At 41.1% G+C, this 58189-nt stretch overlaps 1 protein-coding gene across 2 annotated transcripts; it reads right to left on the reverse strand.

Annotated features, from left to right (window-relative positions):
* Window positions 1-43554: 43554 nt before the first annotated feature.
* hbp1 (HMG-box transcription factor 1) lies at window positions 43555-55289 on the reverse strand. Of its 2 annotated transcripts, none has more exons than XM_061720974.1 (11): window positions 55232-55289; window positions 53499-53683; window positions 53215-53392; window positions 50027-50147; window positions 49794-49908; window positions 49207-49325; window positions 48741-48897; window positions 48372-48516; window positions 47660-47947; window positions 45516-45657; window positions 43555-44445 (listed from the first exon to the last, which is right to left on the reverse strand). In XM_061720974.1, exons 2-11 carry the CDS (start codon window positions 53569-53571, stop codon window positions 44428-44430), a joined length of 1356 nt encoding a protein of 451 aa, XP_061576958.1. In that variant the 5' UTR covers window positions 53572-53683; window positions 55232-55289; the 3' UTR covers window positions 43555-44427. The 2 variants fall into 2 exon arrangements, with proteins under 2 accessions (XP_061576958.1, XP_061576957.1); XM_061720973.1 differs by having other exon boundaries at window positions 53499-53686; window positions 55232-55249.
* Between the last annotated feature and the right edge of the window lie 2900 nt (window positions 55290-58189).

A 58189-nucleotide genomic window follows, 5' to 3' on the forward strand; every position in this document is an offset into this window, starting at 1 on the left:
GTGTTTCTAGACCCCCTGGGGGCCCCAGACAGGAGAGACGATGGGGCCCCCCAGAATCATGATGAATGAGGTCCAGTGAGATCAGTAATTAAATATTTTATTAAACAATTAACATATAAAATAATACATAACATAACTATCTTTATGCAAACTTTACATACACACTAACTTATTATGCAGCTATGTTTAGAAGAAAATGGGTGAATTCATTTTACACAGACTTTAATGTGCAGTAAACTTGCTTTGTGGGTGACTGGGAGTTTGGGATAAAGTGGTTAGCAGCACTACCTTTTTATAATGTGACACGCACAGCTTACACATTCCCACTTACCACTGTCACCTTTTTTATTTTCATCCTATTCTTGTTTTTTTTCTTTTTCGGGTACCCAGAGGGATATGTTCGCTTCATTTTTTCAAATTGTGAATCATTATTGCCGCAAGTCGATGCTGGCTAGTAAGGAGCCACATTAGGGAGATTCTTGACTGTCATTGCAGTGTCTATGGGGGTTTCAAGTTTTGTCGCTGATATGGAGAGATGTCACCCATCTGTCGGGGCCCCCTACTATCAACTAGCCAGTGACAGCTTGGAAAGAATTCTGATGCGTTGTCGTTGCAGCATCTAAAGCAGTTCCATTATTGACGTCAGCCGTCCCTCGGGTCCCCCTTCAGCTTGGGCCCCTAGGCAATTGCCTGGGTTGCCTGCCCCGTTGCGGCGTATCTGCTGTAATGAAACCTTAAGAAATGCCCTTAAAAATCTCAATAAATTGTACCAGTGTTGAAGAGAAGATGGACTGAATTTCCGTCACAAGAATGAAAAGAAGCACTTCAGTCACTGACAGATGAGGTGAGTGCAGAATAGACATTAACTAACAACTATAGAAAGATCAGTTATACTCTACTCCCACAGAGTAAAACTCATTTTAAGTCTTCTTTTCAGTCGATAATGTGTTTCCATGGACCATGAGTTGCCTGGTTTTTGATAAGATCCATTGTGCTGATTTCCAGTCTCCAGTTTATTTGTGGCAATCTAATGATTTGTTTCTGTAGATGGAGGAAAGTAAAATGAAGCAATCCAACAGTTGAGACATAATACTCTCCCTGATTTACATAATATGCAAAATCCATTAGAGAAGAGAGAGTAATGGAGCGCACTGATACATTTGATACGATTAATGGTGTAAAATTCTTCCGCTATTGCTTCCTTATCTGATTAACAAAAAGTAGCATGACCAGAACTTAATTAAATTTTTTTCACGTACAGCAGCATGACATTACTTATAGAGTGAAATGATGTAAAATGATGCACATAAAAGAGGTTCCTTTATTGTCTTGGAACAGTGGGGGGCTGTAAAGTCTACAGCTTAATTTAAATAGATCTGATAGGGAAATAAACATGTAAAACCCAGAATCATGTCTCAAGTTCCTTGTGCTCCGTTTCTGACCTCAGAACCTGAAGTGAGTTAGTCCACTTTAAAAAATAATTTGACAGTTTGACACTGTCTTTTCTCAGTTCCTGTGTTTGCATTTCTGAGTCCTCACATATTTTTTTTCATTAGCTCAGCTGCACTCAGGATGTTTATAACCACTCACTACAAGCTTTTCTACAAAACCCTCAGGATTAATAAAATTAATTAACTCAAACTTGTCAGATTTTCTCTTAAGTTTTTTTACTTTAAGGCACAAAATTGCGTAATGTGCATGTTTGATTTTCCAAGCCGGTCGGTTTGTTTTCTATTAGCCTCTGCTTCCTTTATGTAATGCAACAACTTGATCCTTCCTGATCCTGCAAGCTATAATAATGCCTGCATTTACTCTAAACTTTGATTTTCTGTTTTCTAGACCTGCTTCTTTCTCTTCAGGGTCATGGGGGGGCTAATGTGTACCCCAGGTGTCATCAGGTAAAAAAGCAGCTGGACCGCGAGACAGGTAGCCGAAAAATGTTATAACACAGTAGGCAATTTAAGTCAGTGTTTTTTCAACTTGTTTCAGGCACAGCATATTTTTTTAATCAAAAACATGTGGCACACCACAACTCAAACATGTTTTTTTTTTCACCACCAAGTCTTCCACGTATCACTGTTGTCATGGGCCCCTTTTACATTGTTGGATACCCCACATTTAATGCGGCGATCTAGCATGCCGCCTGTCCTTTTTACCCTGACTGACGTGGGGTGGCATGTGGAGCTGGACCCGTGGATAACTTACCTCCCAGGATACACTTAATCCCAGGTCAGGTCTAATGTAAAGAGAACTTACGCGGGGTGGCAGGTCGTGGGAGGGATTTGATGATAACCTGAGTACAACCCACCAGGGGACGTTTTTATGTATTTTTTTTTATAAAATAAGGAAACAGTTGATGAGAATAACAACAGCAGCAGGACGTCACAGGTCAGGCCTACATTTGCAATATGAGTAACTGGTGAGACGAGGAGATCCGCGAGTTATTCAGCCTCGGGGGCTTTGTGGGTAAACGCAACCTAAACGGAAGCCTGCGTAGCACGATTTCCAAGTGAAATGTTTAGCGGTCAGATGTGCACTTGTGAATCGTTAGCTCCATACTCATAGATATATGATCAGACGAAAATATATCACAATTGCTGGTAAACACTCACGAGAACAATAAAGTTTGCAAACTAACGAGAAACAGGGGGTCTGCTAAATGTAATGTAACATGTACATAGCAGGGAAGTAGCGCTGCTTCCAACCCCTCATATATTAATAAATAAGAATGAAAAATAGATTAAGCTGTACTCCTGTCTCAGTACCTACTCACAGGTAGTGATAAGCAGTGCCGCAAATAATGAATATTATAGACATCTTTCCTACTGAACAATAAGTCCCAGAAGATGAAAATGCAACCAGCAGCTTCTGAATATTCTGTCAAGTGCAGCAGACCAAAAGCCAAGCTGTATACTCGACTGAGCATCAGATCATCTGGTATTCCCCTCACACATTTTACAATTTCCTCATGTGCTGAAATTGAAATTTACAAAAAAAAAGAAAAGATGAGGCTATTCTCTCAACACACTGCTCCAAAAATACCTGTGGGTGATAACTAGCGGAGGTTTTGTAGCAGGTGTTCTGTCACTTTCACCATTATGTAGCCTACAGTTTGTATCAAACCTGTGGGTGGAGGTGGTAATTAACTGCTATTTTGCCATTTTTAGAATGTTTCCATGACAGCTCCTCCTGTTTCTCTCTTTTTTTTCTCACCATCTCTTTTTCAAAACTCGAACCTGCCTGCGCCTGCTTTTACCCTTCAGCCAAGTGTTGTTTTGTTTCTCTTTTTCCTCGTATTTATTACTTCTGTGAAGGAAGCTATTTTTCATGCCTGTGTTTCTGCCTTGCCCTTTGACTGATTATTCAAAACTGGCTTTCCTGAAAGTTGTCATGAAACCCATAATGCTATTGTTCCCGGCAGCTTGTGAACGGTGGAAACAATCGAGAGATTCATAAATTCACTTTGACTTATTGTTTTCTGAGCAATGTGAAGCAAACCCATTTTTTATTCTCTTTGGCTTCATTTGATGATTTTAATACACATGCATTCAATACCTACCACATATTCCAAAAAACCTTCATGCAGTAAAGCTTCTTTCCACTGTAATGTTCTCAATTCTTCTCCTTACACTTAATAGGATTCTCATCTTTGACCTGGAGCACAGGTTGTCAGTGGTACCTTGCCTATATGGTTATATCAAATAAACAACTTTTTTTGATGCAGGGCTGTCAGAGAGATTGGAGCCAATGGATATCAAGTTTAAGCTTATGCACTGAATTTTCTCCAGGTTCCTTAAATGACTTACGTAATAATGGTACTGTAAGCTGTAGAAGGAGATGTATCCAAACCCCAACCAATCCTTCTTTGGGGAATTTTTTTTTTTTTTACATTTCACCAAATTCTTCCTCCCATTTTTGCTCCTCAAAGACTGTGAAAGCCTTTCATTAATGCTGCTATTTTCTTATTATACATAAAAATTATATTTATGTATTATTATTGTCTTATATTGTCTTTCTTTCATTGAATTAATGGCATTAAATTGCCCCCCTGCAGACTGTATTTGGAATATGCTGCAGGCCTTAAATGCAAAATTAATTTGGTTAATAAATAAATTCCAGTCTGATTTTTTTAATGTACCTTTTTATTTTTTCATCTTAGCCTAATTTGCGTTGGGGTTGAATAAGGTATGCCATGTTTTCATAACATACTATAGAATTACAGCTCTCATCTTAAAATCAGATGAGTGGCAAAAAACCAACCAAGAGTCTCTGTGACGGCGTAGGTCCCTGTGTGCCACCAGAACAGTTTCAGCAAAATTTGTAATCCACTGAAAACCAGCTGCAGGGCTGGAGCACTATTCATCCAAAAAGGGAGAGAAAACACCTCCCCGATTAGGTCATGTTTTCAGGGAGGTGTTTTTTCCTTTTATTTGTCATCTTCCTGTATGTGGTGCTCAGGAGGTTGTTGCCCTGGATGGGCTGACGTCTGTCATGGATTAGGTCACAGGCTGTGCTCATTGAGCTGGGGTCTGCAGGTATCTGCTGCAGAGCCTCAGCTGTCATTCATCCATAAAATGTTGGAAGCTTGATAAGCCTTTTATATGACAGTCTGCTCTGCTGCAGTACATATGGGTCCAGACTGGAACACCAAAGATAGTTTCTAACGTGTGTATATATATATATATATGTATATATATATATATATATATATATATATATATATATATATATATATATATATATATATATACTGTACACATAATTACTTACTATAGTAATTTCAATATTTCTATATAACAGTAGTGTAAGTAATGACTTCTGTGCCATCAGGAGGACGATACTACAATGAGAGTGAGAATGAGGCATTAAAGGGGACTATTATGGCTATTTTAAACAAGCCTTGAATGTCTTAAAAACAAGCTTTTGATTGTTTTTGCTAAATAAATGAGAAATTCAGCCTCTGAGCCTTGTCTTTATCATCCCATTCTCTAACATGAGACATGGCTCAGAGGCTGAATTTCTAATTTATTTAGCAAAATCAATCAAAAGCTTGTTTTTAAGACATTCAACGCCCGTTTAAAATAGCTATTAGATGCCATAATAGGTCCCCTTTAAAGCAAGAGAAAACATGTTTTTTTTTTTTTTTTACCTTGTCTGCACACATATTAATGATTGATACCATGACGGTAGAATCAAAAGTATATATATGTGCATTATTACTATATTTAATATATATATACATATATATACGCATACAAACCGTACACATACATAAATATACACATACAAACCCAGTGTTTTTTTTTTGGGGGGGGGGGGGGGGGGGGTGACGACATTCACTGCCAATCCAGGAAGCAGGAACACACAGAGACACACGTCAAGCACTGGAAATCTGCAACAAAAAACCACAAACAAAGCACGAAACCGGCACGGAGCCAACCAAAACAATAACAGCAATCGACCTAAATCTTGAGATCTAATCGCAATCTGAGCTAAGCTATCGCTACCGCTACCTAAACCCAAAAACTAGAGAGCCAGCATGCAGGTGAACAAGCCAGTGTGTATGTCTATGTGTGTGTGTGTGTGTATGTATATGATCATGCGTGTGTGTGTGTGTGTGTGTGTGTGTGTGTGTGTGTGTGTGTGTGTGTGTGTGTGTGTGACTAAGTGACTATATGTGTGTGTGTGTGTGTGTGTGTGTGTGTGTGTGTGTGTGTGTGTGTGTGTGTGTGTGTGTGTGTGCAATAAACCAAACAAAGCTCCACCTGAAGTGCATCTATAGTGGGGGAGGGGGGGGAGCAACCCCGCCACCCGCGAGACCAGAGGCCGACACGGAAGAGCCCGGAACCCAGGCCACCGGCAACCCCACAGAGGGGAGAAGTAGGAGGGAGGCAACCCACTGCCTGCGAGGCCCCCCCCCCCCCCGGCGGCGGCCGAGGGGGCCCGCGGGCGGGGCCCCCACGGCGCGGGTAGAAGCAGCCAGGGACCCCGCGGCGGCGGACCGCGACCCAGGCAATCCCCGGCCACCCGGTCCGGGCCGGACACGCGGCCAGGAGGCCCTCACCCTTCAGGCCAACGACCCCCACCCGGCAGGGGGCCAGCCTGCCCGGAGAGACAGAGCCGCCCCGGCCGCCGACGCGGGCAGGCGCACCCGTCCCCCACGAAAGTGGCCCTCCAAGACCAGAGGGGCGCCCCGCCGCAGAGGCAGCGGGGGGGACCGGAGACGGGCCCGGAGAGAGGGAACCCCCCAACAAGGCGACACCCGTGCAGGCCCGACAACGGAGGGCCCCAGACCCAGGCATCCCATTCATTCATCCATTCAACTATCCGATATCTATACTAATAATAATATGATATACTATTCATAATAATAATACTACTAATAATAATAATAATACTAATAATAATAATAATAATAATAATAATAATAATAACCATCTTTGTATAATATAATATTGATAAATTATTAAGTTTTGATGTCCTGCCAATGGAGGCTCAAATCCTCCATGGCAGGACCCTTCCATACCGCATTCTCACCGACACAGACATACGATCACGCACCGTTTCCCCCTCCCCGGGGGGGTCCAGCACCGGCAGAAGGCACCCCAGGCTGCACGGCGGGCCCCGCCAGGCCCGGGTAACCCGACCCACCTGTCCCAGGCCGGGGAGGGAACGCGGGTGATGTGGGACCCCCTCCCGCCCCTGGTGTTGAGTGCATGTGATTAATGCCATAAAAACAGGGAGGGGGGAGGGCCAAGTATCGATTGACACCGACCCCCCCCCCTCCCGAACTACGTGTCCTTGTCAAATGTATTTATTAAGTGTTGAATGTGCAGTGTCTATTTTGCTGTTAAAACCGTGAGGCGGAGAGTGCCGGGCCACACGGGACAGACAGTGCCCCCCACGACCCGGACCCCCCGCCCTTCGCCTATGTGCGTATGAATCGTGTAGGGGGGGAAAGAGGGGGAGCGGAGGCCGAAGCCAGGAAGCAGGACCAGCAAAGCCGGCCCTAAGACACCCGCGTCCCCCCACATGTTTTTCATAATAGGTCCCCTTTTACATTGAAGGATATTACAGATGTCCTTTCAAATGAGCATAATGATCTTTTTTCTGCCACCTTGTCACAGATGTGCTTTACATTCTGCTGGTATCTTTTACAGATTTGTGATGACATACTACTGAACAGCAGTATGGATTTGGGTCCCTTAACTTTTTATTAGTGTGCTGTAGTTTCAGCACAGTTTCATACTTTATTGAAAGTGTGTCTTAACCTCCTGGCGTACATAAAGCAACAAAAAAGAATGGGTCTTATGAGGTCAAATCAATATAAACCGTCATGGGAGATTTGGACATTGTCTTGTAAGTGGATAGTAGATGGTTTGTCCAAACCATTTTGATCAAATGAATTAGAGCTACAACAACTTTACCATCTGTAAAGGAGCTCACACTCATCTTACAGCACCATTGAGTGAGATCCACTCTGAGGAAGATTGATACCACCAAAACACCAGCACCAAACAGGGTGCAACACCAAACACTGAAGTTATGTGCTGCCCAGCTAGCAGGAGTATTTACCGACATCATCAACCTCTTCCTGCAGTACGCTTTAGTCCCCTCATGTCTCAAATCGACCATTATTGTTCCTGTGAACAAAATAAAGTTTTCAGATGTCTCAACGTCAGTGAGCCTGACACCAATTATAGGGAAATGATTTAAAGGTAGCATCCCCATTGATCTGGACATCTACCACTTTGCTCAAAGCAGAAATGGATCAAAAGGGGAAACTTGATTAGATTTCAAACAACCGTGTCCTAACTGGACAACCCTAAATCCCACCAGTTCAGTTTCATTTATGTGTGATTTGGGAGACACCACGACACTCTACACATTGCCATACCACACCCTGAACACAGGAGCACCACATGGCTGTGTCCTCATCCCAGCCCTCTTCACCATATCCACATGGCTGCACATCATCATCAGCTTGTAATGTAATTATTAGGGGTGGGCAAAAATATTGATATGGCAATATATCGCGATACTTTTCCAGCGGATTCAATATCGATATTCAAAATTTGAATATCGATTTTTTTTTTTTTTTTTTTATATTTTTTATCCCCGATTTTTTTCCCATTATATCACCCAGTGCTCCTACCTAAGTGACAGTCCTGGGCATTGCCACTCTCTACCAACCCTGGGAGGGCCCTGCACTGAGCTCAGGTTTTATTTCACGTTTTATTTCATTTTATAATTTATTTTTATATAACACAATTGCCTGTCCTTAAAAAATGAAAAATAATGGACAGAGGTTTATTTATTTATGGATTTATATCTATACTGACTGATCACTGTGCCTGTCCTTGTTTTTAGTACCCATCTTTCTTGTGTTTATTATCATTTGCCACATAATTAAAGCAACCTCATACTAAATTTAATGTTAATTTTATATGATGTAAATAATATGAAAAACATATACAAATATGTTGTAACTTTAGCTCGTATAGTTATAATAAAACATTGTTTTGACTCAGTTTGTCCCATGAATTGTCACTATAATCTGATGAACGTGCAACTCGGATTTTAAGATCCATCACTATCATCTGATGTACATATATACAACTTGGATTTTAAGATGTGTAATGCATTTTTAAATTTTTCAGTGAACTATGTAGAATATAATAATCGCATGTAACCCCTGCCTCTCACCTGAAATGAGCTGGGATAGGCTCCAGCAGACCCCCGTGACCCCGCAAGGGATAAAGCGGGTATAGATAATGGATGGATGGATGGATTGCATAATCGGGATATCGCAATGTGTATCGTATCGTGGCTCAAGTATCGTGATGCGTAACGTATCGTGAGGTCCTTCCCAATACCCACCCCTAATAATTATAGTGACAAATTAGCCTTGGGAAGAAAATGAGATAAACATCTTTAGTTTTGCAGTCAGGGGATCCAAAATCCAAAAGAAGTTGGAAAAAGCTATGACATAAGATGTGTTGACAACTGGATTATGAGAAATGGCCAGAAGAGACAGACTAGACCAATGTGAAACAAAAACAGAGCATGTGGTAAGATAGATGGAAAAGGGTGAGAAAAGAAGAGTGGACACGACTACCTTTCATCATACAGGTGTTATTTAAAATGCCCACAACCAGTATCTAACAAGCACGCTATGACAAATCAAAATGATGATATTCCTCTCTATTCCCTGACATCCTTGACAAATGAAGTAATAACATTGAAGCACGGTCCCTGTGAAATATTTCATTTTTAATGACCAGAACCGCAGCTATTACCTTTTGAAAATAAAAGTGTCATATCACCGAAAGGTGATCGTAAGTTTAAGAGGGAGATGGCATTTGATTGATTTTATCTGGGGTTTGCAAGAGCTCTTCATTGTTTTGTGTTATTACAGTGAAGCTGGAGAACAGAGAGGATTTCACAGACGATATTACAGAGGGGGTGTAGACCAGACACGCGAACATATCTGTATGAATCCATCATATATCCATCTCTTTTGGGCCCATTTTAATGATTACTTATGAAGTTCAATCTCCTCTTGTCTGTTGAAATTTTTCTCAACTTGAAAACACAATTACATCATCTATATTTCATCCACAAATTCAGCTCAGCTTAATTCGTATCAGGTTGTGCGTGTGTGGATGTGTAGGATTCACTTGGCCCTTCTCAATTCTATTTAGTGTTACACACAAACACTCTGGGGCATTGCTATAAACCGCTGCCTTCACATCACGCAGTCTCTTAAATTTGCATTTTGGTCATTTCTAGTGGAGCTACAACATGGGGGGAGGGCAGATCACAGAGTGGATACAGTGAACTGGACAAACCCTCTTGTGATGTCACCCATAAATTTCTGGAGACTGATTTTGAAGCCTGTTTTACGGAACTATGGGGGACGACGTCATCTGTGCCAGAACTGACTCCACCCAACTCCTTCTAATCAAAACTGGGTCAATGGTATGAACAAACCAACCTCAGAACAAGTTATATAATTTTTCTTAGCTTAGCTTACGCTAACCTGTGTTTCTAACTAGTGTTATCTGACACGGATCCAGCTCAAATCTGTACATCCATCCTTGTTTCAGAATTTGCTACCAAAAAGACATCGGAGCAAAGTACTACAAGAGGTGGAACGAGGACAAGCATCGTCATCAGCCAGATGGTAAGTTGTGATCCAGTTTCTAACTCAACCAGAGCAACCGATGGCAGTGGTCACACTCCAAACACAGTCCTGATTAGCCTTGAGGGGTCTGGGTGAAATTGGTCCCCAGCACATGTCTGCACCGGCTCGCCTGCATATTCATCCTGGGGCAAAAGTGGCTGCTGCCAGCTTTGAGCCACCTTCATCCCCAAGACCCTTCAAACCAAAACTGGTCTTTAAAATAGCAGTGAGTATGCTCTTAATTCACAGATCAGATGTCAAGCTCATCGAACACACCAAATGCTAAGCAGCTAAAAGGATGACGTGACGTTAAACAGTTGGCTTTTAACAGCATAGACTGTCTTGCAGCCACTAAGGGGAAAAAAAAAAACATGACTCCCTTTTCCAAAATTGGGGGGGGTATTTGATGGACTTCCATGACATGGTGGTGTCAGTACTTTTCAGCTGGCATATAGAAATATTGTTTGCTAATAAACATGACAATGAAAGCAACGATTCAGTGGAGGTTTACTAAATAACACAGACACGTACTGAGCACTGCAGCGGAGAATATAAAAGCTGTTTTTTCTGTGTCTCGCATTCAGAATGATGGTTAGAAAATGAACTGCAGACAGTAAAACAAGCTATCAGCTCTGTAACCTAATAGGACCCTGCAGTGGTAAAAATAAGCGAATGACTTGATTACAAATCCGAACCTGGAAAGCACTGTTGTGGAAATTTTATAATTTGCACAAAGTAAAGTACAGGGGCCTCATTTAAAATGGACTGCGTAGGATTCATACTAAAAGTGCACGTACGCTCAAAAGCCGAAAATGCCGGGCGCAAAAAAAAATCCGGATCAATAAAACCATGTGCACGCAGATTTGCACGCAACGTTCCTTTATGAATCACAGACCTGCGCAGCTGAATTCGCCTCTAATCCCGCCCTCTACACGCCCATAAATGCATATGGGATGAGCCTACTGAGCATGCGCAGTGGCTTCCTCCAGCCTGTTTGGCGTCAGAATGAATTAGAAGTAGCAGCCACCGTCACACTGACTTTCACGGAGACAGAGATGTTGTAGATGATGTGGAGGACAGGAAAACCACATTATTTGGTGGTCACAGTAAAAGTTAGAATAAGTATATAAATAGTATACAATAAAATAAAGCGAGTGAGTGGCAGCACGCCGTTGCTGCGCTAAACGCCGTGAGTTCCCCGGCGCAACAGGGGGACACACGTCCCCCCTCTTTTCAAAATCATGTTTTTTTTTTCCCTTACTTTTTACAGTTTACAAACTAACGGTAGGCTCAGCCTTAAATTGCAAATTATCAAGACACTGTATGAAAGCGATACGAGAACGGCCCCGCAGCCCAGCTTCACCCCCCGCTCCCCCTCCTCCTCCCCCGTCTCCCCTCAGAGCTGCTCAGGACGGGTTTATGGTTCTGCGTCACCAACGCAGAGCCTACAGCGTAGGTGCGCGTCGCCGCGTACCCTACGCCGTAGCACTGCGTCGTTTTAACACGGGACCCTAGGCACCATACACCTGCACGTAAAGGTTTCACGCGCGCGTAAAACTCATATGAAAAAAAATCTGAGTCCCTTTAGGGGCTCCGTGGGGCTCCCTAAACGCAGCCCCTCATTTGTTCTGTCCTAAAACGGGTGAAGAAGAGGCTGCAGCTCCAGCAGCAGCAGCACCTGACTGACTGAGCTTCACACACAGAGGAACACGATCAGCGCTATTTTATTTTATTTTATTATTTTATTATTTTAAGTCTGATAGGCCTATATGTTGTGAAGTGTGATGACATTATTAAGAGTATGACATGAATCTGGCTTCATTTCACCACCTCAATCCCTGCGTCGCCAGTTCCCCGTGTCTTAAATAAATTCTTACGGGAGGGTCAGGGTTGCCGTAAAGATAAGCAGATTTGTCGGTTAGTTTTTTCTTTTTAGATCCGAGGATTTGCGTAGAAGGTGGCTTCCGCAACTTTCAGGCGCTTTTTCTGCGCAAGCAAGCTTTATAGATGAGGCCCCAGATCCTTAACAAAACTACAACACGGGTGAGCTCGAGATTACCAAAGTTTATTTTAACTGACTGCATTAGGAGAGTAGACGTGCAGCACGCAGGCTGGACAGTCGAGTCTGACGTTGTTTGACTTCTTTATATGAGAATGGATAGGGCCTGACGGACCATTGAAACAATGGTCATTCAATGGAAATTGTGCCCCCCCCCCCTGCAACGACAGACACATAGGTGCCAGTTGTCCTAGGCTACGTCCACACTGCAGTTCCCAAGTGACCCAAATCCAATTTTTTTTCTCATATGTGACTCAGATCTGATTTGTTTATGACAGTGTGAACAGCAAAAGTCACATGGAATCTGATCTTTTCAAATCAGATTCAGGTCGCTTCCATATGTGGTTCTAAATCGGATACAGGTCTGATGTTTTGCAATGCGACCTCAGTGTGAACAGCCGGTCGGAATTAATGTGACTTTGACGTCACTTGAGAGCGACCGTTGTCATAATACTGCGCTGGCGGGGGCGGGAGTCATTCGGAAGCGATCAGAAAAGGTCAAGACAAACATGACAAACATGGAGGATAGCGGCGACGGAGCTAATCAGTGGAGGGACGCGACGTGCGGGACCCGGCCAGGGACCTCCGCACCCTCGCAGAAACCGCCACCCCCAAACGGCAGCTCTCACCCGCAAGGGTGAGAGGCCGAATGGAAAGGGAGTGCCGTCTCCGTCGAGCCCCCGCTTGCGCGGTGGGCGCGGCTGCCGGTGGACTCAGGTCATCGCGCTGACCGCGTACCACTCGCGCCTGCGAGGCCGGCGGAGGCGGACGCACGCTCCCATGGGGGGTCGGCGGCGGGCGCGTGGGGTGAAGGAGCTCCGGCCCATCCCCTCGCCTCGCCGGCGCTCCCGGCAATCACACACACGCAGAGCCCCAAGCCGCGGGGGAGAGACACGAGAGTCTTGTGGAGAGGCGCTGACAGATGTATTGGAAGGTAGCCCTCGACATCCTGAAATTCTGGATGAAATCTGTCTCTGTAAAGATGTTCATCACATCATGATCCCACCACTCCTGACTCCGAGTCCGCATCCACACACACCTCTCTACAGACGAGGCAGCCATCGCTCCACAAAAAGCCATTATTAAAAATGCGGCTTTCTTTCTCCTCCTTCTCCTCTTCATTAACACTTGCTCACAGTTTTGTCGGCTTCCACCACACAACAACTTCAAAATATACCCATGTACTCTGTTGCCTCCATGTTTACCGCCGTATGACGGCGTGCTGCGTGTGACGTCTTTGTTATTGTTCCTCTGCGCATGCGGGTCAGTTCAGGGCCGCAATGCGTTCACACTCGAGTCTGATATAGGGCACATTTTAAAAGATAATGTGAACAGCCACACAAAAAAATCGGATATGGCAAAAAATTGGAATTGAGCATTAAGGCCTGCAGTGTGAACGTAGTCCAAGAGAAAGCACACATTACAAAAGAGGCGTAGTCCTTTCTGCATCTACATATACATTTACACAACTCTTAAAGTTTCTTTCTCGCAGCTGGCCGTTGTTAGTATTTTGCATTTAAACAGCTGTTGATCCCCCCCCACCATCCTGCTCCCCACAGCTGCCGACCCCCTGTTAGAAAGCATACAATGTTTGAATTTTTCCACGATATCACAGAGACGAAATAATCAGGGGCACAAGAATGTGATCCTCAACTGAGCTCATACTGGAGATGATTGAGAGGGAGACACAGATGGAGCTTCTTTTTGTTCTTTTTAACTGACCTTGGAAGGGACTAGTACTGTAGCTCAGGAGCCAACTCTCGTCTGGTGCCAAAGAATCCAAATGTTCTCCAAAGCCTCCTTCTCCACTTATAGCTGGATTATGTGAGCCCTTCCAGCACCGCCATCCAAGCACAAGATTGTTACACACGTCTGCAACTATTTATGGCACCCACAATTATTCATTCTTTCTTTCTTTTCTGAAAATTTCTTCATCCTGATAAGATGTGTTATGGAGGCTGGAGCTTTCGTTGTGTATGAGGCAGGGGCTCACACACCCTACTAGATATTATACTAGAGTATAAAATATATATTCCAAAAAATAGTGAGAAAGACAAAATTCATTTTGATTGAGTATCAAATCTCATGTTTGCAGAATGAAAGGTTGTGCCTCCAGTTTCTGAGGATACAATTGTTGTAGGATTGTTCGATTCACCATCTTTTACAGAAACTTTCTTGATATTTAAATTGGGTCTCAGTGGACCCAATTATTTCACTGCCAACTTTTCTTCATATCACGCCGACTGAAAGGCACTTCAGTCCGCTGCTGTGAACGGTGGCCATAGTGGCTCTGAAAGTGACGCTGACATCAGTGTCGATGTCACTGCTGTGCTAGTTCACTGATGTGTATCAGAGCGCCACCATAGCCTGTAAGAACGATAGACGAAACAGTAAGTCACATGACCCGTCTGTTTTCTGAAAAGCAATTCTGTTGCCCCTTTTTCTTCGTACTTGGTGCAGCCATGTTGCCCAGGAAGCCGATGGGAACACGCATCAATTAAAGTTAGCAGTGGCTACCGGCTCCTGCAGCCAGTCCCTGCCAAAAAGCTGCAGAGCTGCCAGCAAAAGTTTATAGCAGAAAATCCATTTTATGAGTTCAGTCGATGGCAAAAGCAGAAATTACTATTGCGTTTAGCCGTTGCTGGGCTAGTACACACTGCTGATTGCTTTGCTAAATACGCTAACATTACAATTACAGAGGAGGAAGTGATAATGGCTAGCCACTGGCTGAACCAGTGTTCTGCCCATTTCTGCTCCCTAATGGTTTTCTACCTTTGTAGAGCTACAATTTCACTGTGTTTTATTTCCTAAGCCCACTTCCTTTTCCCCCAAGTGGTCCTTGTCACTTGCCAGGCCGTCATTGTAAATAAGAATGTTCTTAATGACCTGCCTGGCTAAATAAAGCCCAATGACTGAATGAATATCAAATAAAGCTATAAAAATTTTTTCTTCTCCTCTTTATCGTATAATGTTCACAAAGTGTGATGCAATTCATGTCATGGGTCATGTATTTTGAAGGATCAAATACTCAACATCCCATATTATCCATTTTACATCGTGCAAGAAATCATGGACGTGCCAATCAAACTTTGAAAATCCCCTCTGCGCATGCGCAGAACCACTAAGTAGCATTTCTCGGCAGGGAGCAAGGATTGGCAGAACACCGGCTGTCAATCAGTTAAAATACAAATCAATACATTGCATGATATAAACTCTCCTGGTTTGAAAAAACAAAAAACAGTTTTTGAATCAGGCTGTAAATATATATAAGTGGGTGATCGAGCCCTCAGTTCTGCTGCTCCTCACCTATGGAATGCCCTCCCAGACCACCTGAGGGCATTGCAGACTGTGGACGCTTTTAAACGTGGCCCAAAAACCCACCTTTTAAAAAAAAGCCTTTTCCTGTTGATTTTATTCATGGTTGATTTGAACTTGTAGCACTTTGAGATTTGTTTTTCAATGAAAAGTGCACAAGAAATAAATGTATTATTATGGGCATGCCAAGTAGTGGCATGACCATATTGCAATCGTCCAGAATGGCCCAAAGGGCAATGCTGCTAGCATGCTAAAGTCGCAAAAGTCCCACTGCGCACCAGCGGGTGTACAGCATGACCCCGCACTGATGTGGGAAAAAAAAATCCCCAAAAAGTAAAACACGGCCGAAAAAATGAGGAAAAACATGAAAATGAAGGCGTAAATTAGTACCCAGAAAAGGTTTCCCTTTTCTTATTATGGGCATGCCAAGTAATGGCATGACCATATTGCAATCGTCCAGAATGGCCCAAAGGGCAATGTTGCTAGCATTTTGCTAACAAGCTAAAGTCGCAAAAGTCCCACGTCACACCAGCGGGTGTACAGCATGACCCCGCACTGATGTGGAAAAAAAAAATCCCCAAAAACTAAAACACGTCCGAAAAAATGAGGAAAAACATGAAAATGAAGGCGATATATTGGTATACAGAAAAGTTTCCCTTTTCTTATTAGTGCCACGGCTGCGCCACGTGGCACTCCTCCTCCATTGAGATGCGCAAGCTCAATGGAGGAGGAGTGCCTCGTGCGCAGCACGAGGCACTCATACTATTGCTCAGGCTTATTATTTATTCCATATTCTTCCGTAAAAACTTTGTCCGCTAACTAGTCCCGCAGCTTTGAGAAAACGCGAAAAGTAAAAACGTAGAAACGTGCGCCTTAATCGGGAATCGATGGGTATGACTTTTATAAGCAATTGGCGTGCACGTTTTTGCGCAACGTGCACAAACGTGTGCTTTTTGCCCCATCCGGAACGCATTGCGTGAACTTTGGGGCCTCACCACTCGCACACCGTTACTCGAAAAATTCCGAACCGATTTAGAAAGTTGTAGGCCCTGAATTTAACTACAGTCCTGTGGATTTTCAGAACGATGGCACGAATAGTTTTTGCACGAAGTGCAAAAACATTTCCAAATTTCCAAACTAATGGGGAAGATTTTCCCATGCATTTCAATGGCGCCATTATAAGCGGATGGGAAAATGTTGAGAAAAAAAAGACAAAATTCACCTTTTTTCCGAGTCACGTATCTTTCTCATACTTGGACGTAGAAACGTCATTCAAACTTCAAAACGGAGGAAAACTTCTCTTCTCTCTCCAAACCCCGGACTGTTTTTTCCTAAAATGTACACTTTTCAAGATATGAGCGCTCAAGCGAGGACTGGAAATCACTTTTTTTCAAATCTAGAGCACGGGAGTCAGTTTGCTAGAGTGTAGTTACACTGAAAAAAAAACATGATTTCTTATTTGTAACTCGAGGTCACGGCCAAACCGTAAAAGGTAGACAGATCATTTTTGGTCAGAATATAGACATAGGTGTTGTGATTTATAAAATGTGACTTTCACAGGCGTGGTGTGCACAAAATTTTAACGGTGGAGCCAACAGACACGCCAATTCCTGTCTGTCTCTTCATTGACTCCCATGTTAAATGAAGTTTTCTTAAAAAAAATCTCATTTTTGTTTTCGAATTGCCGTTACTAACACATTTTAAGGAATATCTGAATAAAATTAAGATTGTCAGAATCTTCCGGGTTCTGTCTCTCTCACGATGTCTTTGTTTTTCTGATAGGAGCTACAGTTTGATTACAAGGTGAAGTTATTTGAGGCTTGTCAAATCCAAAAAACTAGCTGAGTCATTCCAATACAATATACACTACCATACTTCCGGGTCATGTGACCCAGAACTGGTCACATGACACATCAATGCAGACTTCATAATACTTTACCTTGGATAATGGAGGAATCTGAACCCTGACCTTACATGATCCCCATTTTATTTTTATAGGATGTTAGTGTTATTATGGGATGGCAGGTGTTTTTATAGGATGTTAGTGTTATTATGGGATGGCAGGTGTTTTTTTAAGGTTTTTAGCGTTATTATGGGATGGCAGGTGTTTTTATAGGATGTTAGTGTTATTATGGGATGGTAGGTGTTTATTATGGGATGGTAGTGTTATTGGTGTTAGCGGTCCCGTTAGCGGTTCTGTTAGCGGTCCTGTTAGCGATCCCGTTAGCGGTCCAGTTAGCGATCCCGTTAGCGGTCCAGTTAGCGACCCCGTTAGCAATCCCGTTAGCGGTTGTTAGCGATCCCGTTAGCAATCCCGTTAGCGGCTCGGTTAGCGGTCCCGTTAGCGATCCCGTTAGCGATCCCGTTAGCGGTCCCGTTAGCGGTCCCGTTAGCGGTTCCGTTAGCGATCCCGTTAGCGGTCCCGTTAGCGGTCCCGTTAGCGGTTCCGTTAGCAGTTCCGTTAGCGGCTCGGTTAGCGATTCCGTTAGCGGCTCGGTTAGCGGTCCCGTTAGCGATCCCGTTAGCGATCCCGTTAGCGGTTCAGTTAGCGGTTCTGTTAGCGGTCCTGTTAGCGGTTCCGTTAGCGGTTGTTAGCGGCCCCGTTAGCGACCCCATTAGCGGCTCTGTTAGCGATCCCGTTAGCGATCCCGTTAGCGGTCCCGTTAGCGGTCCCGTTAGCGGTTCCGTTAGCGATCCCATTAGCGGTCCCGTTAGCGGTCCCGTTAGCGGTCCCGTTAGCGGTTGTTAGCGGCTCGGTTAGCGATTCCGTTAACGGCTCGGTTAGCGGTCCCGTTAGCGATCCCGTTAGCGATCCCGTTAGCGGTTCAGTTAGCGGTTCTGTTAGCGGTTTCGTTAGCGGTTGTTAGCGGTCCCGTTAGCGACCCCATTAGCGGCTCCGTTAGCGATCCCGTTAGCGGTCCCGTTAGCGGTCCCGTTAGTGGTCCCGTTAGCGGTCCCGTTAGCGGTTCCGTTAGCGATCCCATTAGCGTCCCGTTAGCGGTCCCGTTAGCGGTCCCGTTAGCGGTTCCGTTAGCGGTTGTTAGCGGCTCGGTTAGCGATTCCGTTAGCGGCTCGGTTAGCGGTCCCGTTAGCGGTCCCGTTAGCGATCCCTTTAGCGATCCCGTTAGCGGTTCAGTTAGCGATCCCGTTAGAGGTTCCGTTAGCGGTTCTGTTAGCTATCCCGTTAGCGGTCCCGTTAGCGGTCTTGTTAGCGGTTCTATTAGCCTATTACATATTTTCTGTAATAACTTTTGAATGGTTTGACATAGAGAGTCATGGGTGGTGTCAAATGACTAAGTATCGAGTCCTTGACCTTCATGGGTGCAAATAAGCCCCGCGATCATCCGGCAGTAGTCCGTGGCACTTCAAAATTTCCCGGGAATTTTGTCTAGTTATTCTTATATTCCGCACTTTTTTTCGTCCGTTAATACGGCCCGAACCGCAACGTGCACCCATGCATGGCATACATCGTTGGATGCGTCTCCATCGTGATTCGATGGGCATTACTTTTCTCCGTAATAGGGGTTACCGTGGCAACGCTAGTTGCCAAAAAGCAAAAAAAAAGGCGAAAATTCCCACGCTTATTGCTCGGCCGAACTTTATCGTAGAGACATCGTTCAAACTTTCAAACACTCGGCCCGATAGTCACTAAAGGACCATAAAACTTCATCATGCTACTTATCACGGTTTTTGCGATATTTAACTTTCAATTTAAAAAAAAAATCAATTTTATTTTGGACGCTTGTTGCTAGGCAACGGTTTATCGTACAGACATCATTACAACATTGACAAACCCGGGACGCTTTGTACTGCAACATATTTTAGTCTCGTCATGCTTGCTATTACGGTTTTTGAGATATTCCACATTGTTCATTTTGATGCTAACGGAACTTCGGATGCTTGTTGCGCGGCAACGCGGTATCGCAGAGACTTTGATTCAACGTTAAAATACTCAGTTTGATGTGGACTACAACATACTGAGGGCTCATTACGCTGTCGTTTACATCTTTTGAGATATTGAAGCCAAATTGTCCCATTCTATCCTATGGGGCTTGTTACCATGGCAACAAAAACCAATGCATTTGTATGGGGGAGCATGTGAATAAACAATCTGTTAATGCTGCCTGAACCAGAACGTGCACCCATGCATGGCATACATCGTTGGATGCGTCTCCATCGTGCCTCGATGGGCATTACTTTTCTCAGTCAAAAGTGTTACCGTGGCAACGCTAGATGCCATAAAGCAAAAAAAAAGGCGAAAATTCAGACGCTTATTGCTCGATCGAACTTTGTCGTAGAGACATCGTTCAAACTTTTAAACACTCGGCCCGATTGTCCCTAACGGTACGTACAAGCTCATTATGCCAAGTATTACAGTTTTTGCGATATTTACCTTTCAGGTTTTTTTTAAATTTCCGTTTGAATTTGGACGCTTGTTGCTAGGCAACAGGTTATCGTAGAGACATCGTACAAATGTCCCCTGACTCGGCACGCTGTGGACTTCAACATACTTAAATTTCATGAAGCTGGGATTTAAGGAAATTTTATGTCAAAATCCAGGCCAAATGGCCCCATTCATTCGGATGGGGTTTTGTACCATGGTGAAAAAAAAAACCTATTCGTTAACGTAGCCTGAACCGGAACATGCACCCATGCACGGCATACATCGTTAGATGCGTCTACATATTGCCTTGATGGGCATTACTATTCTCAGTCAAAAGCATTACCGTGGCAACGCTAGATGCCAAAAAGCGCGCCCCATTAATAACTATTGGGAGCACAGGAATGAATGAAATACAAGCGTAAAAACACCTCAAACTGACATAGAACCACCCTAAACACAACCACTACAGCCCCAAACCAAAGCAGCGAGAGGGGGCGAATGGGCGGTAGGGCATGCCCATATCAAAATTTCCAGAAATTTTCTAGTTATTATTATTATGGGCATGCCAAGTAGTGGCATGACCATATTGCAATCGTCCAGAATGGCCCAAAAGGCAATGTTGCTAGCGTTTCGCTAACATGCTAAAGTCACAAAGGTCCCACTGCGCACCAGCGGGTGTAAAGCATGACCCCGCTCTGTTGTGGGAAAAAAAAATCCCCAAAAAATGAAACACGGCCGAGAAAACCTGAAAAATGAAGGCGTTAAATTAGTATCTAGAAAGGTTTCCCTTTTCTTATTATGGGCATGCCAAGTAATGGCATGACCATATTGCAATCGTCCAGAATGGCCCAAAGGGCAATGTTGCTAGCATTTTGCTAACAAGCTAAAGTCGCAAAAGTCCCACTGCGCACCAGCGGGTGTACAGCATGACCCCGCTCTGATGTGGAAAAAAAAAATCCCCAAAAACTAAAACACGGCCGGAAAAACGAGGAAAAACATGAAAATGAAGGCGATATATTAGTATCTAGAAAAGGTTTCCCTTTTCTTTTTATTATTATTCTTATTCCGCACTTTTTTTCGTCCGTTAATGCGGCCCGAACCGGAATGTGCACCCATGCATGGCATACATCGTTGGATGCGTCTCCATCATGCCTCGATGGGCATTACTTTTCTCCGTAATAGGGGTTACCGGGGCAACGCTAGTTGCCAAAAAGCAAAAAAAAAGGCGAAAATTCCCACGCTTATTGCTCGGCCGAACTTTGTCGTAGAGACATCGTTCAAACTTTCAAACACTCGGCCTGATTGTCCCTAAAGGTACGTACAAGCTCATTATGCCAAGTATTACAGTTTTTGTGATATTGACCTTTCTTTTTTTTTTTTTTTTCCATTTGACTTTGGACGCTTGTTGCTAGGCAACAGGTTATCGTAGAGACATGGTACAAATGTTTCCCGACTCGGCACGCTGTGGACTTCAACATACTCAAATTTCATGAAGCTGGGATTTAAGGAAATTTTATGTCAAAATCCAGGCCACATGGCCCCATTCATTCGGATGGAGTTTTTTACCATGGTGAAAAATAAACCTATCCGTTAACATAGCCTGAACCGGAACATGCACCCATACATGGCATACATCGTTGGATGCGTCTCCATGGTTCCTCGATGGGCATTACTTTTCTCAGTAAAAAGTGTTACCGTGGCAACGCTAGATGCCAAAAAGCAAAAAAAAAGGCGAAAATTCGGACGCTTATTGCTCGGCCGAACTTTATCGTAGAGACATGGTTGAAACTTTCAAACACTCGGCCCGATTGGCAGTAACGGCCCCTACAACCTCATTATGCTAATTACTACAGTTTTCGCGATATTGACCTTTCATTTTTTTTTTTTATTTCTGTTTGAATTTGGACGCTTGTTGCTAGGCAACAGGTTATCGTAGAGACATCGTACAAATGTCCCCTGACTCGGCACGCTGTGGAATTCAACATACTCAAATTTCATGAAGCTGGGAATTAAGGAAATTTTATGTCAAAATCCAGGCCAAATGGCCCCATTCATTCGGATGGGGTTTTGTACCATGGTGAAAAAAAAAACCTATCCGTTAACGTAGCCTGAACCGGAACGTGCACCCATGCACGGCATACATCGTTAGATGCGTCTCCATCTTGCCTCGATGGGCATTACTTTTCTCAGTCAAAAGCGTTACCGTGGCAACGCTAGATGCCAAAAAGCGCGCCCCATTAATAACTATTGGGAGCACAGGAATGAATGAAATACAAGCGTAAAAACACCTCAAACTGACATAGAACCACCCCGAACACAACCACTACAGCCCCAAACCAAAGCAGCAAGAGGGGACGAATGGGCAGTAGGGCATGCCCATATCAAAATTTCCAGAAATTTTCTAGTTATTTTTATTATTCTTATTATTCCGCACTTTTTTTCGTCCGTTAATACGGCCCGAACCGCAACGTGCACCCATGCATGGCATACATCATTGGATGCGTCTCCATCGTGATTCGATGGGTATTACTTTTCTCAGTAATAGGGGTTACCGTGGCAACGCTAGTTGCCAAAAAGCAAAAAAAAAGGCGAAAATTCCCGCGCTTATTGCTCGGCCGAACTTTATCGTAGAGACATCGTTCAAACTTTGAAACACTCGGCCCGATAGTCTTTAAAGGACCATACAACTACATCATTCTAGTTATTACGGTTTTTGCGATATTTAACTTTCAATTTAAAAAAAAAATCTCTTTTATTTTGGACGTTTGTTGCTAGGCAACGGTTTATCGTACAGACATCATTACAACATTGACAAACCCGGGACGCTTTGTACTGCAACATATTTTAGTCTCGTCAAGCTAGCTATTACGGTTTTTGAGATATTCCATGTTGCTCATTTTGACGCTAACGGAATTTTGGACGCTTGTTGCGCGGCAACGCGATATCGTAGAGACTTTGATTCAACGTTAAAATACTCAGCTTGATGTGGACTACAACATACTGAGGTCTCATTACGCTGTCGTTTACAGCTTTTGAGATATTGAAGCCAGATTGTCCCATTCTATCCTATGGGGCTTGTTACTATGGCAACAAAAACCAATGCATTTGTATGGGCGACCATGTGAATAAACAATCTGTTAATGCTGCCCGAACCAGAACGTGCACCCATGCATGGCATATATCGTTGGATGCGTCTCCATCGTGCCTTAATGTGCATTACTTTTTTCAGTCAAAAGTGTTACCGTGGCAACGCTAGATGCAAAAAAGCAAAAAAAAAAGGCGAAAATTCAGACGCTTATTGCTCGGCCGGACTTTATCGTAGAGACATCGTTCAAACTTTCAAACACTCGGCCTGATTGGCACATACGGACCCTAGAACCTCATTATGCCAATTTTTAAAGTTTTTGCGATATTGACCTTTCTTTTTTTTTTTTAATTTCCGTTTGACTTTGCACGCTTGTTGCTAGGTAACAGGTTATCGTAGAGACATCGTACAAATGTTTCTCGACTCGGCACGCTGTGGACTTCAACATACTCAAATTTCATGAAGCTGGGATTTAAGGAAATTTTATGTCAAAATCCAGGCCAAAAGGCCCCATTCATTCAGGTTGGGATTTTGTACCATGGTGAAAAAAAAAACCTATCCGTTAACGTAGCCTGAACCGGAACATGCACCCATGCACGGCGTACATCGTTAGATGCGTCTCCATCTTGCCTCGATGGGCATTACTATTCTCAGTCAAAAGCGTTACCGTGGCAACGCTAGATGCCAAAAAGCGCGCCCCATTAATAACTATTGGGAGCACAGGAATGAATGAAATACAAGCGTAAAAACACCTCAAACTGACATAGAACCACCCCGAACACAACCACTACAGCCCCAAACCAAAGCAGCGAGAGGGGACGAATGGGCGGTAGGGCATGCCCATATCAAAATTTCCAGAAATTTTCTAGTTATTATTATTCTTATTCCGCACTTTTTTTCGTCCGTTAATACGGCCCGAACCGCAACGTGCACCCATGCATGGCATACATGGTTGGATGCGTCTCCATCGTGATTCGATGGGCATTACTTTTCTCCGTAATAGGGGTTACCGTGGCAACGCTAGTTGCCAAAAAGCAAAAAAAAAGGCGAAAATTCCCACGCTTATTGCTCGGCCGAACTTTATCGTAGAGACATCGTTCAAACTTTCAAACACTCGGCCCGATAGTCACTAAGGGACCATAAAACTTCATCATGCTACTTATTACGGTTTTTGCGATATTTAACTTTCAATTTAAAAAAAAAATCTATTTTATTTTGGACGCTTGTTGCTAGGCAACGGTTTATCGTACAGACATCATTACAACATTGACAAACCCGGGACGCTTTGTACTGCAACATATTTTAGTCTCGTCATGCTTGCTATTACGTTTTTTGAGATATTCCACATTGTTCATTTTGATGCTAACGGAACTTCGGATGCTTGTTGCGTGGCAACGCGGTATCGCAGAGACTTTGTTCCAACGTTAAAAGACTCAGGTTGATGTGGACTACAACATACTAAGGTCTCATTACGCTGGCGTTCACAGCTTTTGAGATATTAAAGCCAAATTGTCCCATTCTATCCTATGGGGCTTGTTACCATGGCAACAAAAACCTATGCATTTGTATGGGAGAGCATGTGAATAAACAATCTGTTAATACTGCTCGGACCGCAATATGCACCCATGCATGGCATATATCGTTGGATGCGTCTCCATCGTGCCTCGATGGGCATTACTTTTTTCAGTCAAAAGTGCTACCGTGGCAACGCTAGATGCCAAAAAGCCAAAAAAAAGGCGAAAATTCAGACGCTTATTGCTCGGCCGGACTTTATCGTAGAGACATAGTTCAAACTTTCAAACACTCGGCCCGATTGGCACTAACGGGGCCTAGAACCTCATTATGCCATTTTTTTAAGTTTTTGTGATTTTGACCTTTCATTTTTTTTTTAATTTCCGTTTGACCTTGGACGCTTGTTGCTAGGCAACAGATTATCGTAGAGACATCATACAAATGTTCCCTGACTCGGCACGCTGTGACCTTCAACGTATTAAAATTTCATGAAGCTGTGATTTAAGGAAAGTTTAATGTAAAATCCATGCCAAATGGCCCCATTCATTCGGATGGGTTTTTTAAAACCATGGTGGAAAAAAAACCTATCCGTTAACGTAGCCTGAACCGGAACGTGCACGCATGCATGGCATACATCGTTGGATGCGTCTCCATCGTGCCTCGATGGGCATTGCTTTTCTCAGTCAAAGGCGTTACCGTGGGGACGCTAGACGGCAAAAAGCGCGCCCCATTAATAGCTATTGGGAGCACAGGAATGAATGAAATACAACCGTAAACACCTCAAACTGACATAAAACCGCCCCGAACACAAACACTGCAGCCCCAAACCAGAGCAGCGAGAGGGCTCGAATGGGCGGTAGGGCATGCCCATATCAAAATTTCCAGAAATTTTCTAGTTATTATTATTATTATAAGTTTACTGTTACCATGGCAACTTGAAATATAGACAGGGCTGCACATAAGTGGGCCGCCAGAGCGCATGTGCCGTCAAAATCCACAGTGCGCTGTCAATCTTGTGCTGCGAAGCGCTTTTGCGTACCAACAGCTGGGGCTCATATTATTGGTTGTGGCCAGACCGGAATACTAATATTAAAAAATCTATTGGGAGAGCTTTTCCCCAGAACTGCACATTTTTATGTAGTTTAGAAGTTTTGGGGCTTTTTTTTGGCTCCTGCGCTGCTGAAATCGGGGCGTCCTTTATTTCTATTTCTGAAAGTTGGCAACCCTAGGTGCAAAATATGCCGTGAGCATCCCAATCTGGCCGATAAAAACTGTAACTTTTATACTGACTCTACAGGCTAACACGCACCATAATTTGTTAATTCATCTTTATAAGTGAATAAATATCGTTTTGCCTATAACTTATTCCTGCATCCCTCTTTTATCGATCCGGCGAGACGGGTCACCGCGTTTTTGGAGCCCCAAGTCACATATCCAGGGGCTCCTCTGAGCACCAGACCAAAATAATTATGTGCAGCCCTGAATATAGACCAATGCATGCCATTTTCCGATTTAGTCACTTATCAAAATGTGACGTCTAGTCAGTGAAATCTAACTCCCAAATTTCCCAAAATATTCAAATTTAAAGTTAAATAAAAGAAAATAAATGTTTACTAAATGTGAGGCTTTGATCTGACTTCCGGGATCAATCTCTGTAAATTTCGATAAAACACAGACTTTGCTTATCCAGCTCAAATAGGCTGAACTGAATCCAGATGTCAGGGTGTAATTTAAGAATTACTGCAGGTCCGGAGGTAATTTTAGTGCAGTGCGAACAGGACATTAAACAAGTCGCTACCATATGTTCCACATGTCGGTCAGACTGACCCTAATTTTGTAATTTCCTGTTTCAGTGGAGCCAAACAACAATGGCCCGTCTGAAATATTAGACATTTCAAAATCAGAGTTCTTTAAACAAGTGCATGAGGAAAAAATATCTGAATGTATTTAAGATTTAACTGTGACCAGAGTCTTGTTGGGCTGGTCAGTATTGAATGTTCTGCATGTCTTGGGGAAGTCAGATATCAAATATTCGCTCATGACCACAGGCTCGGAGAGCTTCCTATTAGGTTTGATGTCTCCAAAGATTCAGTAAAAGATAAAGTGCCAAAATCCAAGGCAGCACTTACCGCCCTTCTTCTGTGTCCTTGGCAGAGGCTGTCTCACTGGCGGTGGCATGTTTACGGTGTGAAGCTCTAGCTGGCTGCCAGGATACTGTGTTTACCTGTCACACTTGCAATATGTGTGTGGGGTTGATGGGGGTGCAAAGACTCTTCATACAAAGCTTTGTTCTATGGTTTGACCACAGGAAAGTGTTCTGTCAGTCCTTAAAAATTGTGTTTTTACACTTTAAATGTTGTGATAACTAAATCTTTAATATCTTTGAACATTGGAGGTCATCTTTGGACTTTGTTGTAAATGACAAAGGAAGACTATTTAATGGTATTAATGAATTTGAAGTCATACTGCGGACATGACTTGAGGAATAGAATGCCAATATCGTTTGGCCTGCCAGGCTGTCCCAGACTAACATTTTTTACCAGCTTTTAGATGGATTGAAGAAATGTAATTTCCAGAGGGCAAATGTTAATGCTTTGGTGATCCTCTGGCTTTCCGTGCACTACCTCCAGGTCTGTTTTCATTTATCCCAATATTGCAACATTTGCTGTCCTTGATAGACTGGTTTCACACCTTCCCCTGATGTACTTTCAAGTTTCCCTCAGGTTAAACGGCAAAACGTCTGTCATCTTCTTGCGTATCTCCAGCTGTTTTTATGAAGTCAAATCTGAGTTTTGAAATCAAGCATGCTACAAGACCAAGGTAAGATGGTGAACTATCCTTATTAGCGCAAAACACCTGTATGTTACAGTTACGGGGCTCATGCTGTGTGATGCCAGTAACAGGTGTGGTGTCTGGTTTTCAAAGTGACGCAGATGATGAGACTGTTTCTGTCCTGCAAGCTCTTCCCTGTCTTTCTTAAAGTATCCACTATCCATCTCTTATTTTTTCTTCCCCATTGAAAAAAAAATATTTTTCTCTCAATTATAAATGTCACATTTTTGCTTTTATGAAATGGAATAAAATAAACTCCAATACCCATCTTCTCAGGATACCAGAAATCAGTATTACAGGTGCCCCACACACATTGTTGTTGTTCATGTTTCTTTTGGCATAAACTACAAAAAAATGATGCAAGTTCAGGATTTTCCAGTGTTTTCTCTATGAAGCTGAAAGGTATAGCGTTCTGGTCTCTGAGCGAATGAAAATCAGCAGCCGCTGATTCATCTGCATTTGAAGGGCAGGTCTTACTGACAGGTCAGTTAGCTGCGTTTCTTCACAGAACACATATGAACAATAATCTCAACCATTAATAATTAAACGACTTTTTCACACAAAAAAGAGCAACAATTCTAAAAATTCAGTGTTTCCCTTGAACAGTGTTTTTTTTTTTTAATGAGCATAACTCACCTCTCTCCGTCTTCACTCCGAAGAAGATGGACGAAAACATCTTTAGTTTTGGACTAATAATCGTAACTGCTGCTACCGCCGTTGCTACAATAGTCAACCCAAGTTGAAGGCAGTGGGTGATCATTCAAAGGCAAAGCCCTAATGCATAATGATTAAATAGTGTTGTAGCACAAATATATCATATAACTACCGCAAAAACCTCCCCAGTCTGTAATAAATGTGGATATGGGCACTTTTCTTCCACTATTCATGGTCATGTCCAAAAACAGGTTAGCTGTATGATACAGGAGATTTTGAAAGTAAAACTATTGCTGGTACCCATTCAGATCGGGCTTATACCCTGAATGCATCACATAAACATTTATGAAAACATCTTTATAAATATGGGAATATTTATAAAGATTATTAAAGAATATTGGGCATCACGAAGAAGTGTCTTTATGTTTACCACTCGAAAAAAATCACATAAACTCTAAAAGACAAATATGAAATAGTTTAAAAAATGCAGAATAAGGATATTTGTCATTTATTGCATTAAAACTGGGACTTCTTTATTCCACCATAGTCATATGCATATGTAACAATACTACTTTGTGACATTTGGAAGGAGTCTCATGCTCTTTTAAAAGTGTCTGTTAGTTAGTTTGATTTATGTACTGTTATGGTTGTGTCTGCAATGTGTGCGTCTCCTATTTTAATGGAAGTATACATGAGACATGTGTTGTACAAGTTGTTTATGATGCCTAAAATCCCCAAAAAATACATTGTTGAAAAAAGAAATGAGGCCTAAAACAGCTGGAAAGAAGATTTTGATGACTTAAGATTGACACGTCCAGTGATGCTGGAGACAAATGCGTAAAAAAGTGTTTGCATTACACATTTGCACTAAATTGGGCTATCGACACGTCTGAAAAATCAGTTCATTAAAGTGTAAAAAGGTTTATGAGATATTTGACAGTTTATTTTCCTTCTAATTCCAGATGATTCCATTACAGGGACTTTTCTTTGTGATATTTAAGTTTTGCACATATCTACTAGGTTGTACATGCTGGACTTGCCTAACCATCAGAATAACCTGGCATCAAATCATTTAACCTTTGTAAAATACAGTAAAGGTACACATGCTATGGAGATTCAGGAAATGAGACATTACATACATACTTTTTGTCGGGGTACCACCCTGATCAGTGGGAAACTTGACACCAGAAGGGTTTTTAAAGTCCTTAGGAACAACTTGTGAGTATGTTTACACACATTTCTAACCTGGTTTTCAACAGGAGAAGCAGAAACCGGAGACGTGAGCTGTCTGAAAAAACAGAACATCATCGAGGTAGACGCTTCCCCTGGTGGTGCAATCGAGGAACTGCACATTTCAGTGTGTTTAGTTGTGGAGTCATACATACATACATACATACATTTTATTTCCTGTTTTTCTCGTGATATAATTTTCCTCTATTTTCCTGTGATAATGAGATAATTAATTTGAGATTCGAGAAGAAAACAAAACCTACAAAGCCATAAAGGGTCATACATACATACATTTTATTTCCTCTATTTTCCCGCGATAACAAGATAATTTTCCTGTGATGTCAAAATAATTCCTCAGTTTTCTCATGATAATGAGATCATTTTCCTCTGTTTTCCTGTAATAATGAGATAATTAATTTGAGATTTGAGAAGAAAACAAAAACTAACGAAGCCATAAAGGGTCATGCATACACATATTATATTTCCTCTGTTTTCCCGTGGAAAATTGTCTCATTATCACGTTATCTCACTTTTCAGCAAATAATTGTGGCCTTCCTACATTTCCTATACAGTTCAAAATCCCCTTTATTAATATGACACAGCGCGCTGATTATGTATATTGTAATGCTGAATACATGCTACACGCTGCTATTGTTTACATATTCTAGACAATAAAAACAAGTGATTAGATGTCTAGAATAGAAGATAGTTTATTCATCTACACAGGGGAAATTCAGGCAAATGTATTCTGCCACTCACATTCTCCTTTTAATTCAAATGTAAATTGCCCTGATTAAATCAGAATTAAGATACTGCAATTAAATAGTGAACATTGAGAGATGTTAATACGTTTCTGGTGGAGTGCGTATGGCACCTTTGGGAGTTGGATATTAGGTGTGTCAAAGTAGCGGTCTTGTGAGTCTGCATTGTTAATCCTGGGCTTTTGTTTTAGACATTTAACACCCATGCATAACTTAGAACTTGGCTTCTTGGTCACTGCCAGAATACAAACTCCACTTCTGTTTCCCTGCTGTATTCGATCAGATGTGATCTTTGATATTTAACTGTCTGGATTACTCCAATTGTCTTTATTGGTCTGTGGGCACCACATCAGCTTAATTCAACAAAACAACTCACGGGGGCTTCTGGGCAAGTAAAAATGCAATAATATTTAAATGAGAATGTTTAATAACAGCAATCAAATGATTATTCATTTCATCCTAACTTCCTGTTGTGTTGTTAAATCACAGTCTGTAAGAAAAAAAAAATACAGCTGGTTCCCATTAACTCCCAGCAGCTCATAGTGAGTAGAGTCAGGTGACTCGGCCCGTCTCTGTTTCTCTCTCTGTCGTATCTCGAAGTCTCATTAGCTGTCCGCTCCAGGGCTATTGATCTCTACGAGACATTAGTCATGTTATGAGGCCTTGAGTTGAATCCTTCAGCATAGTAAACACAGGAAATGAGGATGTGACGCTGGTCATTGTTTTTTCCATAAATGATTTAACAAAGTTCAGTTTCCGTCTGAACGTGGCCAGAAATTACTTATCAATTAAAATATTAATACCGTAGTAATCAAAGCTCACTGCAACTTGTTTTATATTTATTTCATAATAAGTCAGTCTGATTCAGACCGCATCAGCACTCGTCTTTATTATCAGTCGCTAGAAATTTTTTTTTGTTTTTTTTTTGTTCTTGCTATTATTTCAATACAATGTATTTTCTTGGTGAGAACTTTGAATAAGCCCATTTAGGGCTTCCTTTCTCACCTGCACATATTTTCATGCTTTTTATGTTCATTTAAACTTTTGTACCATTTTTTTTATGTTGTGCAAATAAACAAATCAAATCAAATCAAATCAAATTCACTAATTCAAGACCTAAACCTTTTTGATGACGTCATACGTTTGTCTCTTTTCGTGAAAAGTGAAGAAAGTGATTGTGGTCAGCTTTCAGTGCCCAAGAATGTATGGAAAAGATTAAACGTGTGACAATTAATTTTGTTCATTTTTCTTATAATTCATGATCAATGAAACGTTGAGTTTCCATCCACAACACAACGCAAGTTCGATCCTCAAAAACAACATTTTTGATCTGCTGCAGATTCCATGTTAGTGTGTGAGTTCCTCTGGTCTAATGTGGACGGGCCAAAACCAGAAGCATTTGGAAATGACAGAGTAGTTCGTTAAACAATCGTTAAAACAACCATGGCTGTCTTTTTTCTTCACTAAATCGTAGATTTGTCTTTTGTGTTAATTTTCTGGGAATCAGAACATGTCAAGCAGCCAAAAAAAACGATGTTGTCCATATAAAACAGATCCAGAGTTTAATTTTCTGAGTTTGTGAGAACCTTACAATTTGATAACGTCTGGAGAAACACTCCAGTGACCAAGCTTTTATTGTAAAATGTCCAGACAGACACCATTACTGATATGAATTTGTCATAAGGACCTTCAATGTCTCTCAGACCATGAGAGGAATAATGCACTGATCTGATCTAAAAACAAAGACTGAGCTACAATTACTCAGTCCGGATTATTGTGGTAGAAATCACACAAGAAGTATCATATAATTATTGCCATCTGTTACATCTTGGCTGTATCTGAAACCACCCCCCACTCGCTGCATAGACAACCACGTTGTGGGCTTTTTTGCAGTGCTATCCAAATACGTGGTGTGAATTTTCATCCAATGTGGCAAGCTCAACATATCCCACAATGCATTGTGAAAAGTAACATACATCCGATAGTCATTACAGTCATCTATCACATTTAACTGTATGACAGCAATGATGCAGCAATAATGAAATTAGTGTCTGAAAGTTCATTCTGCTGGTTGACCATGACATGGAGCTCGTCTCTGAAGTGACCAGAAAGTAGTTTATGAGGAGATGATTTTGGACACGACCCTTGTTTTATTTAGGTCTGCTTGGGCTTCAGAAAAGCTCTGGAAGACCTTGGACTGCAACGACAGGGGGCACGTCCTGAACCAAGAAGAGCATCTCTGAAGCTGTACTTCCAGATATGGTGAAAGCAGCGCAGAGGATCATCGGCTGCCCCCTCCCCCCCATGACAGACATTTACACCTCCCGCTGCCTCAGCAGAGCCACTAAGATCATTAAAGACAGCTCCCACCCCGGCTCTGACCTGTTTGACCTGCTGCCTTCAGGAAGACGCTACATAGTCATCAGTTCAAAAACTAACAGACTTAAAAACAGCTTTTTCCCCAAAGCCATGGGAGGGAGGGAGGGAGGGAGGGAGGAAGGAAGGAAGGAAGGAAGGAAGGAAGGAAGGAAGGAAGGAAGGAAGGAAGGAAGGAAGGAAGGAAGGAAGGAAGGAAGGAAGGAAGGAAGGAAGGAAGGAAGGAAGGAAGGAAGGAAGGAAGGAAGGAAGGAAGGAAGGAAGGAAGGAAGGAAGGAAGGAGCCAGAAAGAAAGAAAGAAAGAAAGAAAGAAATGAGCCAGAAAGAAAGAAAGAAAGAAAGAAAGAAAGAAAGAAAGAAAGAAAGAAAGAAAGAAAGAAAGAAAGAAAGAAAGAAAGAAAGAAAGAAAGAAAGAAAGAAAGAAAGAAAGAAAGAAAGAAAGAAAGAAATGAGCCAGAAAGAAAGAAAGAAAGAAAGAAAGAAATGAGCTAGAAAGAAAGAAAGAAAGAAAGAAAGAAAGAAAGAAAGAAAGAAAGAAAGAAAGAAAGAAAGAAAGAAAGAAAGAAAGAAAGAAAGAAAGAAAGAAAGAAAGAAAGAAAGAAAGAAAGAAAGAAAGAAAGAAGGATAAATTGATGATGTTTTTGTGTAACAAACATGGCGGATCTGAGAGCAGATAGATTTATAGTTACAAAGGTGGAGTTGAATTGGTATTTTTTTTATCGTCATTTTTATCGTTATCGGGAACAATGCCAGAAATTATCGTGATACATTTTTTAGTCCATACCGCCCATCCCTACTATATACTATCATCTGTAAATAGAATCTCAGGTCTTCACTATTCAAATGCACCTTAACCTTTTTTATATTTTTTATATTATTTATATTTCTTATATTTCTTATTGTTTGCACTATTGTTTCTTATTTGTCTTGCACTGGAGAGGTGATGCTACTTTCAATCTCACTGTACCCAGGTACATTGACAATAAAGTATTCTATTCTATTCTATTCTATTCTATTCTATTCTATTCTATTCTATTCTATATAAAACAGAGTGCAACTATCCAGCGAAGTTCAAGAAATAGCTGCTTTCATCTGTTAGCTGACAATTCAGCTATTTGCTGGATTTCCTGGAAGGTTTTCTGCAGTAAACATTAAACTTATACATCTGACAAACACAAGAGGAGAAATATATTTTTCCTGTTTTCAAGAATAGGATTTTGATGCCATGAGTTTTCACTTACAGGCAGCTGACATCCTCTCATTCATCATACAGAACTTAAGTGCCACGTAGATTTTTCAAAACTGTTGGACATAAATTCTCCATTCTGTTTCCCGTCGTTTAATAATTTAAATAATACTTCACCTGCTATTAAAAATCGACTGGCTATTACAGTTCTCTATCTACAGTGACACATTACAAAGTCAGTCTCTTGGAAAGGTGACATTGCTCCCACGGACTTAGCTCGGTTCTACAGTTAAAGGGGACCTATTATGAAAAACACGTTTTTTCTTGCTTTAACATATATAAAGTGGTCTCCCCTTACCCTGCCAACACAGAGAAGGACTAAAGCAGCCAAATTCTGCAGGGTCTGTTCACCCCACCCGGATGATCCTTCCAGTGTCATGTGACTTCCATCACCAACCATCGTTACCTTACCAAAACAATCATTGAAACGAGTAAAATATAAATAGTAAATGGTCTTGCATTGTATCAGGCCGCGTTTACACATATAGGGTTATTTACAAAAACGGATATTTCCCCCTCTACGTTTTGAAAAATACCATAATTTACAAGAACCCGCATATATACGTTAAGGGGTACTATGAGCATGCCAAACCTACAGGCGGCAGTGTAACGAGAAGCATAAAGTCATGCTAGCCGATCGGAATCCTGGAAAAAAACGTCAACAAATGACATGAGTAACTGCAGTGGCCAAACAAATTATAAACACAGGTCGCACACATGACGCTGGTGACGTTTCTGTCGCATAATGTGATGTTCTGAAGCCTAGATGTCCGTTTCCCTCTGTTTACAAGCAAACGTGAAGACAGAGTTTTTGCAAATCCCCATTTTTGCGTTGGGTTTTCAGGAATGATCATTTTTGGTGACTTTGAGTTTGGTTTTCGTGTAAACGAACGGCCAAAACGCATAAAAACACCACAGTTTTTGCTACGTGTAAACAGGGCCTCAGTTTAACCATATCCAGGTTCTACTGAGCGTCTTACGCCGTGTTTCTCATGTACTCATTCACACAACGCGCTGTGTCAGAGCTAGGGTTGCCACCTCTCAGAAATAGAAATAAGGGACGCCCCGATTTCAGCAGCGCAGCATTGAACATTTAGCATTTAGCATTGAACTTGCATGACAGCCAACCATACTAGCAACTGAAATAGCCTCCTATTCTATGTATGTCCACATCAGCCCAGATGTATAATATAGCCTACAGGTGAAGAATATGGTGTAAAAGTTAATTTATTTCAATAATTCAACTAGAATATGGTGTAAAAGTTAATTTATTTCAATAATTCAACTAGAATATGGTGTAAAAGTTAATTTATTTCAATAATTCAACTAGAATATGGTGTAAAAGTTAACTTATTTCAATAATTCAACTAGAATATGGTGTAAAAGTTAACTTATTTCAATAATTCAACTAGAATATAGTGTAAAAGTTAATTTATTTCAATAATTCAACTAGAATATGGTGTAAAAGTTAATTTATTTCAATAATTCAACTTAAAAGGTGAAACTAATATATTACCTAGTCGTATTACATGCAAAGCAAGATATTTTAAACCTTTATTTGTTATAATTTTGATGATGGAATTGTTTATTGATTTCATAAAATATTCTCAAATTTACTTTGCTGGACTTAATCTTTCCTGTGTTTTATTTTGTTCATTATTGTTAAATTTAGTGTTGATGTGTGTGTGACAGACGTGTGTATGGGGCGTTAATGAAAATACGGGACAAATCGCGTCCCGTATTAGTTCAATACGGGATGCAACATTTTTTTTCTCAAATAAAGGACAATTCCATATTTTACGGGACGGGTGGCAACCCTAGTCAGAGCTGGCAGAGGTCAAAGAAATTGCAGGCCAATTGGGAGCATGGCAGAGATGGTGGTGCCAGCTGTTCCATCTACTGCCAAGGTACTGCTTTGCTCAGCTCAGAAGTTTATGATAGCTAGCTGTTAACAATCGTCTGACCACAGCCCAAATAATGCAAACATTTATGACTCTTTATAATCTTACCTGATGAGCTGTCTTCGAAGTAAAAGCTGGTTTGAGAGAGTAAATCCCATTTATTCTGTGAATTTTAACATTTTAACACAGCATTCACTGGCAACTGTTGTAGCCAGCCCCTGGTGGTCATTCAATTAACTGTGTTTGTTTTTGTTTTTTTTTGTTTTTTTTTTACCTATTTCTACAATGTGGCAGCTGTAAAAACCAAACTAAAGTATTGTCGGGATTATTTTGAGGGAGCTCTCGGGAGATTTTTAACTTTTTAGTCATTCTGTTGGGAAGCTTTCCGAGCAAAGAGCAAATTGTATCTGCAGGAGTAAATGTAGGCCAATTCTTCTAGTCTCAAAAATGTGGAGTAAGGAAATGAAATGATTTCCCCTCATTTTAATATGTTCACACACCGGTAAATTAGAGCTATAGGCACAAGGGAGGCAGGCAGAGATGTAGTCATTATAGAAGGACAAAAGAAGCATGTCCATATAAGAGTTTGGAGAATAAAAGCAGAGAAGAAAGAAGACAAAAATGGAACGGAAGTCTTTGAATACCATCATGTGAAAAAGCCCACCACCTTTTAATGCTAAACAGTTATCTGCCCTTAGCAAAATGGAGTTTATTCAAGTGTGTTACAAACAGGCATTACAGTGTATCAAATACACCTAAAAGATCATCAACTGGTGTAAGTACATCTTTAAAAGCAGTTTTGGCATATTGCTAATGTGGATTATTTGTGAATTGACAAAATGCCAAGAACAAACATCATAAATGAGGCTGTTCTCAAACAATTTGGAGTCAGTCAATCTATTGAAAGATTCTTTTTTTCACAAGTACAAAACATTCAAGACTTGCTAGGAGTGGATGTCCCAGCGATGAGACCTAAGGACATGCAGAGCTCAGGGAACTACTCACTTGATGCTCAACCCCACCATGTATCAAAGTGTCCTTCTGCAAGACATTGAACTCTATTCTTCTTTTGGATTTTCCCTTTAGGGTTTACCACAGTTTTCCATCTTATCCTATCTTTTGCATCCTCCTCTGTCACACCAACCAACCGGATATCCTCTTGCACCACGACGTCCAGAAATCTTTTCTTTGGTCTTCCTCCTTTTTTTTTTTTTTTTTTTCCTCTCTGGCAGCTTCACCTCCAGCATCCTTCAACAAGATTCTTCACCATCCCTTCACTTTACGTGTCCAAGCCATCTCAATCTAACTTTATCTTCAAGGCACCAAACCCTGGCTGTCCCACTGACTTTCACATTCTCAATCATGTCTGTAAGTAAAAGGGAAGCAGGGGAGATGGTAAGGTTGCAAAGGGTAGAGATGAAAAAGATGCTGGATTTTAAATATTTGGGCTCAGGTCTTCAGAGCAATGTGTAGTGTGGGAAAGAGGTGAAAAAGGGAGTGTGATGAAGTGGATGGAGAAGAGCGCCTGGAGTTATCGGTGAAACAGAAAAGTTGCATGAAAAGTAAAGGGTTTTTAAGACAATAGTGAGGCCAGACCCACCCAATGGCTTGGAGATTGTGAGGAGACCTGGGGGGGGCAGTGATGAACACGTTACAAGCTTCTTCATTGGAGATAACGTCTAAATTAAACTACTGTAGCCTGTTGGCAAAACAGCAAATACATCTACGTTCCAAAGGAATGATTTGAGCAGAATCTCTTACTCTCGATGCCAAAGCCGATTCAAATGCTGGCTATTTCTCAGCTGTTTATTATAAGGATTATGTTTCCACTCTATCATCACTCATCTCCGTAAGCCCACCCAGAGACTTTCTAAAAGGATACTGATTTAACTGGCTCTCCATGACTTTTGGGCATAATTAAAACACTCCAATTGATGATAGTGAGATGTCCCTGCAAGGCAAATTTGAATTTTGCTAGTGGTACGTCTACATTTCTAGGTTACCCTATCTTTAGAATGTCATCCACAAACATGATAGTCTATGGAGACTCCTGTCTGACCTCATCTGTCATCCTGTCATCATGGTGACAATCAAGAAGGGGCTCAGGGCAGATCCTTGATGCGCTCCCACTTCCACCTGAAACTCATCTGTTAGTCCAGTTGCACACCTCATCATTGTCAAGCTGATGTCATACACATCCTGCACCAGTACTACTCATAAATCATAACCACTTTAACTGGAAAAAGTTTGCTTAAGCGTGGGCTGTTGCAAAGGAAAGGTTGCAATGAGTGTCCATCCATCCATCCATCCATTTTCTATCCCTGTTTTATCCTGTACAGGCTCACTACAGGCTAGAGGCATGCACCCTGGACAGGTCGCCAGTCTATCACAGGGCACAATGAGTGTCCCCTTTCCTTAAAATAAATATGACAGTGGGGCTTATGTTTAAAAAGATGCATGTAAACAAATAACAAGACTTGTTGAACAACGCACTTGTCAAGGTGTGGCTGAGTTGGACCCAGATGCAGGAGAGGAGGAGGCAGGAGTTCCAAGAAACGTAATTTTTTTTTAACTTAAAAAAAAAAGAAATGTTAAGAAATACTGCAGAGCATGATTACAAAAACCACAAGAGCTTAAAGGAGCTTGAGGCCGGATTGTGGCAAGATTTATGAAAAAAATTCGTATACGTTTTAAGTTTTCTAGTAATAATGTCAGATGAAGCGTTCCAAACCCAAAAGAATGAGCCCTCTAGTGTATCTCTCCTTTGCCTTGAACAGGCTGTGTGCTGCAAAATGTGCTGCAATTCGGTCCCAAATTTCCCGCGCTGGGCTGCGGATGTGACGTCACATGACGCTGCATGTGCGTTCTCCCCGTTCTCCCGTGCCGGTGTTGTGCCAAAAAGTGATTGCCTGCCAGAATCTGATTTCTTTAAATTTCTGGCCGCGGGAGCGCGCACAGCAGCCCGTTGAACGATAGCGCTAAAACGTCAGATTTTCAAATTTATGAACCTCAAGAATGAGATCAAGTCATATTTAGGCAGAAACAACTTTTCATTAACTGTATTTGGCCTTCAATCAATTTTTGGCAGGTGAAAATGCCTATTTTGTGTTGTAATGGTCCTTTAAAAGAGTTAAAAAGCAATCATGTGAGCTCTAGTGTTTATATTATGAATCTCAAGAATGAGATCAAATCGTATTTAGGTAGAAACCACCTTTAATTAACTGTATTTGGCCTTCAATCAATTTTTGGCAGGTAAAAATGCCTATGTTCAGGGGAGAAATCAGATTCTGGCAGGCAATCACTTTTTGGCACGACACCGGCTTCACAGAGAGTCTCATTTCTTAAAAGGAGCCTCAAGCTCCTTTAACTTGACCAAAATCCAAAACATGACATGGCACATGGAGGGAGTAAACAGTACGGAGCAGCAGGGAGAAAGGGGAAAGATAAGGCAAAATATACACAGAAGGCCTGACGAGACACAGGTGCAGACAATCAGTGCAGATGGGAACAAGAGAAGTCAAGGCATAACTGAAACCAGAAACGTTCTATAAACGAGACAGCCCACTACGGTTCGGTTTCCTGTATCTGTGTCACGTGGGTTTCCTCACTGCCCCGCCCCTTTGGGAGACTAACAGCAGGTCCTCAGTCTATTGAGTCCTATGGGAAAAGTGAAAGTGAGCACAGACTATTACCAATTCCTTCACCCCTTAGTAACCTAAGTAAATATGGGACCCATTTTTCAAAAGCCACAAACCTTCTGAACATTCTGACACCAAAATGGCAATTTTCAGACCGACAAATTAGGAGAAAATGAACTTTGTTTGAGACCTGTCTCTGTCTGAGCAACACACTCTCGCGAGATTTGGCTCTCATAGCTAATAATATAATATAATATAATAATAATACATAGCTCTGCTCAGAGTCGTCAGTCACTGCAGAACTGACAACGTCGTTTTCCCATTCCCATCAAGTCTTTTTGGAAAGGAAAAAAGAATATTAGACTGATCCGATGATCTTGTACTGGGTTGATATCAGATGAAGCAGAGCAGATAGAAGGCGGCAGATAAAAGGTAGCAGATAGAAAGAAACGAGTGGCAAAATAAGGCGCGAATATTAAAGTTGTACTGTATCTAGTGTTGTATGTTCCAAAACAATGTGGGGAGAGGGACGACCACGCCCACTTAGGAGACAGGAAGTGTATACCATTTCATACCATTGGCAGTAACGGTAATGCGCTATTTTCTGTATAGAGCAGGAGTCGGCAACCCGCGGCTCTGGAGCCGCATGCGGCTCTTTAGCGTCGCCCTAGTGGCTCCTGGAGCTTTTTCAAAAATGTTTGACCCTTTTTTTTTCTTCTTTTTTTTTCTTTTTCTTTTTTCCTTTTTTTCTCTTTTTTTCTTCCCTTTTCCTTTCCTTTTTAATCTCGACATTTTGACTTTTTTCTCGAAATTGTACTTCAACATTAATCTCGACATTTCAACTTTTTTCTCGAAATTTTGACTTTTTTCTCGACATTTCGACTTTTTTCTCGACATTTCGAATTTTTTCTCAACATTTCGACTTTTTTCTCGAAATTTTTACTATTTCCTCGACATTTCAACTTTTTTCTCGGAATTTTGACTTTTTTCTCGACATTTCGACTTTTTTCTCGACATTTCTCGTAAAAGAGATTCAGTCTCAAGGGATTTTCCTGGTAAAATAAAGGTAAAATAAAAAATAAATAAATTTCACCTTTCACCATTTTCTTTCATTCTAAGGCTTATACAAGACTTTTCATTTTTTGCGGCTCCAGACATAATTGTTTTTTGTGTTTTGGTCCAATATGGCTCTTTCAACATTTTGGGTTGCCGACCCCTGGTATAGAGGATCTTTGCTGAAACACAGACACAGGGTTTCAAAATAAAACAGGAACTAAATACCAAAACCATCACAGCACTTAGAACAGACAAAACCCAAGTCAGGATGTTTGACCCTAATGCACAGAGCTACGTTTGTTTTACACAAACACCTTCTACCAACCGCCAAGCCCGATGGTGATCTGGGCTTGTTCTGCATTCACTGAATGGGATTTTGCTGTAAAAGGTGTTCGCCTGCTGGTGCAGATTCTAAAATACCTGAATAAAAGGCTTCTTTTCTTGGTTCTTTAAGACGTTTCACCTCTCATCCAGGAGGCGTCTTGACTTCTTACCGAGTCACTTAGAACTGAAGAAACCTTTTGGAGAAAGTGGAGGCGGAGGAGGAGGAGGAGGGTTAGTCCTTCCCACTCAACAGCAAGTTGCTCACTCTGCAGTCGACTATAAATCAGTTAGTAATAGAGAGTGACAAGATGCCAGTTAATGGTTTTTCTGGCCTTTTTAACAGTGGAACAAAAGGGCTTTAGGCATTTTTCAGGTGAAGCATTAAGCTGTCTATTATTTTTTTCACCAGACTTGTGGTAAATCTCTGTGTTCTGCAGCAGAACTATGATTTATGTTACCTGTTTCAAGTGAGGTCAAAAAAGCTGCCATTGCTTTTTATTTACTGTCCTTTAAATCTTTATCGCATTTTCTAAGGAGAGAGTTGGTCCATGGCATCCCAAGGGCTCCCATATAAGTTAAAATAGATGAAAGATGAGAAGCACGTGAGAATTATGATTCCATGATAAAAAAAAAGGAAAACAAAATGTCCATTTTTTTTTTAAATGCAGAGATGGCTCCATCTTCGAGATAGATTATCTCTTAAACTGTTAGACGTACACTCACTCTGTGGGATGCATTCTCCGATTCAAATGAATCATAGCTTTACTTCACAATGTGGAACTTTATCCGTCCTCCAGGGCTTCTGAATAATTCTGGGAGCTGTGACAACATTGTGTTTCATGCCAGCTATCAAAATGATTAATAATACATACTCAAGTATATTTTCAGGAAAGTGAGCTACCAAATAATTCAAACATTGAAAGGGTTCAGCATGTGGATTATTAGGACATAAATGGTAAAGAACCGGCAAGGACTGCTGTCAAACCTTGTGCTGTTTTCATGCATCCACTCTGTCACCGCTGACAACACAGTAAACCCACAGAAATATTCAGCTTTGGGAAAGTGAGCTGCTGGTGATGGCGGAGAAGGAGTGAGAAGAGGCCCACCTATCTTTACCTGCAGTCTTCTTCCTTCTGTCAGCTTTTTTTTATTCTTTTCTTTTCTAAATTGTCTCAACATCTTGCACACTGATGTGCAGCTGATGCTGTCTGCAGGACTTGTTCAAGTGATGTGTAATGCACCGACATTCAAACAAACACAGGGACTACAACTTTTGCACACAGCTTCTTACATGTGTTTTGATCATTTAGAAATGTAGCAACATTTAAAGATACCGAAACAAGAAAAAAGTCACGGTCATGTATCCATGACAAAATGAAATTTAGACACTACCGCTAGACAACACTTTGCACTTACCAATTCACAGAGTGCCTGCTATCTTTCAGGGAATTACTAAAGCTAATTGCCCCTAATTAGACAGCCTTGATTGAGGTGAAGCCTCTGATTTATGAGGAAGCCGGTAGTGCTGGTGTCTGACTCAGTTTCTTCCATTTGAGGTGTCCGTTTTAGTATTCATGTGTGCCTCATCTTCTTTATTATTTCTGTCACAGGACTTCATGCATAAAGCGAGACAGTTTGTCAGTCCTTTTCGCCTGGGTGACTGACTGGGGACTGCAACTCAGTGACCTCAGATGAACCGATGGTTATTTTAGCTGAAATCTTCAGGATACAATTCCTTTGTGGAGACGGCATCGACTTGTCGCATGTGCTGGCTGAGACGAGCCTGTTCCACAACATTACACCTAAGAAGACACAATTAACGTGTGTTTTTTTCCTGCAGGACTTTGTGCTTCTTCAGCCTCTGTACAGTAATGTTCATCAGTGACACAACTTTGTTTCAATTTCATGTGATCGGCCGCTTATGACAGTGACACATTGTTTTAATTTACAAAATTGTGACAAGATTTGAAAAATGCTTTTCATTTCCAACCGGTGACAATATTCTTCTGTATTCCTTTTCTAAGCGTACAGCCAGAAGCGTGTCACGCACAGCTTTCATTTCCCGCTGAACTGCACCAGTATTAAAACATATATTCTTTTGAAGAAGCCCATCCTGAATATTTATGCTATAATTAGATTCCTTTGCCTAAAAGGATTGCTGGTTGCTGGCCGTTGTTTCGTGAGCTTCAGAATGACCATTTTATGCAGCTGGTGCCTTAAAATTTTCATAAGCATGGAAATAACAACTTTCTCTGCACATTAACCAGTTGAAGGTCAGTGGGTTTGTTTTTATTTTACTGCACAATTGCATGTACTTTCCTCACTTACAGACAATTTAATATCAGACATACATTTGTTATTTAATTATGTTTTACAATAAATCATTTAAAATGGGAGACATTTATCACAGAGCTGCACTGAAGGAGCACAGCTGAGGGAAAGTGCAGCGATGGCGCCCTCTGCCCTCCGCAGTCTGTATGGTTTTAAAGTTCATGCTATTTATCAGGAAACTACTTCAACTTTTTTTTTTTTATTGGGAAAATGCAGCTCTGCTTTGGAAAGATAAAAGCTTATCATATTGCTTACACTTCCGTTGAGATCCACTGACGTTCCATAAAATATAAGATCTAATTAAACCCTTTAATGTTGTGCTCAATCAGTTGAAAGAGGAAGCAATTTTGCTTCTGTTGAATTGGTGGTAAAGCTTCCTACACTAAGTACTATTAGCGCACACTGCTTTTGATGTGAAGCCTGGAAGCTGCTGGGTAGATGTCAAAATCCGTAAATATTGAAGGGCAACTAAAGCTCTCGACCTTTTCTTTGCTGCAGCATCTTTCAGGTAGAGGCGCGTGTTCGTGTGGGAAACTGATAATTATTCATATCGAAGGACAGTGCAGGGCAAGAACGTGTCAACATGTATTCAAATGCAGAGCAAAGTGCCCATCAGAATTCCCGTTTCCATTCATCCGAATATAAAACAAAGAACCACGCGTGAGAAGTTTAAAAAAATATTTATAATATGATACAAGGATATTCTGTGCAAGAGGTTGGTGGTGTTGTGAAACCTGTACATAATGAACAAAGCACTTAAAATTCAATAGCAACCTGAAAGCAGAGCGCGGCTGCTGGGGCCCGTGATCGTGTCAAATGGGTAACTATCATGATACTTGATGATACAAACCGTTTCCACCAGCATACAATGGCTGTATATGATTAGATTACATTATTTATATAAAGTGCAGAAGAAGTAAGCACTTACAGTGAGGCCTGAAGTGCTTCGTGACTGAGTTTAAACCCACCACCGCAGCCTGAAGCCTGAAGGGGTGGCAGGTTCATAAACTGTTGGCCATCGTTCATCGTCAGAGTATACACTGTAATACAAACTGTATGAAAGGGTTATCGATCTGTGCAATATACTGTCTCTAAAAAATATCAGTACGAACCGTTGTAAAAAAAGTTATCTAAAATTCCCCTTTTTACAATTATAAATAGACATTTGCTGCCCCTTCTATGCTGAGGAACAACACTACAGGCTCTTAATTGTTTTTTTTTTCCATCAATGAATATGACATGATCTGAAGCAGATGAGCAAATCCATACTGCTTTAAAGGGGGAATAAGACATCTTTAACATTAAAGATATAAGAAAATATATGCACTGTTAGTGACTAGATTACATATTCTGTATACATCTTATAAATCTGTTTTTGTCACTATAATGTTTCAAGGTTATAGAAGCAAGTGAGTTCAGCGTCACAGTCGAGTCTCAAGAACACAGGAGAGGGAAGGAGGCGTGAAGCGGTCCGTCAGACTCTGCTCTGCGCCGCTCCATGCGGAAACACCAGCAGCTGGGACTTCTGCAGGATCCTCTAGGTCTGCTGGGAACCCTGTGGGAAGAACGTAGGACATGAAAGTACGCTCCGTCAGTGTGCGGAGTAGGAATGGGCGATATTTTACCGTTCACGATATAGCGTCAAAAAAATTCTCCGCGGTAAGAATTTGTCATCTCACGGTAAAAACGATAAATTCTCGTTGATGACGTTTTTGTGTAAAGCTGATTTATGGTTCTGTGTTAAATCCATGCACAACATACGTGAAGGAAGGAAGGAAGGAAGGAAGGAAGGAAGGAAGGAAGGAAGGAAGGAAGGAAGGAAGGAAGGAAGGAAGGAAGGAAGGAAGGAAGGAAGGAAGGAAGGAAGGAAGGAAGGAAGGAAGGAAGGAAGGAAGGAAGGAAGGAAGGAAGGGAGAAAAGATGACGGGAAGAAGGAAGGAGAGAGCAGGAGGAAAGAAGGAAGGAAGGGAAAAAAGAAGGAAGGAAAGAAGGAAGGAAGGAAGGAAGGAAGGAAGGAAGGAAGGAAGGAAGGAAGGAAGGAAGGAAGGAAGGAAGGATGGATGGGAGAAAACAAGGAAAGAAAGAAGGAAGGGAGAAAAGAGGAAGGGAAGAAGGAAGGAGAGAGCAGGAGGAAAGAAGGAAGGAAGGGAAAAAAGAAGGAAGGAAAGAAGGAAGGAAGGAAGAAAGGAAGGAAGGAAGGAAGGAAGGAAGGAAGGAAGGAAGGAAGGAAGGAAGGAAGGAAGGAAGGAAGGAAGGGATGAATGAATGAATGAATGAATGAATGAATGAATGAATGAATGAATGAATGAATGAATGAATGAAGGAATGAAATGAGCAAGAAAGAAAGAAAGAAAGAAAGAAAGAAAGAAAGAAAGAAAGAAGGATAAATTCCCGTTGATGACGTTTTTGTGTAACTAACATGGCGGATCTGAGAGCGAGATAGATTTATAGTTAAAAAGATGGAGTTGAATTGGTATTTTTTTATCGTCATTTTTATTGTTATCGGGATAAATGCCAGAAATTATCGTGAAACATTTTTTAGTCCATACGGCCCATCCCTAGTGCGGAGTGGAACTTTGTCTACAAAGCAACGGGGCTGGAAGGCTCGTCGGCTGCGGGGATTACCGAGTTGGTTCGTTTGCGTTTCCAGCAGTCTGGATTGAGTCTTTTCTGCTCTTCGGCCAATGCTTTGGCCTCCATGGTGTACATCCTCCTCTCCTCGCTTTTCATCTTCTTCCACTTGTCCCCCAGGATGACGCTAATGGCTCTGGTGTGAAAGGAAAAGCAATAGTTATCATCTGTTTAAGACTTCCTACAATGTTTAACACCATTTAACACCAAAGAATTTTACAAGGTCCGAAACTATTGCTCTTTAGAATAAATGCATTTCACTTAATTTAAGCGCCAGTTTTTAAAGGAGGTAGATCCATTATTAGGGCCAAAATAATTTTAAAAATGCACAAAAGCCAACTACAGTGCTGTCCTCTGTTTCTATTGTATTATAAATTGATACGGTGAGCCAAGACAGTCTGTTGTTTGGAGACAAGAGCATTAGTGTGTTGGGTTTCCCACCGCTGGTTTACCGCTGCTGCACAATAAAAGCACTTGTCTACGTATACTCTGCTGATCTGAGTGGACAGAAAATGGTTTTGTGCTCATCGTTACAGTCATTTTCATCATCTACTGTGTATAAAACCAGATGGATGACTCAAATTGACTTGTTGTTCCCCCTGATTCTCCAGCGACAACTTTTTATTCAGGGCACTTGACATCTACTTTTCAGTCGACTACATGTCAGTGAGAATTAACACAAGTTGCAAAGCCCAGCATCACGACATCTCTGCTGACACATTTTGGTTTTAAGCCAAGTGAAAAAAAAAGGAGAGCCAAAACACTTCAAGGATTTGAATAATATTTGACTGTATAACATTTCATGATTGTGAAAGCGCTAGATCATTTCAGTGAAATGTTTGTCAGAGAAACTGTTGTGAAACAGTACTTTGGGGGGTTTGAAGTGTTTTCTATAGACAGCAGGCCTGAGGGGGGAGACGTGATCATCACTCTTCTTCTATTTGTCTGTTTATCAGCAAAAATTGAAAAATAAAATACCCTCCTAACTTCTTGAAGCTTTGTACAGAGTTAGAGCACGTGCAAATGGAGAACTTACTCCAAGTTTGTTGCTGATCAGGATCATTTGTAATTCATACCACTGAGGATTATTCTTTATTATTAGTCACCAGTAAGGCAGGGCCACAACAGTCCTTCAAGAAACCTTATTAACTCCTTTACAAAAATGATTTGCATCAAAGCCTTGCTCAATTCATTTGAGTATATTCTCAGCGGTTGCCGTGTCTGGATGATAATTAGTGTTTCACAACGTACTTTGATGGTGCAGAGTGTAAAATTAAGAAAAAATAACAAGGAGCTGGGCGACAATTTGACATCTACCTATTTTCTGTCAAATGGCAGAGTTTGATTGGAGGGTATTTACGGTTCCCTGTGCATCAAATAACCAAGTCTGACGAAGCCCCACTCGCCTCACTGAGCCCAGTCACTGGAAGTGGAGTGGCAAAGTAAACATCTGAACAACTCCAAAGTCATCTTATTCCCTTGTTTGGACTTGTACATTCACCTTGTTAAGAAATAACTATGAAAGATGTGACGGAGCAATATTTTGGAGAAACGTCTTCATCTGGGTGCAGTGATTGGATGCACAGTTAAGCATGAAAAGAAGATTTTAAGCTTCGCTGCAGCAAAGACATTCCACTTCTGTCTTAATGACCCCCTGACCATGACCCACTATACTCCGTTAAACAATAAACTTGCATGTTACCTGGCAACACTGCTGCTGTAAGCAATCACTGTGCCCAGGAAGTGATGCGTCCCCAAAACACAGTTCTTTGTGCGTATCTGTTTACGGGATTACTCAATACTCATTTCTAAACATGTTACTGAAGAATTCACAACATGTAAATCAGAACATTTAAGGTTTACAAATAGTTTACAAAGCAGTTGTAAGTGGAAATACGCTGAGATTGTACCAGAAGAATAAAGTGATCTTTTGGCACAATATTCACCTTGTGTCATTTACGTGTTGAAGTGTCCCAGAGAGCTGCTTTTTGAACCGAGTGAGAATAAAGAATAAAACTTGCTCTCTTTTTTACCGCCCGGTCTAAATGTATCACATCCTCCATCGGGCCAAAGTTTTAGGTACGTGTGGCAATACAAAAGCCATCTTCGTTTTAGTGTGAGTTAATCTGTTTCATCACCTGTTGTCCTTCCCAGGATACATCTGTGTGTACTCCACTCTGTACTTCTTGGCAAAAAGCATGAAGGCGTTCATTGGCCGCTTGCATTTTGTAGGCGTGGCACCAGTGGCTGTCCCTGAGTTGTGGCTCCTGTTTGATTTGCTGCTGGAGGATTGTGGGGAGCTGGAGCGCTCCAGTTTCTCACAGTCTGGACTGACGGCACCCCCGCTGGACAGGGAGGCCCTGCGCTGGCGAGCCATGCTGCTGAGAACATACACGGCTGAGGAATCCAGGGGGGTGAAGTCATAGCTGCAGATAAGGAAAAGGGAGATTGTTAGCATTATGTGGGTTCAACGGTCCTGATTCAGTTATTTTATGCTTTAATTATACGCTCTGTTAGTTTCTTTCACATCAAAGTTTAGCTAGATCTCGTGTTACAGCTGAACCAGCTCATCAGGTCTGATCTCCCATAAGCATTATGTTGCTGATGTCACAGCCAACATGACAGTGAATTAACTTATTTACAGAGATTCAAGAACAAAGAAAGCTCCAAATGTGCTCTGATGTATTAGTTAATCCAAGTATATGAGATACAGGTGTACACAGAGTTTACAGTACCCTTTAAAACACTTGCTTTATAGAGTTTAAACCTAAGCCATAAAGTCAAAGAAAGTCAGAACCACTTTTATTGTCTTTAATAATGCAAAGCTAGATGACATTTTAAAGAGTTCACCTCCTGAAAGTGTCGAAGACAACCGAGTCATCACAGTTAATAGCCTCTGGGTGGTTTGGAGGCAGGCACACGTCTCCCAGCTGCATCTCGTAGCAAGGAATCCCATGGTGCACCACGGTGAGGCTTGGATAGAAGGAAGACCACCCTGGAAAAGACAGATGGTACATTACAGATTAGTTGGATCCTACACCTTTTTATTGGGGCACAACTCTGAACAGCCTGCACTTAGCAAAGACTGTTCGGTCAGTTTTTGCTGGCAGAGATTAAGTTCTCAGATTTGACATTTCTGTTCTCCTTTAATTCAAACAAAGCTTTTTTTTGCTCTGCAAAACATCAGACATCAACAAGAATGAACTTGCCCAATCATACCTTTGTTTCTGACAAAAAATGGGTGATCCAGTCGGCACTCAGCTGTAAGGAGCCCTTTATCTGGCGAGCCTGGGTCAAAGGTCAGTTTAAGAACTGCCTGGCCAAAAGAGATCGTCTCTTCATGACTCACCAGCTTAAGTCCATCTGAACCATATCTCTGTGAAAAAAAGCAAAAATCAGTCCACATTCAACAAAATACGCAAACTGGGGGTCCCATACAGGAAGAAGTGTGTGTCTTGTTTGCTAAAAACGTGATTTTGTTAATGTATACTGGGAGTATCACTGTCAATCATTGAAAGGGATCATACGAGACTCATTTACTTGATGACTGGACTTTGACTGGAGGTTTGTCTGCCACCTTGTGGCCAGTCAAAGCTACTGTAATACACAAAACAGGCCAAATATCCTCTGCCTAGATAATATCTTGAATTGTTTGACATACTAGAGTCAGTGTTGGATGTCTTACCTTGAGAGACAATGCCGAAGACATCATGCTGTCATCATCCGACTCATCGTCTGAATCCCCCAGTTCATCAGCTTCCTGCCACTCCACGTTAAGACCTCGATGGAAGCGCAGACGAGTTCCTGAATATCAAAACATGCATGTTACATGGTGGTAAGCATATGTGTGTATTACTGCCAAGAGAACACAGGGAAACAGATGCAATACTGCCGTGTGAACACCAGATATGAGAATTCAAGATTCTTTATTTGTCATTGTTCATATTTCATAACAACAAAATTACAGGTGCTGGTTCTAATATAAGTGCAAGATGAGTTTTTAAAAAAGAATTTAATGCCCAGAAGATTTCCGTGTGATGGTGGTCAGATGCGTGTGAAGGAAGGTGATGGCTTTGGTTGAGGAAACAGTTTTTGAGTCTGTTTGTCCTAGTTCTGGTGCACCTGTACCGTCCTTACAAATATTTGATCATCTCCTGCCCCGGACTGTTTGGATTGCATGTCTGATTGTCATCAGCACATTTCAGGAGAGAGCTTGAGTCAGGTCTAAGTGTGTTTGTGTACCTAGATGAATACACATGGAAAATACACAACCTTTCAGGAAGCACTGCCAGGCTGTGGAAGGCCATGAATGAGACCAGACCATGTCTTCGTCATCAGAAAACGATGACGACATCGAGAAAACCCCAGACTCCGATTCACTGCTGGCCTGATGTAGGATAGAAGAAGCATGTTTACAGGGATTATGTATCAGTAATTACCACAAAGCCGGTGGGAATAAATCATTCTTCTGTTTCTGAGGCTGAGGCGGAGAGTGAAGGCTTTACCCTGGTGCGTCTGCGCTCCCTGAGGTGACCTCTGGACGGGTTGGGTGCGCTGCTGGCTAACGGGGGCCGGGCGTAGGAATGTAAACTATTACTGTTGCCAAAGATGTGAACTGGAGATGACCTGAAAATGGCAAGTGATGAATATTAGCAGATTGAATGTGCAATATACGGCCACAGCGGTCACATATTCTGAGCTTTAGCATTCGTGCATATAATAGTCATAGCGCATACGCAGAGGTGTCAAAAGTATTCACATTAATTACTCAGGTAGAAGTATAGATACTAGAGTTTAAAAATACTCCTGTAGAAGTTGAAGTATCAACTCAAGTTTTTTACTCAAGTATAAAAGTACTGGTTTCAAAACTACTTAAAGTATAAAAGTAAAAGTAATGTAAGGGGGAAAAAAGCCATTGAAAATGAATGCATCTTAGTATAATGCAAATGTATTAAAGAACCATATACAGTATTTGTACTATTGAGCATTAACATGTGTTTCAGAGAGCAGCAGATATGATGACTAGTTGCCTATAAGTATTGTAATGGTGCAAAAAGTCAAACTTCAGAGGCATGTTATCATTTATCCTAACCTTTATTGGAATGTACATCCAAGTTTAGTTGCAGGAATCTGAGGGATGTAAGAACAAAACTGGACAAGAACATCTGAAACAACCACAACCAAATTCACTCTATCCGGATGGAGCAATTTAACTGGATAGTTTTTTTTAAAGGCCAAAATGAAATAAAAAAATGAAACGAGGCTGTTTTTAAAATGTAAGGAGTAAAAAGTACAGATAATTGCGTGAAAATGTAAGGAGTAAAAGTAAAAAGTCGTCTGAAAAATAATTACTCCAGTGAAGTATAGATAACCAAAATTTCTACTTAAGTAAGGTAACAACGTATTTGCACTTTGTTACTTGACACCTCTGCGCATACGTAACAAGTGGGAAGTGGCAAATTAATCTAACCGATATCGATTTACAATCAGGTAAACATAATGAAGGATAAAATACTAAAGTACGATATTAGAGAATATTCACAACACATGGTTTGTACTCATGCTACCACATGTTCCAGTCGGTCCACATATTACTATCACATACATGCATTCATAGAGCCGTACAGCATCTGTGATCAGGGAACTCTACACGAGGCACCAAACCTGTAAAACAAGTCTTTTCAAGTCTTTTTATAGTCTTTCCCGTCTGTATCTTCTGTTAAATGAGCCAATTGTGTCACTGCCAGCAGCTTTCTCTTTGGAACATGATCCGCAGCCACGCTTTGTGCACGAAGATTGTTTACAACACCCAGAAGACTGGAATGATTAAGGATAGCAGGAGCCCAAAAAGGTTAAAAATGCAGGACTTTCACCAGAATACCACGTTGGGCAGTTTCTAAGACTTTTTTATGTTGATGGGGGACTATTGAACAACAAGGCCTGCTGTAATTCACTGGCTTGGTCACGGAAGATGTCCCACACGGACGATGGCGTGAAACCAGCCTAAACGTGCAGTGAACAAGGCCCAGCAGGCTGCAGACGGCGTTAGCAGCAGCCTCACCCCTGGGTCCAACCAGGAATGGAAGTGGGGTGATCCATCGTCCAGGTGATCTCAGGTCTCACCTCTAGCGTTTCAGCGAGATCACCAGAAAGTTTCAAGATCTCATGAGAATTGTGGACACCTCGTATTTTCTACTATGATTTGCATAAAAAGGATGGGTGAAGTCAAAGAAGATGTTCTTTTGACTTAAATAATCTCTCTTGGTAAGTGGCTGATACCTCTTCTGAGCACAGATGCACCGATCAAAGGGCCAGGGACCAGAATTTGCCAATTTTTGACGTGACCGGCCTGACCGATAACCGGAAGGTCAACCTAACTTGTTACCAATTCTAGTCTGGTCCGTACTGCGCATGCGCACATTCAAGATAAAAGCGATGTGTACACTCAGCAGGAATAACATGTTGACATGGAAATATTTTACTGAGTGAAACGTAGACTTGAATATTTTGGGACAGAGGATCTGCAACATCACCCTGCAGGATTTTCTGAAGAGTGGTTTTGTAGCCTCTTTTTCTCCTCATAACGCAGGGCGCCATGATTTAAATGTGCAAACAGGCCCGTGAGGCTGACTGGAAGTTGTCAACGTTATGCCAAATCAGTGTTAGCCGTGGCTACCGGCTCCTTCAGCTGATCCTTGCCGGAGAAGCTGCTGGCAAAGGTTTACAGCGGAATATCCCGTTTCAAATGTCCTTTTGGTGGTGAAATCAGAGACGACTGCTGCCTTTGAGCTACACTGAGTTAAAACCGGTGAGCACAAACTGCCAATAGCTTCACTAAGTTTCTTAGCATGACGATGACTGATGAGAAAGATGAAGAAAATGAATAAGTATATACGCTGAAATTGAATTGAATTCAACACCTGTAGCTTAGAGTACTAAAAAAAAAAGGATAATTTCAACTCTTAAGAGAATCTTGACCTGCAAAGTCGGTATCGGCAGGTCACACTCATGAATCAGAATTGGATTCGGTGCATCTCTACCTCTAAGACCCTCTGACTTGTTGATCCACAGTCCCCATGGGCTAATGTAATGTCAATGTACGAGTCCTAGTTTGCACGTGATGTTTCATGTTGAAAAACGATTGGGTCCTCCTTGCTTTGTGTCAAAAAAAATGTCAAAAAAATTTAATTAAATTGCTGAGTTACTAGAAAAGAGGTGGGACCAGGAGCAATTTCTAAATCACAGATAGGGGTAGGGCAGAGGGGGTGGGACTTGAAAAAGTATTCCACTCCCTTTCAAACATGTGCACTGGTTTAGCAAGTTTAATAGATGTGCTAAATCTTTTTTAGTTTTTGTTCTCTTTGCTGTTTTTGATTTATGGTCCTTTTTGTTGTTGTCCTTTGGATGTTTTGAATAATTTCATTCATTCATTCATTCATTCATTCATTCATTCATTCATTCAAAAAGAGACTCTGCACATTCCTTTGGTGGAGCAGAGGTGTACAGAGTGCTGTTCATGCTTTTCCTTCAATATATGTGTGTCTTTGCTTCATTTTTACATAATATTTCACAGAAAATTACAACAAAAATAAAACAGAATTCACTGGAAACGACAACGTATATATATTTCACTGTACGGCCCTACATTAGTTGAGTGTAACTACTTCTCACATAAGTTTGTGTTTGTTCAAACCTCTTGTGTGGGGCGTCCTTTAGGAGAGGGCTCTGAGGACTGGTGGCGATATCAGCCAACTCAGCGAGCCAGTTGGTGTTAGGCGAGGTGCTGAGCTCCTGGTGAGACACCGCTCCCACCTGAAATAACCCCTGAGACCTCTGGTCTTCCTCTACCTCCTGCAAGTCTGGCATGTCATCTGAGGAGAGATTGTTGATTGATTTATTCTTATTCTAAATAAAAGAAAAAAAATTTAAATCTTTATTAAATATGAAAATCTTGTTTATTCTGCTGCAACATTTTACCGTAATCCATTTGGCACCCAGGTGATAAAGGCAGGTCCTCATTGCACTTGAGCGGATCAAAGGACTCATCCATTTTTGCAATGTTCTGCAGTGAGCTCTGTTTTTACTTTCTTCTTTGTTTTCTTGTTCTTTAAAAGCTACAGAGCAGCTTATTCAGCTTCCATCATCCAACTCTGACACATCAGCTGCTTTTAATGGGGAACAAAAATGGCAAATGATGATATTTTGTTAATGAAAATGAAACCACTGCTGAGATGTACAACAGTAAACAATAAAAAAAAAAAATGAAGCCCTTAAAATTGGATGTAATTAAAGTGGTATGCAGATTTTAATGCAGCCCTTTCTTTTAATGGAAAATTTTGAAATGATCAGTAATGTGCAATATCTTTCACTCACTGCAACGTGCAACTATGTAAATATCCATCTGTAAATATCTGTCTGTTATCTTTTTATATACTAGTATTTCTTATTATTTATTTTTCTTATTATTATTATTATTGTATATACCAGTTTACTGTTTATAGTGTGTTATTATTATTACTGTGTTATTACTTTTCTATTGATCCTCTTGTTTTTGCACTATCCCCTTTGCTGCTGTAAACTGCAAATTTCCCCTCTGTGGGACTATTAAAGGTTTATCTTATCTTATCTTATCTTATCTTATCTTATCTTATCTTATCTTATGACTAATTTTAAACAGTTTTGAAAGACTTAAAAAGCCTCCAGACAGTTCTCATTACATGTCATTTATTTTAAATGCAGGGAGCTTTTAGGGAACCCTTTGTCCCTGTGACAAGTCACGTGACCGCTGCATGTAGGCCTTATTTATAAACTTCGCCATCTGACGCATGCGCACTAGAGCTCATTCATTCACAACGACGTAGACAAAAGTAGGAATTATCTCAAACATTTCCGAGTAACAGTTGCACAAAGGAGCTCACAAACACGACATTTGACTAAATACATTAGAATATCAATGATAAACTAAAATATTTGTTTATTTTATACATCTGTTTTCGCTTTGTCAGCTTACCATTTACGTAAAAATGTCGAGTAAAGTGTTTTTTTCCCGGATATATAAGAAAATGTTAACATGTAATAACTGTTCAGGGGTGAAAAGACGGTTATTTACGCTTGTCAACCCGTAAAGGATTGCTGCAAGTTATTATTAAAAAAAAAAAAAAAAAAAAAAAAAAAAAAAAGGAAAAGCCTGCTTGGTTTTGGTAACGGCGTGTACAATGGCAAAAATATCCCTGATAAAACACTTAAAAGAAGTATGTACTCGTGCAAATAGACGGGTTACAGGTCAGGTCTGCAGGTCTTTTGTCCGTTCCTAAAAAGCAGCAGCAGAAACAAAAGAATGTCAACAAGTTCGGGCATGACGCAACCTCTAGTGCGTTCAAAATGAATGACATCCAAACCTCTGGACGCCTCTAAAATACATTTTAGGATTAAGCAAAAAGAATCAAACTTTTAACCAGCTGAAAACCCCCGGTTTTAATCTGCGACCCTGCATTTTGGGTGGGTTTCCTCTCACCAAAACAACAAGCGTCACAGCGAAGGAGAAGAAAAACAACAGTTCTTAACCTGTCAGTCGACGTCTAATAAAACCGTGACAACCTCGCTGAAACACTATGCTGGTACTGCAAAAGTATGGATCGCACAAGGAGCAAACGAAAAACAAGTTTGAACTATTTATTTCTGTGAAAAAGTCAACTCAACTTCCCACTTACCATTACCTATCGCCATCAAGAAACTCTGGCAGTCGCTCGAGAGGCTGAGATGAGTGTTACTGGAGAAACGCCTCCTATTGGTCCGCGAAGCTGTCACTCACAAGAGCTTCGGTCTCCTATTGGTTGTTGCGGCAGAAAACAACAAAGAAGGCGGGGTTTAATTTGTTGATCGTGTTTTAATTGGCTGGAAGGGAATGCCTGTTACTACCCAGTAACAGCTGATTGGCAACAACACGGACAATACCTGCTTATTTTTCTTAACATCTAAAATGTCGCAACTACAGCAACAAATACTCGGACACATTGATGTCTAGATGAATTTAACTCTATGTTCAGTTAAAATAATTGCTATAGCGTTCTGCTTGACAGATTACGGAAGGAACGAATGTATGACTAGTGAATGAATTTATGATGAATGAATGACTACCATTCAGAGGTGGACAGAGTACTCGACCCCAGTACTTGAGTAAGAGTACAAATACTACTGGTCAAAATTTACTCCGTTACAAGTAAAAGTAGCTCAGTCAAAATATTACTCGAGTAAGAGTAGAAAAGTAAATGCTTTTAAATTTACTTTAAGTAAAAGTAAGAGTAAGAGTAGAAAAGTACTTGCTTTTAAAGGTAGTTAAGTATCCAAAAGTAAATGCTTTTAAATTTACTTTAAGTAAGAGTAAGAGTAACAGTAAATTTCTTATTTTCCACATCAGTAAATTACTATATTTTTTCTAAATTAATTTAAGGATCTTTTAACTCTTGTTTCTGAGAATTAACTCTTTGAAACCAGCTGCACTGATGTGCTGCTTTTAGAACCACAATGTTATATAAAACCTGCAGAAACACCAAAAACAAATCAAATGAATGGGATCATAAGAGGACAGCAGATGATGCAGAGTTTATTAACAATCATGAACTGAAACCAAATGAACCTGCACCATCCAACTAAGTCTGGATCCCCCTCAAAGACCACTGCTTTACAAAAAGCTACATCTCTGCTTTCAATAACTCAATGTTGAAGTCACTTAACTTTACAGGAAGGACATGTACCAGTACAATATAGCAATATAGAGACGACTCAGCGGATTGTCTTTCTTCTCCTGACGCAGGTGTAGCCATTGTTGCGGCTCTGTCTTGACAAATGCAGGCTACTTTGGCGGTATCGTTTTGAGGAGGCTTGACGTATTTCCGCTTTACGTACATCCCAGTGGAGAGCGTGCACTGTGATAGGTCTCCTCCTTTGACAAAAACAGCTTGTGTCCAATAGGATTTTAGGGAAGAAGAAAAGAGAGCAGACCTAAAAGTAACGAGTACTTTTCAGCCTTCCTAGAAATTTACTTGAGTAAAAGTAAAAATATTTGTCTTGGAAATGTATTCAAGTAAAAGTAATAAGTACCAAATAAATCTAATACTCAAGTAAAGTACAAATCCTCTGGATATGTACTTAAGTACAGTACTCAAGTAAATTTACTCCGTTACTGTCCACCACTGCTACCAACTGAAGGAATTCCTGGGAAGATGTGCCTCATCTTTATTGTAACAAATATTAATGTGAGACCCAGATATAAAACGTTCTTTATTGACATGAAAAGTGAAACATACAGTTCTTCTTCTAGCCATAGTTGTGGTTTTGCCTTCAAAAATTACCAGTGCTACCAGAGAGGAATAAGTAAGCATGTAAACAAAGTCATTAAAAATAAATAATAAATAAAATGAAATAAAAAATCAGGTGTGGACAGAATACAGAAAACGTTGACTGAATGGAAACGGAAAATCAAAAGGATTACATTTAGATTCCCATTGATGGTTATCTTTATAAATCGCCAGCAGAGGTAGACAGCAATAATAGATGCCTTAATAATGTTTATTCCACCTACACAAAAAACAGCATGAGCAAAATTTTACATTAAAACACAGATAAATCAATTACCTCAAGACATTACCTATAATGACTACAGTCTACTGGGGAAAAGTGGGGCTATATAACAACAGTAAGTACTCTGTTTTAAAATTGTAAAGCAATGTGTTGTATATCCTTACAAAACTATCACCTATCTCCTGGAAGTTTTTTTGTTTTCTGTAGTTTTTTTTTGTTTTGTTTTTTGTTTTTTTGTAAAAGCAGAGCATTAGGCAAACAGCCACAAACACTAAAGCCACATTTCCATTGAGCAGTACAGTTGAGCAGTACCGGCTGGACCAGTGACGCCTGACCTAGGTTTCCTTTCTGGACAAATGTTTGTAGCCACCGCGCACTACATAACAGAGTGACATTATATTCATATGACACAATGTCTCCAGTGAGTGAAATCAAGGAAGGAAAAACATCTCACTTAAGAAAGAACAACAGTGTAAAACATCAAACACCTTATGTTTTTTCTTCTTGGCCAGAAGTGACAGAGCTTTGTCTGAAAAAAAATTTTAAAATGGTTTAACTTGTGTTTTTCTCTATCACATGGAAAAGATGAACTTTTGTCGACAATTTAACTGACTGCAGTGTTTGGAAACACAAATAATTGTGTATGGTACTGTACTGCTTGATGGAAGCAGGCTATGACAATGTACAATTAATGAGCATGGATTTAAGGGGCTCAGTGTGATGATAAACATATGCATTTTTGTTGAAATACTAAAGGAAAATGCCGGTGTTCAAACAAACCCAAGTCTATTATTAGATGGCAACGAGAGTAAACTTTTATAATAAACCAAAATGACATTAATGGAAGCGGTTTTTAGTAACAAAGAATATGTTTGCTGGAAAATGACAATTAATGTTTACACTTGGAGAAATCAACCTCTAACATGTCTCAAAAATGTCCTTCCGCTTAAGTAATAGTGTGAATAATGTTCCTGCAGTCTTTGTAAGTGTGCAGAAAGTGTATAAATGGGACTTTTTGAACAGGCATTTCTTTGCAGTCACCACAACCTTGTTATAAGTCTGTAAATGTCAAACTACTATTGTAAATA

This window comes from Cololabis saira, chromosome 5 (genome assembly GCF_033807715.1).
Source record: "Cololabis saira isolate AMF1-May2022 chromosome 5, fColSai1.1, whole genome shotgun sequence".
Taxonomy (NCBI): Eukaryota; Metazoa; Chordata; class Actinopteri; order Beloniformes; family Belonidae; genus Cololabis; species Cololabis saira.

Excerpts from the sequence above, each read along its gene's own strand:
- hbp1 (XM_061720974.1), bottom strand. The coding sequence starts at position 53,571 with ATGGATGAGTCCTTTGATCCGCTCAAGTGCAATGAGGACCTGCCTTTA. Across the intron at positions 48,898-49,206 it reads CTTCGGCATTGTCTCTCAAG|AGATATGGTTCAGATGGACT; the intron begins GTAAGACATCCA and ends TTTTTTTCACAG. Across the intron at positions 47,948-48,371 it reads GTCTTCGACACTTTCAGGAG|CTATGACTTCACCCCCCTGG; the intron begins GTGAACTCTTTA and ends CCTTATCTGCAG.